The sequence below is a fragment of the Salvia miltiorrhiza genome, chromosome 3, assembly GCF_028751815.1.
Source record: "Salvia miltiorrhiza cultivar Shanhuang (shh) chromosome 3, IMPLAD_Smil_shh, whole genome shotgun sequence".
Lineage (NCBI taxonomy): Eukaryota > Viridiplantae > Streptophyta > Magnoliopsida > Lamiales > Lamiaceae > Salvia > Salvia miltiorrhiza.
The window spans coordinates 63,023,792-63,095,880 of record NC_080389.1 but is presented as its reverse complement, the minus strand read 5'-3'; the positions used below and the strand labels follow the sequence as shown (position 1 = coordinate 63,095,880).

Sequence of the window (72,089 nt, the reverse complement as noted above, 5' to 3'; positions counted from 1 at the left end):
TCTCTATGGATCCCTCCCCTATATATATATATATATATATATATATATATATATATAGGGTGTGGTTCTAGAGAGAACTATATTATTTGTGAGAACGGGAGAACCATCAAATCTAATGCATCCACTGTAAAAATTAATGCATTCGCTGTTAAAATTAATGCACTAAAAAAATTAAAAAAAATGCTCCCTTCAGGATTCGAACCCAGGATCTGCATTCATCCAACAAGATGATACATCCACCGTAGATCTTGATGATCGAATGGCTGAAAATGGTTCTCCGGTCTTCTTTTATTTATGGTTCTTTCTTGAACCTCTCCCTATATATATATATATATATATATATATATATAGGGAAGGGATCAATAAAGAATGCTAAATGTAGAAGGAAACAACGAAGGCTGAATAACTCAATACATTTACTGAATAAATCACGCGAGCGCATGAACGAAAAATGTACGTGTTTATTCAGTAAAATAACTATTCGTGCGGTCGCATGATTTATTCGGTAAATTTATTGGCTTATTCAGAACGAAATATAGTTACTTCTTCATAGATCCCAACCCTATATATATATATATATATGTATATATATATATATATATATAGGGTGTGGTTCTAGAGAGAACTACATTATTTGTGAGAACGGGAGAACCATCAAATCTAATGCATTCACTGTAAAATTAATGCATTCGCTGTTAAAATTAATGCACTCAAAAAAATAAAAAAAATTGCTCCCTTCAGGATTCGAACCCAGGATCTGCATTCATCCAACAAGATGATGCATCCACCGTAGATCTTGATGATCGAATGGCTGAAAATGGTTCTCCGTTCAACGGATTTTTTCGTTGAACATTCGTGAACATATACAATATTTTTGGGGGTTCTGGGTTTCGACCCCCCATATGTTCAACGAAAAAATCCGTTGAACATGGCGTGAATAAATCATGTCCGTTAGATTAGATAAGATCAACGGATTAGATTACTTCTTTCTTCTTTCTTACATTTAGGCCTTCTTCATTGAACTTTAGCCTATATATATATATATATATATATATAGGGGAAGGCTAAAATAAGAACGCTTCTTAAAATATAAATTAGGAATCATTTTCAGCCCTTAGATCATCAAGATCTACGGTTGATTCATCACCTTGTTGGATAAATTCATGGTCCTGAGTTCGAATCCAAAAGGTAGCAAAAAATTATTTTTCGCAATTCATGCCTTTATACAGTTTATTCATGCGTGTTATACATAAAATTCATGCATTTTTCTGGTTTGTAATTCTTAAAATAAGGGTGGTTTATTATATATATATATATATATATATATATATTTATTTATTTATTTATTAATGTATGTTATTTCAAAAATTCAGATGTTATTTTAATTTTATTTGTTATTTCTTTCTTTATTATATAAAATGCAGGCCTTATTTTTAATCAAATGTTATATTTTTGTGTAAATTACATTGATTATATTAAACTATTAGATCAATTTGCAAATAATAAATTTGATATTAATTTTTTTTTTTACGTTATACTAATAATTATTCTCTACACCCACAAAAATAGTCTATTTTTGCCATTTAAGGACGTCCACAAAAATTAGTCTCATTATAAATTTGGAAAGTTTGCATCAGGTGATGGATTCGATGAATCTTTTTCTTCACTCACAATATAATTAATTATAATTATTTACACTACTTTTTAAGTATGATCTTTTATTCATTCACAATACACTAACCATTTTTATTAAAATTTGTATCATCTCTTTCTATGACTATTTTTTATGAAATAAGAAAATATAAATTATATAAACAATTTATGCAAGTCTAAGATCACAATCACCACGCATAGCGCAGGAGATACACTAGTATGATATTATTAAGACCCATTATTGTTTTGTGGGTTTCAATTCAGAGAATTAAATTCGATTGAAACGCATCTAGCTTCGCCAAATTAATTAGTATAAATACTGAAAGCATTCAATATTTTACAAAACATCTTAAAAAGATACTAATATTTTAAATACTTCAATTCGAATTATAGTTGAATACCATGATTCAAATCTTGATTTTTCTCGTAATTAGTGCAGTGATAGTAAATGAATCTCAATCGCGTCAAATTGAATCCGCCGTTTCAAAAATTGCTGATTTAAAAGATCAATTTGTTTTTTGTAACAATAACAAAATACTAATCCCTGAATTAGCTTGTTGTGGTGCGATTCTTGATAGCATTTGCGATCTTGATTTCCCTAATTCGTATCTTGGAGTTCCTGGTTGTTGTAATTCCTTTGCAAATCTTAGTACAAAGACTCAAAATGCATTTCTCAAAGAAGCTAGGAAAATGCCTTCATGTTTTGGGGCTGCTTCTTTAACCATTACTTGCTATTAGCTTAGTGCTTTACAAATACATACTACTCCTATATATGTAACGTCACAATAATCTTGAATAAATAATAAATGGAGTATATTTTTTCCGCCTATTTTAAATATTCAAACATTATCTTGTGTTGTCATATTAATGTAGATATTTGTTGTCATATTAATGTAAATATTTCTTTAGAAAATAAGAAAATCACGATTAAAAATTTATTTAACACCTAACGTGGAGAGTTGGCCCAATGATCTTTAATTCCCTAGCCCAAATCTGTTACCCGACCCATTTCCCAAACCCTAGCCCACTATCCCATCTGCGCCGCTCCATCTTTTCCGCCGCCCGTCTCCTCGATTCCCACCTCCGAATTCAATGCTCCACCCTCCTTCCCAATGACCTCCACTCCTTTTTATCCCTGCTGCAAGTCTTTCAATCGTAAGGAAGTTTTCACACACTATTTGACTCAGAAGGCTCTGCTATTCCTTCTTGAAGTGTCGCCGGATTCCTGTTCGTGGTTTCCTGATTGGTGACTGTGGGTGTGAACTTTGCTTCGATTTAGTGCTTGTATCACCGGATTCCTGTCCATCGGTTTCCTGTTTGGTGATACTTGCTGAGTGTGTAAGCCATCGGAATCATGTCCATCGGATTCCTGCTGTTGGTGGCTGTACTTCTGAGATCTGGGAGTTTACCTGTTCTTCCTCCAACGTGCCGTGATCATTGAGCTGCCGGAAGGGCCCTGCCTACTGTGGGAAAAATCTGAGCCAAAGTGTCCCGAGGACACATTTTTCCCACATCGAGTTTCCTCTGATTTCTATCTTTCTTTCTTTCTGTAAGTTTTCTGTTGTTCTCTTTACTTGCTGTTTTTCCCCTTGTGATTTTCAGAGCAGCGAAGTGAGGAGCAGAGCAGAGAAGTCGCTCCAGAGCAGCGAAGTCGAGTGTCAGAGCAACGAAGCCGAGTCTTCCAGAGCAGCGAAGTCGTTGTCTGCAGAGGAGAAAAAAGAAGACGAAGATCCAAAGTACTTGAGTACGTGTGGGGAAGACAGGAGGTTCGGGAACCAAGTGGTGAACCCTGGCTAGGCGAAGATACCCAACACCTAATTTATGGATAATTGATAACTACATAAATATTTAATATATTATTGAATCATAACATACGCACATAACCTGTTGCGCCGTGGATGGTCCCAAGGTTAACGCAACAATCAAGCAAAGTATGCACATAACCTAATTGAGTGTGTGTGTGTGCGCGTGTGTGTGAAGGAAGAAGTGAAAAAGAAAATATTTTGCATCTTGGGAATAATTTGTTTTGGTTAGACACATTTGAAAGATTCCTAGTTTTGATCACTTTTAATTTTGGGAGTACTATTTTATAAGAGAATTTTCTTTGGAGTGTGAAAAACAGTGATGTTAGCTGAATTAGTTATTAAATACGAGTATCAATTAATCTCAAATTAGAACTTAACGGTCTTAATTTGAGTCTATTAATCACAATTAGTATTAAATTGTGACGCAAAGAGATAATTAAATCAAGCTCATTTAAATAATAACAACAGAGTGGTTTGTTGTTTCAATATATTTATGTAATTAACAAGCCAGTTGTATGTCGGTTCTACGTATAAATATGTAATTAAATTGAATTATTGAAACACATCTAGCTTCGCCAAATTAGTATAAATACCGAGATCATACATCATTTAACAAAACATCTTAAAAGAGAAAATTTCATCAAATACTTCAATTTGAAATATAGTTGAATATCATGATTCAAATCTTGATTTTCCTCGTTATTAGTGGAGCACTGATGGTAAATGAAACTCAGTCGCACCGAATCGAATTGGCCTATAATTCAAAACAAGCTGATTTAAATATTCAAACATTATCTTGTGTATTGTTAATGTCGATATTTGTTGTCATATTAATGTAAATATTTCTTCATTAATACTTATATTCTTAACTATTTGGTCAAGTAAACCTTATTGTAATAAAAAATAATTATTGTTACAATGAAATGTAATATTTCTAAAGTATTACATTTATTAACAATAAATGTTACTTTTATTCATGAGAACTTGTACCATTACATAAGTATACATTTGTGCGAACAAATGTATATCTTATACTTATTAAAAGTAACCGACCGCATACTATGCGGCCGGCCGCATGCAAGACCAACCCAATTTTATTTAACACCTAATTTAAATGTGATATTGCAATTAATTAAAAAAAAAAATCATTAATGTCCATACATTCTATCCGGCACCAATTCCCTTAGCCAAAAGTTCCTCCACCAGAGCATCGAAATTCCTCGACCCTCTGAATTGAACTATTGGTCCCTGAATTTTTTTATATTAATTAGTTAAATAAATACTATATAGAAATGGATGATTTAATGAATTAATTTAAAATTTTATACTACAACTTACTTGACCATCATCAACTATTAATGTATTGATATGTATAAATTAAATATTTTAACAAAATTAACAAAGAATGATATATATTCTCACGCTCGGATGAAAAATCCAGCATCGGAAAGACACTTCACCCTGCCGACGTTAGGGAGTCGTGCTCGGAAGCCATCGCAATGTAGTATAGTTGCTAGGCCTCCGGCCGATCTACCGGAAAGAATAACCTGCAAATAAATAAAAAAGTTATTTATATATACATAAGTTTTTCTTTTCTTTTCTTTTTCTTGAAAAAAAAAAAAGTTATTTTGTTTGAGTTCATAGTGATAGCAGAGCAGGAAAATTTGTAAGGATAAAGATTGAGTTGGATGATGATCATAAATTCTTTCTGTGTAAATAGATATGGAAGAAGAGTATATTCTTCTCATGAGTTTCAATTGAGAGAATATTAAGCGCCGCTACTATTTTGTGAGTTTCAATTGAGAGAATTAAATTGAATTGAAACGCATCTAGCTTCGTCAAATTAGTATAAATACTGAAAGCATTCAATATTTTACAAAACATCTTAAAAGGAGAATATTTCAAATACTTGAATTCGAATTATAATTGAATATCATGATTCCAATCTTGATTTTCCTTGTAATTAGTGGCGTGATAGCAAATGAATCTCAATCGCATCAAATCGAATCAATCAATTCAAAACTTGCTGATTTAAATGGCATGATAGATTTTTGTGACAATAAGCAAAAGGTAATCTCTGAGTACTGTTGTTTCGGTCTTGTTGATAGCATTTGCGATACTGATTTCCCTTTAATTTATCATAATTGTTGTGATGCCTTTCAAAATCTTACAACAAAGAGTCAAAATGAATTTCTTGAGGGAGCTAGGGCATTACGTTATTGTCAAGGGGCTTCTGCTTTAGTCATTTCTTGCTAGCTTAGTGCTTTAGAATTATTATTACTATACATGTAAAGTCACCATAATCTTGAATAAATAATAAATATATTTTTAAATATTCAAACATTATCTTTTTGTCATATGAAATTATTTATGTACATATTTGTTGTCATATTAATGTAAATATTTCTTCAGAAAATGAGAAATTCACGATTAAAAATTTATTTAACACCTAATTTATGGAGAGTTGATAACTGCATAAATATTTATATTATTGAATCATACAACTTTACAAGTATCTAGAGAAGCAGATGAGGTGATCAAGGTAACCAACAAGGTCTGCACATTTTAAAATATATATATATATATATATATATATATATATATATATATATATTGTGTAAATATTAATTAACATTAATTGGTTTACATAACTACAAAAGCAAACAAGCTTGTAGTTATTATTCCTTCAATGAGCTTGATTGAATTGTCTATTTGTGTGGCAATTTAATAAATTTAATAAAGATTATTAGCGTTAAAATAAACAAATTTAAATTCGGCTTATTTTGATTTGCACACGAATCAAGGATTTCCCTCTAATTGATTGGGTTTATTCTTAGAAATATTATTGTGTTGTCATATTAATGTAAATATTTATTCGGAAAAATAGGAAAATCGCGATTAGAATTTTATTTAACACCTAATTTATGGATAATTGATAACTACATAAATATTAAATATATTATTGAATCATACAAATTTATGTTTAACTACAAAACTCTCGAGAAGTAGAGGGGGTGATCAAGGTAACCGAATTCCTATCGAAATACCAATCTCCAAAGGCCTCCAACAAAGTCTGCAAAAAATTTGACAAAGTAAAATTAGTGTTGTAAATATTAGTAATTAGCATTATCTATTTTTTATGAAAGAAAAAAAGATAGAATGTCATAAAAATTAAAACTCACCAAATTTTCCAATTTGACTGTGGAATTTGGCGACCAATACTGCTCACGATATGCCACAGAGTGTGCGAAGCATGCGTCTATAAACATGCCTCTTGAAGGATTATAGGGGAGATTATTAATAGCTTTAAAAAAAGCACCCCCAAAATCTGTAATCAAAACTAAATAAATTAATTTCATGTGAAATTAATAATACTTAAGTTTATAATACTAAAAATAAATGTATATTACCATTCAATAGTTGTATATCAGCAGTTGTACAACTGATGTTTTGCGTCACACATGATTTCCATCTTTCCGCATCAGGAGAAGATGGAGGCACCACTCTGCTTACAACCTAAAACAAACATTTAAGCATTAAAAAAATGCTATTTGTGAATATAGTAAACCCTTAATGTAATTAAAATTTGTCGGATTTTAAAATTTATTTGAGTATTTCGTTTTTTTATTTTTTATTTCATAAAGAAAGGAAATTAAGAGAGCTGAGAAAGAAAGTACACACCTGAAAATAATCAAATGCACTATTTAATAGAAATAGCGGAGTTTGAACGTCCCCGACTAGATATTCGGGATATAGACACTACAAGATTTAAAAAAACATATAGCTAGTAAATATATTTCTAAATATTTATCAAGATAATTAGAAAGAGACTATTTATAATAAATACATATAGTAATCATTATCACTTACCAAACTCGGATCTCTATTTTCTGTGCATGTCGTAGGCAAGAGGGTAGATATATTCTGCAACACAAAGTATATTATTAGAATATACATGGATTATTAATTATTAATTATTTACATAATTATTTACAAGAGGGCGATCAACATACATGGAGCTGGATGGTCGAGGCAAAAAAGTGGTCCCTATAGTCGGCATTAGCGATATTTTCACTGTTTAATCAATAATAATCAATAACAACAATAATAATAATAATAATAATAATAATAATAATAATAATAATAATAATAATAACACATAGAAATTAAAATTTCAACATAATTAACAAGGAATGGAATATATTCTCACGCTCGGATGAAAAATCCGGCATCGGAAAGGCATTTCACCCTGCCGACGTTAGGGAGACGTGCTCGGAAGCCATCGCAATGTAGTATAGTTGCTAGGCCTCCGGCCGATCTACCGGAAAGAATAACCTGCAAATAAATAAATATCTTGTAAATTAAGTAATTAATTTAAATGTGATATTGCAATTAATTAAAAAAAAAAATCATTAATGTCCATACATTCTCTCCGGCACCAATTCCCTTAGCCAAAAGTTCCTCCACCAGAGCATCGAAATTCCTCGACCCTCTGAATTGAACTATTGGTCCCTGAAAATTTTTATATTAATTAGTTAAATAAATACTATATAGAAATGGATGATTTAATGAATTAGTTTCAAAATTTTATACTACAACTTACTTGACCATCATCAACTACAGTGTCTCCAAGGAACGATGCCTGGTCACAGTAGGTCACATAAATCCGGTTCCAGTTGTAGAAATCTACAATCATGCATAAAAAACATTATAATAAAAAACATTAAAACACATTTTTAATAAAATAATTAATTAATTACCCGGATTTATGGCTTCGTTTTCGCTTAGAATGCCGGTGAAATCTTGGCGTCACCTTAATTTTGGTTATTTGGCTTCGTCACATTTTGCTTTAATCCTTACTCGAGCTGAGCTTAGCTCGTTTAGTAAATTCAACAATCACTTCTTGTGCAAGTATGGCTCCACTTGTGATTGATTATAATGTGGCTAAAAGTGATATCAAACCTATTGATTAGGATTTTTCAAATCTATCAAAACAAAATAATTTTTTTCCCAAGATGTATTCTTTTTTTTTTTTTCCACTTATAAGATAGTATTTAAATAGGATTTCATCTAAACAAATTAAATTAATGATATCCTAGATGCAAATATTTTCACTAGTGTTGTTGGTTTGTGTGGTAATTTAATTTATTTAATAAGGATTTTTAGCGTTAAAATAAACGACAACGTTTTGATTATAAATTAATCTTTAAAAAATTAAAATTTATACATTAGATATACTTCACCCATTCTACGGCGAACGTCGTTGGCGCATTTATTTCCCGGCAATTCCCCGACGGACTACCGACAGAAGAATTACAGACGACAATTTAATATATAAATTTAAACATTAAATATTATTGTCTGTATATTATTATTTTTATTTTTTTTAATTTGGGTTTAGTAAATGTGTGAATATAATAAAGCTTTCTTATATTTTTGTTCTTTCAATTGCAGTTTAATTTCGGAAAAAAATTGGAACGCCCAGATTTAGATGTGATCAGCATGCAAGTTTTTTGGACGAATTTCACACTTGCATTTAGATTTCTATTTTTACAGGCATTGATATTAGGCAATAACAATAATTGTTTATTAATATGACGAATATGATTCAATTAAAGCATTAGTGGATTATGATTTTAAGAAATTAACTCTATCACTTATTGGTCATTGCACATGGATTGCAATGGTGAGAATTTCAAATTTACGAGTCATGACATTGAAATTGCATTCATAAAGTTTGGTACCACTTACTATTTTAAATATGAATTATTAGAATTCACACACTGCATGTGTCTTAAATAATTCGTATAGAATGTGAAAGAAAAAATAATAAAAATAATAACCTCTTAGGTTTGGTACCAAATCATCATAAATACTCAAAATTCTCTGAAATGGTATTTATTAATTGAGACTTAAATTCAACTTGTCTTGATTTAGTAATAAAAATTCAGCTATTCACTTTAGATATACTTAATAATGTCCATGAATTGAAAACAAGTCACTTTCTTTAAGCAGAAATTTTCTGAAAAAAAAATGTAGGCAAAAAGTTATGGGCATTCAATTATTGAAAATTGAGCATGACTTTAAAGAGTCAGGAATAACCTCTTAGGAATATACGAAAAAAATGTTAGGTTTGGTATTGTGAAAGAAAAAGAATTTTTTCAAGAATTTTTTTCTTTCATTTTTTTTTTTTTTTTGAGAATTTTTTCTCCTAACATACTCTTTATTGAAAGAGGACATTGCAAATATAGATCAAAATGAATATAACTTGTACCGAACTTCATGTTTCCAATTCATGTTTTCAAAGATTCCTAATCATTTTATTCATCTTCAAATTCTATATTTAGACGACGGTTTCCCATATTTCAATCGTGATTTTCTTATTTTTATAATGATGAAAATCCCTTATTTCTTATTTCTTGAAATTACATTTATATAAAAGTACAAAATAAAAATGCCCAAACATTAAAAAAAATCAAATTTATTAAGGATTATTATGACGTTACATGGATATACATATAAAGACAATTATAAATACAACAGGACAAAAGATAATAATGATGGAGTAAGAAAATATACTAAAATTTAGTATGATATGGGCAACAGAATCAATTCCCAATTGTGTTTGCAGTCATGCATAAAGAATGGGTAAGATTTTTGTAGTAATTGTTAAAATCAATTCGCCAAATTTAGTCACAGGAGAATTAATAATGCATGTGATATGTCTATTTCATGGGAATGAATTAATGACAGCTTTTACTTTCACAAAAAAAGAATTATTATGGGCTGCTTCATACCATACGTATTAAATAAGGACTGCTTCATATAAAGCTTTCATCAATTTTTTATAGAAGATTCGGTTTGTAATTAATTGCACTATTAATTGATTCTGATAATGCAACAATGTCAATTTACCCCCAAATTATTATGGAGTATTACATAGGAGAAAAAATTCTCAAAAAAAAAAAAAATGAAAGAAAAAATTCTTCAAAAGAAGCAGTAACATTTTTTCGTATATTCCTACGAGGTTATTCCTGACTACTCTTTAAAGTCATGCTCAATTTTCAATAATTGAATGCCCTACATTTTTTTTTAGAAAATTTCTGCTTAAAGAAAGTGACTTGTTTTCAGTTCATGGACATTATTAAGTATATCTAAAGTGAATAGCTGAATTTTTATTACTAAATCAAGACAAGTTGAATTTAAGTCTCAATTAATAAATAGTCATATACCATTTCAGAGAATTTTGAGTATTTATGATCATTTGGTACCAGTCAAATTATTTACTCTATTTATGTTGTTGGCATAGTGTGTGAATTCTAATAATTCATATTTAAAATAGTAACCATTGCAATCCATGTGTAATGACCAGAGTTTCTAATAACTGATAGAGTTAATTTGTTAAAATCATAATCTACTAATGCTTTAATTAAAACATATTCGACATATTAATAAACAATTATTGCCTAATATCAATGTCTGTAAAAATAGAAATCTAAATGCAAGTGTGAAATTCGTCCAAAAAACTTGCATGCTGATCACATCTAAATCTGAGCGTTCCAATTTTTTTCCGAAATTAAACTGCAATTGAAAGAACAAAAATATAAGAAAGCTTTATTATATTCACACATTTACTAAACCCAAATTTAAAAAAATAAAAAAAAATAATAGACAGACTATAATATTTAATGTTTAAATTTTTATATTAAATTGTCGTCTGTAATTCTTCCGTCGGTAGCCCGACAGGGAATTGCCGGGAAATAAATGCGCCAACGACGTCCGCCGTAGAATGGGTGAAGTATATCTAATATAAAAAATTTAATTTTTTAAAGATTAATTTATAATCAAAACGTTGTAGTTTATTTTAACGCTAAAAATCCTTATTAAATAAATTAAATTGCCACACAAACCAACAACACTAGTGAAAAGATTTGCATCTAGGGAATCATTAGTTTAATTTGTTTAGATGAAATCCTATTTAAATACTACTCCCTCCGTCCACTAATTCAAGACTTAAGAGGCAAAACACGGGTTGTAAGAAAAAATGCATTTTTATTAGTTCAGTGGAGGAAAAAATATATTTTTATTAGTTGAGTGGAAAAAGGGACCCATATTTTAATTATTTGAGTGGAGAAAGGGACCCACATTTGACTTTTTGGATTAAAATATGAATAAAAGTTTACTAAAAATAGATAGGCCTTGAGTTGGTGGACGTTCCAAAAAGGAAAGAAGGCCTTGAATTAGTGGACGGAGGGTGTATTTTATAAGTGGAAAAAAAAAATAATACATCTTGGGAAAAAAATTATTTTGTTTTGATAGATTTGAAAAATCCTAATCAATAGGTTTGATATCACTTTTAGCCACATTATAATCAATCACGAGTGGAGCCATACTTGCACAAGAAGTGATTGTTGAATTTACTAAACGAGCTAAGCTCAGCTCAGCTCAGCTCGAGTAAGGATTAAAGGCAAATGTGGCGAAGCCAAATAACCAAAATTAAGGTGACGCCCATCAAGTGTTTGTTGAAATACCGAACAGGACATTTTAATATTAATTAGACACCAATTTTTTTCTTTCCTATCAACCGAACCTCCATTCATCTAATCCTAACATTTTTTTCTTTCCTCTAAAAAATGCTACATAGGCATCACAATATTTACCTACCTAACTAATGTTTAATGTATGGAAATGGAAATGGAATCTAATTAGTGTATGGAAATGGATTTTTTTAAAGTTAGGATGTGAAATAATTGATGGTGTGAAGATTTTTCAAATGAAGTTCGGTATCTATCTATCACTCCATACAACTACTTAAAGTTGTATGATTCAATAATATACTATTAAATATTTATGCAGTTATCAACTCTCCATAAATTAGGTGTTAAATAAATTTTTAATCGTGAATTTCTCATTTTCAGAAGAAATATTTACATTAATATGACAACAAATATGTACATAAATAATTTCATATGACAAAAAGATAATGTTTGAATATTTAAAAATATATTTATTATTTATTCAAGATTATGGTGACGTTACATGTATAGTAATAATTCTAAAGCACTAAGCTAGCAAGAAATGACTAAAGAATAAGCCCCTCGACAATAACGTATTGCCCTAGCTTCCTCAAGAAATTCATTTTGACTCTTTGTTGTAAGATTTTGAAAGGCATTACAACAATCATGATAAATTAGAGGGAAATCAGTATCGCAAATGCTTTCAACAAGATCGAAACAACAAGACTTAGAGATTGCCTTTTGCTTATTGTCACAAAAATCTATCATGCCATTTAAATCAGCTTGTTTTGAATTATAGGCCAATTCGATTCGGTGCGACTGAGTTTCATTTACCATCAGTGCTCCACTAATAACGAGGAAAACCAAGATTTGAATCATGATATTCAACTATATTTCAAATTGAAGTATTTCATGAAATATTCTCTTTTAAGATGTTTTGTTAAATGATGTATGATCTCGGTATTTATACTAATTTGGCAAAGCTAGATGTGTTTCGATTCAATTTAATTACAATATTTATACGTAGAACCGACATATAATTAACTTGCTCGTTAATTACATAAATATACTGAAACAACAAACCAATCTGCTGTTATTATTTAAATGAGCTTGATTTAATTATCTCTTTGCGTCACAATTTAATACTAATTGTGATTAATAGACTCAAATTAAGACCGTTAAGTTCTAATTTGAGATTAATTAATACGCGTATTTAATAACTAATTCAGCTAACATTTATTTTTATTATTAGAAAATTAAGTATTATTTTTACATGACAGATCATATATGTATACCAAACTAAATTTGAACAATCTTCACACCATCAATTATTTCACCTCCTAACTTTGAAAATTGTCACCATCGCTTCCATTTCCATACACTAATTAGATTCTTTTGCAGAGTATCCATATATGATTGATTAAAATTGTGCGGTAGTCACGGGTGGTGGGAATTTAATTTGTAGGGGAAAGCATACTAAATATTAGGTAGGTAGGTAATTATTGTGTTGCATATGTATCCTTTTTAGAAGAAAGAAAAAATGTTAGGTATCTAATTAATATTTAAATATCCTCTTCGACGTAATTATGTCATGAATGTAATACTCCATAATAATTTGGGGGTAAATTGACATTGTTGCATTATCAGAATCAATTAATAGTGCAATTAATTACAAACCGAATCTTCTATAAAAAATTGATGAAAATTTTATATGAAGCAGTCCTTATTTAATACGTATGAAGCAGCCCATAATAATTCTTTTTTTTGTGAAAGTGAAATCGGTCATTAATTCATTCCCATGAAATAGACATATCACATGCATTATTAATTCTCCTTTGACTAAATTTGGCGAATTGATTTTGACAATTACTACAAAAATCTTACCCATTAATTCTTTATGCATGACTGCAAACACAATTGGGAATTGATTCTGATGCCCATATCATAGTATATTTTCTTACTCCATCATTATTATATTTTGTCCTGTTGTATTTATAATGGTCTTTATATGTATATCCATGTAACGTCATAATAATCCTTAATAAATTTGATTTTTTTTTAATGTTTGGGCATTATTATTTTGTACTTTTATATCAATGTAATTTCAAGAAATAAGAAATAAGGGAATTTGATCATTATAAAAATAAGAAAATCACGATTGAAAAATGGGAAACCGTCGTCTAAATATAGAATTTGAAGATGAATAAAATGATTAGGAATCTTTGAAAACATGAATTGGAAACATGAAGTTCGGTACAAGTTATATTCATTTTGATCTATATTTGCAATGTCCTCTTTCAATAAAGAGTATGTTAGGAGAAAAAAATTCTCAAAAAAAAAAAAATGAAAGAAAAAAATTCTTCAAAAAATTCTTTTTCTTTCACAATACCAAACCTAACATTTTTTCGTATATTCCTAAGAGGTTATTCCTGACTCTTTAAAGTCATGCTCAATTTTCAATAATTGAATGCCCATAACTTTTGGCCTACATTTTTTTTCAGAAAATTTCTGCTTAAAGAAAGTGACTTGTTTTCAGTTCATGGACATTATTAAGTATATCTAAAGTGAATAGCTGAATTTTTATTACTAAATCAAGACAAGTTGAATTCAAGTCTCAATTAATAAATACCATTTCAGAGAATTTTGAGTATTTATGATGATTTGGTACCAGTCAAATTATTTACTCTATTTATGTTGTTGGCATTCGAATTATTTAAGACACATGTAGTGTGTGAATTCTAATAATTCATATTTAAAATAGTAAGTGGTACCAAACTTTATGAATGCAATTTCAATGTCATGACTCGTAAATTTGAAATTCTCACCATTGCAATCCATGTGCAATGACCAGAGTTCCTAATAAGTGATGGAGTTAATTTCTTAAAATCATAATCCACCAATGCTTTAATTGAATCATATTCGTCATATTAATAAACAATTATTGCCTAATATCAATGTCTGTAAAAATAGAAATCTAAATGCAAGTGTGAAATTCGTCCAAAAAACTTGCATGCTGATCACATCTAAATCTGGGCGTTCCAATTTTTTTCCGAAATTAAACTGCAATTGAAAGAACAAAAATATAAGAAAGCTTTATTATATTCACACATTTACTAAACCCAAATTAAAAAATAATAATAATAATAATAATAATAGACAGACTATAATATTTAATGTTTAAATTTTTATATTAAATTGTCGTCTGTAATTCTTCCATCGGTAGTCCGTCGGGGAATTGCCGGGAAATAAATGCGCCAACGACGTCCGCCGTAGAATGGGTGAAGTATATCTAATATATAAATTTTAATTTTTTAAAGATTAATTTATAATCAAAACGTTGTAGTTTTAAAGCCATCGATTCATGTACCCAAACCCAAACAGGCCGAATTGAAGCTGGTTTATTTTAAAGCTAAAAATCCTTATTAAATAAATTAAATGGCCACACAAACCAACAACACTAGTGAAAAGATTTGCATCTAGGGAATCATTTGTTTAATTTGTTTAGATTAAAATCCTATTTAAATACTATCTTATAAATGGAAAAAAAGAATACATATTGGGAAAAAAATTATTTTGTTTTGATAGATTTGAAAAATCCTAATCAATAGGTTTGATATCACTTTTAGCCACATTATAATCAATCACGAGTGGAGCCATACTTGCACAAGAAGTGTTTGTTGAATTTACTAAACGAGCTAAGCTCAGCTCAGCTCGAGTAAGGACTAAAGCAAAATGTGGCGAAGCCAAATAACCAAAATTAAGGTGACGTACGCCCATCAAGTGTTTGTTGAAATACCGAACAGGACATTTTTTATACTAATTAGACACTTGGCATTTTTTCTTTCCCATCAACCGAAGCTCCATTCATCTAAGCCTAACATTTTTTCTTTCCTCTAAAAAAGGCTACATAGGCATCACAATAATTACCTACCTAACTAATGTTTAATGTACTTTTCAAAGAATCTAATTAGTGTATGGAAATGGAAGCGATGGTTACAATTTTCAAGGTGAAATAATTGATGGTGTGAAGATTTTTCAAATGAAGTTCGGTATCTATCTATCACTCCATACATCATTAATTAAGAGATACACTAAATTTCTGCTTATAAATAATGCTTCATCCCTTCACAACTCTTCACACCTCAAACATCTCTCTCTCGATCTCTCGCAATTCTTCACACCACAAACAACTCTCTCTATCTCTCTTTCACTCTCACTCTCACTCTCACTCGACTCTCTCTCTCTGAGCTATTGCGATGGCGACGATGTGGATGATTGTGTGTGCGACAATTTTGGTGATCGTCGGAGGCGCCATGGGGGAGCAGCCGGCATGCGACAAGGTCCCCTTCACTCCACTGCCCGACGCTGTTCAAAAAGGAACAGGTTCAATTCCTTCATATATCATTTTTACATACATTAATTTATTTCAACATCTAATTAAACTTAATTATATCTAATATTTTGGTTTCAGTTTGCATTGATGGCTCACCAGATGGATACTATCTGGTGCCGGGCTCAGGAGACGGAGCCCAAAATTGGCTCATCTACATCAATGTTTTTCCTCTTAATTACTTCATTTATTTCTTTAATTAATTAATTAATTACCTTTTTGATTATATATATTTAATTAATTAATTTCGTCTTTGTTTAGGGAGGCGGGTGGTGTGAAAACATTACTACCTGTCGTGATAGATTTGACGAATACAATGGGAATAGCAGAATCAGCTTTAGTAACATTACAAATTCGAATGGCACTCTCAGCAAAAGCCAAGATTTCACCGGCATCCTTAGCGAAAACGAAGCCATAAATCCGGGTAATTTATTAATTATTTAATTAAAAATGTGTTTTACTATTTTTTATCATAATATTTATTATGCATTATTGTAGATTTCTACAACTGGAACCGGATTTACGTGACCTACTGTGACCAGGCATCGTTCCTGGGAGACACTGTAGTTGATGATGGTCAAGTAAGTTGTAGCATATATAAATTTTGAAAATAATTCATTAAATCATCGATCCATCTCTATATATTTATTAAAATAATTAATATAAAATCATTCAGGGACCAATAGTTCAATTCAGAGGGTCGAGGAATTTCGATGCTCTGGTGGAGGAACTTTTGGCAATGGGAATTGGTGCCGGAGAGAATGTATGGACATTAATGATTTTTTTTAATTAATTGCAATGTCACATTTAAATTAATTACTTAATTTACAAGATATTTATTTATTTGCAGGTTATTCTTTCCGGTAGATCGGCCGGAGGCCTAGCAACTATACTACATTGCGATGGCTTCCGAGCACGTCTCCCTAACGTCGGCAGGGTGAAATGCCTTTCCGATGCCGGATTTTTCATCCGAGCGTGAGAATATATACCATTCCTTGTTTAAAATTTTAATTTCTATGTGTTAATACAATCTTTACATTTTTATTATTTATTATTATTATTGATTAAACAGTGAAAATGTCGCGAATGCCGACTATAGGGACCAGTTTTTTGCCTCGACCATCCTGCTGCATGTATGTTGATCGCTCTCTTTTTAAAACTTTTTGAATCCATGTGTTTTTTAATTATGTATATAATTGAAGATATGCAATAATCTGTGTTGCAGAATATATCTAGCTTATTGCCTGAGAAATGCACAAAAACAAGAGATGCGAGTTTGGTAAGTGATAGTATATGATTATTATATTAAAAAGAAATAAAAAAGTCTCTTTCTTATCTTAATTAATAAATATTTGGATATATATTCACTACATGTTTCTTTAAATTTTGCAGTGTCTCTATCCTGAATATCTGGTTGGGGATATTCAAACTCCACTATTTATATTAAATAGTGCATTTGATTATTTCCAGGTACGTACTTTCTCAACTCTCTTTACCTTTTTCATGAAATAAATAAATAAATAAATAAATACATAATACTCAAACTATTGAAATGGTTAACATATTATAGCTGACTAATATAACAATTTCTGATAAAAAATTAAAATGATCCAAATTCAATAGAGATGCACTATTAAGTGCAAATTAAATGCCACCAATTTTTAATTACAGTTTAGAGGCTTACTATTTTTCACAAAATAGTACTAACTTTTAATGTTTAAATGTTGTTTTAGGTTCTAAGCAGATTGGTGCCTCCAAATTCTCCTGATGCGGCAAGATGGAAAGATTGCTTCAAATACAACATCAGTTGTAAGCCTGCAGATAAACAACTAGTAAATGGTAATAAACATTTATTTTTATTATTAGAAAATTAAGTATTGTTTTTACATGAACTGAATTTATTTAATTTTGATCACAGATTTTGGGGGTGCTTTTTTTAAAGCTATTAATAATCTCCCCTATAATCCTTCAAGAGGCATGTTTATCGACGCATGCTTCACACACTCACAAGCATATATTGAGCGGTTTTGGTCACCAAATTCCATAGTCAAATTGGAAAATTTGGTGAGTTTAATTTACTTTTTATGTCATTCTGTTTTTTTTCATACAAAATAAATAATGTTAATTAATATTTACACAATATTTTTTTTTTGCAAAACAATGTGCAGACCTTGTTGGAGGCCTTTGGAGATTGGTATTTCGATAGGAAGTCGGTTACCTTGATCACCTCATCTGCTTATCTAGATGCTTGTACTACATAAATTTGTATGATTCAATAATATATTAAATAATTTATGTAGTTATCAACTATCCATAAATTAGGTGTTAAATAAATTTTTAATCGCGATTTTCTTATTTTCTGAAGAAATATTTACATTAATATGACAACAAATATGTATGTTAATAATGTTTGAATATTTAAAAATATATTTATTATTTATTTAAGATTATGGTGACGTTACATGGATAGTAGTAATTCTAAAGCACTAAAGCTAGCGAGAAATGTCTAAAGAATAAGCCCCTTGACAACAAAGGAATCACAACAATATTATGATTCAATAATATATTTAAAATATTTATGTAGTTATCAACTATCCATAAATTAGGTGTTAAATTAAATTCTAATCGTGATTTTCTTTTTTTTCTGAAGAAATATTTACATTAATATATATGACAACAAATATCTACATTAATATGACAACACAAGATAATGTTTGAATATTTAAGATAGGGGAAAAAAATATACTCCTTTTATTAATTATTTATTCAAGATTATTGTGACGTTACATGTATATGAGTAGTACATATTTGTAAAGCACTAAGCTAATAGCAAGTAATGGTTAAAGAAGCAGCCCCAAAACATGAAGGTATTTTCCTAGCTTCTTTGAGAAATGCATTTTGAGTCTTTGTAGTAAGATTTGCAAAGGAATTACAACAACCAGGAACTTCAAGATACGAATTAGGGAAATCAAGATCGCAAATGCTATCAAGAATCGCACCACAACAAGCTAATTCAGGGATTAGTATTTTGTTATTGTTACAAAAAACAAATTGATCTTTTAAATCAGCAATTTTTGAAACGGAGGATTCAATTTGACGCGATTGAGATTCATTTACTATCACTCCACTAATTACGAGAAAAATCAAGATTCGAATCATGGTATTCAACTATAATTTGAATTGAAGTATTTAAAATATTACTCTTTTTAAGATGTTTTGTAAAATATTGAATGCTTTCAGTATTTATACTAATTAATTTGGCGAAGCTAGATGCGTTTCAATCGAATTTAATTCTCTGAATTGAAACCCACAAAACAGTAATGGGTTTTAATTAATATCACATGACCTAGTATCATATTTATATGTAGAACTGACATATAATTCGCTCTTCGCATGAAAAATATTTGAAGTGCAAATTAAATCCGATAAATTTTTATTATAGTATAGAGGTTCACTATTTTTCACACATAGTATTTCCTTCTGATGGCAATCATTCTGGATGAAAATTAGTATTTCACTCGCAACTGAGATTCATTTAAGAAATGCATTTTGACTCTTTGTACTAAGATTTTCAAAGGAATTACAACAATCATGTTAAATTAGAGAGAAACCAGTATCACAATGATAAATTAATTACTAAGATTTGCTAAGAATGCATTTTGACTCTATTTTGATTTGAGATCATATGGATTGAAAAGATTTGAATTCACATTTATATTTCAATTACATATTTGTAATTACAAATACGTACTATAAATATATATGTGATTGAAAAGTATGAGTTTAGATTCCAATTTTCACATATTTCTAACAATGGATCTGTCAATCTGATCAGTTCTGAAAGGGTCCTGTCACTGGTGCTCTTACTAATGAAAACATTGCTCAGCTGCTTACTTATTTGCAGAGTTAGCCAGTGGTGGATTCAGGATTTTCAAATAGGGGGTGCGAAAAATAATTGTATTGTAATACCCCGTTTTCCTCGAGCTAAGTTTAGAATAATTTTGAACTTAGGTTTAAGATGATTCACGCCGGATTGAGAAAAAGAATTTATTTTAATTCCAACAAACATGATTTACAAAAGCATTTGTAAATTTAGTAATTAAATTTATATGCATTGCATATTTATTTAATTAAGCATTTAAGCATTTATGTGTGTTGTGATTTTTTTTATGTTGGGCCTTATGTTTTATTTACATTTGAGTAAATAAAGGAAAGCCCAACCCATCTTCCATCAAGCCCAACCCACCTTTCTTCCTTGATATTTTCTCCACCTCCACCGTCTCACTTTTTCTTTCTCTCTTCAAATACACCTCCTCTGCAAGTTCACCCCAGAACATTCTCTCGCACTCACTTCATCTCTCTCGTTTCCTCCCGGACTGAGCTTCAAACGCCGAGCTTCAAAGAACAGCAGCCCAGCGATTTCAAGCAGCTGACCATCGAAATTTGATCAAACTCTAAAGGTTTCACCTTTAACTCCCCTGCTTCTTCACTTCACTTTTCGATCTTGAAACCCAAATTCATGTTCATGTTTTTTTGTGTTTATATGTATGTATTTTGCTGCATAACTGTTAAAAGAAAAGAAAGGTAGAGTCTTGATTTATGTGGCTGTTAGTCGAGCCTTGAGTGTGTTGTTTTGTGGAGTTGGCTGAATTGGAGATTTGGATGAGAGTCGAGAGTAGATGAGAGTTGAGGGTGGCGGCCGTGGCTTGCTGCGGTCGCCGGAAACAGAGGGAGGTGACGGCGCTTTTCCGTTGCCAAGGAGGTGATCGGCGCGAACTGTACTGGTGGACTATTATCTATGCTGTGTTATGTATGTGCATTTTTGGCGTAGTCGAGATGAGTGCAGAGCAGGGAGATGAGTGCAGAGCTGACCGGCAGAGCTAACCGGCAGAGCTGAAGTGCAGAGCTAACCGACAGAGCTGAAAGGCAGAGCTGAAGTGCAGAGCTAACCGACAGAGCTGAAAGGCAGAGCTGACCGGCAGAGCTGAAGTGCAGAGCTAACCGACAGAGCTGAAAGGCAGAGCTGAAGAGCAGAGCTGACCAACAGAGCTGACTAGCAGAGCTAGAATTGCATAGCAGAGCTGAATAGCAGAGCTGAGTAGCAGAGCTAGAATTGCATAGCAGAGCTGACTAGGTGTTAAATAAATTAGGTGTTAAATAAATTTTTTATTCACGATTTTCTTATTTTCTGAAGAAATATTTACATTATTATAACAACACAAGATAATGCTAGAATATTTAAAATAGAGAAAAAAAAACATATTTATTATTTCGTCACGATTATTGTGACGTTACATATATAGTAGTAATTCTAGCAAGTAAGGTTTAACAAATAAGCCCCTTGACAATAACGTAATTCCCTAGCTCCATTAAAAAATGCATTTTGATTCTCTTTACTAAGATTTGCGTAGGATTTGCAACAATAAGGATCCCTAATTAGAGGGAAATCAGTATCGCAAATGCTATCAACAAACGAAGAACAACAATATTCAGGGATTAGTTTTTGTTTATTGTAACAGAAATCCCCTGCGGCATTTAAATCGGCAAGTTTTGAATCGATCGATTCGATTTGATGCGATTGAGATTCATTTACTATCACTCCACTAATAACAAGGAAGATCAAGATTTGAATCATGATATTCAACTATAAATATTATTCGAATTGAAGTATTTGAAATATTCTCCCTTTTGAGATGTTTTGTAATATATTGAATGCTAGCTTTCAGTATTTATACTAACTTGGGGAAGCTAATTCAATTTAATTCTCTCAATTGAAACCCACAAAACAATAAACCACTTTGTTGTTATTAGTTCAACAAGCTTGATTTAATTAATCTCTTTGTGTTACAATTTAATTAACTTATTGATCATGAAATACTAATTGCAATTAATAAACTCAAATTAAAACTATTAAATTCGAAGTTGAGATTAATTAATATTTAATAACTAATTGCAGCTAACATCACTGTTTTCACACTCCAGAGAAAATTCACTTATAGAATAGTACTTAAAAGTGCATGAAAAAGAATATACTCTTCTTCAATATCTATTTACACAAAAAGAATTTATTCATACAAATTTTCCTGCTCTCTATCACTATGAACTCAAACAAAACAAAAAAACGAAAAAACAAATAATCAAGAAAAAGAAAAGAAAAGAAAAAACACTGCGAATGACTCCCAGTCGAGGGCCTCGAAGAACGAGGGGACGAAGTTGTCGAAGATGATGACGAAGAACGAAAAAACGGAGATTATGTTCAAGCCTTCGGAATGTTGGAATTTTCATTTTTTCGCAGTGTATTTTCGGACTCTTTCCCCATTGCTGCATTTGGAGGAGACGTTTCTGTGCATAAGAAAATGCTATGTGATTTAATTTAGGCTTTAGTCAAGTTCAATCTTTACCCCATCCCTACGTACAAAGTCATTGATTTCTTTTTGTGCCATACTCTTTATTCAAGAATTTGATAATAACTTTTACTATAATCTATCTATACCTAAAGAGCTTTGTTTTATAAAATTTGATTTGCCTATTATGTCCCTATTTTTAAATCTATCTTAAGGGCAATGATGTAATATTATTATTATTATAATCCTACACTAATCACAATTCTAAATAAGTTCAAATTCTTCAAAATTACTACTACTTTCTTCTTTCTTCCCTCTTTTGTTTACCCTTTCATCATAAATAAGTTAGTGAAAGTTTTACTCTTTTAAACTCTTTTCGCATATATAAGTTTGTATGCTAATCACATGCATGCAATAGAGTCGTTACCTAATTAATGTAAAAAATCTTAATTCATATAATTATCAATAAAATTACATGTTTATTCTGTATTATGACCGTTTTGTTTCTCAAAATTTGATAAACCTATCAATATTTTGATTCAAACTTATTTCAAACTATATAATTATGATTAATTTTGAATTATTATTAATTTGAGCATATATATTTCTACAAGTTTTGTACTATTATTTTTCTTCTTGATTCTAAACTATGAGTACTCGCAATTCTTCATTCACATCAAGCTCGCCTTTAGCTAAAAAAATTTCTTCAATAACACCAAAAGAAAATATAATGCCAACATAGTATGATCAACCTCAATGCACCCAACAAAAAATAGTTTTAAAAATACTAAAACGATTAACTACTATATTGCTATATTGTGCAATATAATTAAAGCGTGAATTTTATTTTTTACAAAGTAGGTTAATTTAGGCCTAGCCAAACCATCTTGCTATGCATGAGTTGGAATTTTTTTCTTAACCTTTTTTTTTTAATATTATACTCCCTCTGTACATGATATTGGCCGTCTTCAGAGTCTGGTTGCTTTTGGTGCTGAACAGAATGAGATTGAGGGCTTAATTGATTTCAATATTTTCATGAATATGTCTTCTCTTCAAACCTTAGGACTAGGGCGCAACAAATTCACGGGGAACCTTTCAAAGGGATGTCGGGAATATTACCATGCTAACAAATTTATACCTCTTTGAAAACCATTTTACAGGTACAACAGAGTAATTTTCATGTAAATTGTCGCTTTTGTTGTTCAACATAATTATATGATTCGGCATAGGCATGGCGGCGATGCTCACCCACTCCGGCTTCCTGAACCCGAAATCCACCTCGTATTCCCTGAATTTCGAGATATCTGTCACCCATATCACGTTACAATCATCGCTGCCTTCTCTTTCCGTCACCTCCACGAAGCTCTCGACCATCAATTTCCGGCCAAACTTTGTGTCTCCGAGCAACAGCGCCGCCACCCTCGACGGTGGCCGCTCAGATTCCCACTTTTCATTTTAAGACACTTTTTGATCTTTTAACTTCACAAGTACTCTTTATTTGCAAAAAAATCTTCATCAATTGAATCTCAATCACTCATTTCAAATTTTGGTGAGATCTCCACTACCTAAAAATCACCACCATTAATTTGTTGTTGTTTTGCTTCACTTTCAATGCTATATTTAAAAAAATATATTGTTTTGCTTCACTTTTCTACTAAAAGAAGAATTAGATCTCAAAAACTCTAGAAAACTATATTAATTCATTAAATATATGTTGAAAATCTATTTTCGATTTTATATTAACCATGAAAAGAAGTAGGGTTCGTACAAATTTTCACTCACAACAATAGTGAGACCCAAACTCCACTAACTGCAATATCCACTACTCTCTATTATATACTATCCACCACTTTTCTTAAAACTCGCACCGTCCACGATGTGGAAACGATATTGCGGAGGGAGTATATTGGTATCATCACGTGGTGTCGGTAGAACTTTAATTCCCTTAGATACTTGAATTTGTTTCACAATACTTGAATTGGTCTCTTGTCATCTAGATTGGGAGACTTCAAAGTCTACAAACTCTATCTGTTCGATTCAAGTGACTATAGATTTGACAGGCAATGAATTGAGTGGAAGTCTTCCAACAGACATGTGCCGTAATCTACAATTTCTTACTGTGCATTCCCACAAATCTATCCCAATATTCACGGCTTGAGGCGTTGAGCCTCTCTTACAACCCTTTTAGAATCTGGTTAGAAGATTACAAAATATATTATTCAATTTAGATTTTTAATTTGTAAATCTTTATGAAAAAAGATTTAGGATTCAGTATTTGCTTAATAAAAATTGCATAAAATGTATACTTTTGTTTAAATTATGAATTGAAAAAGTGTCATAAAAATCAATATGAGATTTAAATTGCATAATTTAATTTTTACAAATCCGTTCTTATATAGATTTTACAATTGCTAAAATTTAATAAAAAAGTGTTATAAAAATCAGTATGAGATTCAAATTGCATCATTTTCTTTTTATAAATATGTTTTTATATAAATTTTACATTTTCTAAAATATCATAAAGCTAAATGTTGAATTATAGAATTAATACAATATAAATAATATAAGAAAAATTATTATTTTTTAATTTATATTTTAATATATGGACTCACATTATTGAATAAATTTAATTATTGATCAAAGTATATTAGATAACTTAAATTATTTTTAATAAAAAACATAACTATTTATTTGGCAAACTAAAAGTTAATTAATTGACCAAATTAAATTGATGGTCCAAATATATGAAGAAAGAGATACTACATAAGTATTTATATAGCTTTTAGTCATGATGGAGTTTGATTAAAAATCAATGTGGGATAAGAGATATGACTTGTGAAAAAATGAGAACGGAGAAGAATAGAAAAACAGAGGACGAGACTGAATTAACTCCTCAAAATTTCGATGCTACAAAGATTTCGTAAACATATACTCCCATTTAGAGATTTATCAAGCATTTCTGGTCTCTAATCAGTCAACGCTAAAAATATATGATATCAGTTCATATTCAATGTTTAGCAAATTTTTATAAAATACTCACATCACAATGAATTCCGCATTATTAAATTATTGATCGATATAATATTATTTCAAGCTGCCTATTCATAAATAACCATTTAATAATTATTTTTAACGCATCGGATAAAAAATTAAGATTCTTGTTGGGTATCTACGCCTAGCCAGGGTTACACCACTTGGTTCCCGAATCTCCTGTCTCCCCCACTCGTGCTCAAGCACTTTATCTTCCTTTGCTCGAGGCGACTCGATTCCTCTGGAGTTGAACCCTCTGATGTTGGACTCCTCTGACAGCGAGGAAAGCGACTCCTCTGAAGTTCGACTCATCTGGCAGCGGGGAGCTCGACTCCTCTGGCCGCGGGAGTCCTCTGGCAGCGGGAGTCCTCTGGCAGCGGGGAGCCCGACTCCTCTGACCTTGATCCCGCTGGCCTGATTCTCCTCTGGTACACGACTCCTCTGGCTCGGCAGAGAATCTTCAACTTCTCTGCTCCTTCTTCACTTCTCTGGTCTGAAGCACTGATCCCTCTGCTCTGGAATGTGACTCCTCTGGTCTGTCACCACTTCTCTGCACCTACAGAGCACCAGAAACACAGCAAGTAAACAGGATCCCAAAGTGAAAACCAAAAGAAAAAATACAACAGAAAAGTTCAGAGTAGATCGAAGTGGGAAAATGTGTCCTCGGGACACTTTGGCTCAGATTTTCCCGCAGTAGGCTCGGCTCTTCCAGCAGCTCAATGATCACGGCACGGTGGAAGTAGAACAGGTAAACACCCAGATCCCAGAAGTACAGCCACCAACAGCAGGAATCCGATGGACAGGATTCCGATGGCTCGCACACTCACAACGTATCACCAAACCAGGAAACCGATGGACAGGAATCCGGTGATACAAGCTCTCAATCGAAGCGAAGTTCACACCACAGTCACCACTCAGGAAACCACGAACAGGAATCCGGCGACACTTCAAGAAGGAATAGCAGAGCCTTCTATTTCAGACGGTGTGAAAACTTCCTTACCATTGAAAGACTTGCAGCAGGGATAAAAAAGGAGTGAAGGTCATTGGGAAGGAGGAAGGAACATTGAAGTCGGAGGTGAGAATCGAGGAGACAGGCGGCGGAAAGATGGAGCGGCGCAGATGGGATAGTGGGCTAGGTTTTTGGAAATGGGCTGGGAAGTGATTTGGGCCAAGGAAATAAAGATCATTGGGCCAACTCTCCACATTCCACCTTTGGCACAATGATCATTATGTCACCAGGGAAGAGCCTGCTATTTAATTCGAGCTTATCATCATAGCCATTTTTACTATCATCCTATCACAGAGACAAGATAATAGAGGGTGAGAGAAATATTAGCATATTAATCTCAGTCTCAACACTAGAGACCAACCCAGGGGTAATCACCACATTCTCAAACCTGAAAGGTTATCATTGAAGACACAACAGACCCAACAAACACAAACACACAGGACACACACATACATGCAAAGGAGAGAGACAGACACAGAACAGAGCAGAGCACACACATGCGACGACAGAGAAGAACAGAGCTCGACGACAGACCAGAGAAGAGACACAAAGCAAAGCAAAACATAGCAGAGCACAGAAACAACAGGAAGCACATAAACGCAGGACAGAGCAGAGCAACAGACTCAACACAAAACATGGCACACACAAACAGAGCAGAGCTCAATCACAGAGCAGAGCTCGACACACAGAAACACAAAATGTCATCCAAACTCTTTCTTAGTAAATCCCTTAACAACAAGCCTAGTTTTATATCTCACATTATCAATTTCATGCTTGACTTTGAACAACCATAATTTGGATTTAACAACAGAACATCCAGTGGGCTTTATCACTAGAGCCCAAGTTTCATTAGGTTCATTCATAACAGGCTCAAGCAAGTTTTCTGGTTCAGCATGCAAGTTGGGTTGAGGATCCACCTCAAAAGGAACAGTAGGGGAAGGAAACATAAACTCATACTTGTTTTGACCAACAACATTCAGATTCTCCACCTCACTTGGAGCAGCAGATAGTGAGAATTCAAGCAGGTCATGCATGTTGTTCATGGTTATGCAGATGCAACAAGCAAGAAAACACAACAAACAAAGGCGCACACAACCAATCTAGATAAGCCCCTCTCTCCCTTGTTTTCCAGGATACTCGCACGAGGAGACCCACAGGGGAATCCAGACGAACTGGACCAAAACAAGGGAGATCTAACTCGGCTTGAAATACCAAGGATTTATCGAGATTTCAGACAACACGCGGAAGCACAAACGAAAACAGGATCGCAAGATACCAAGATCTCAGCAAGCAAAACATGCAAAGCACAAACAACAGCAACAACACCAACCCTAGGCACTAGGAATTTCAGGGTTAAGCCAATTTACCAGAGCTGGATTCCCAGGTAGGGGAAAGTCCAGACTTACCTCAATCCTTGCTCGTCGGGAGCGAATCGGCGCAGCCAACGGGCGGCGGGGTGGGAAAGATGTGTTCGGAGGGTGCCCTGGCTAGGTCACCGTGGCTCTGATACCACTGTTGGGTATCTACGCCTAGCCAGGGTTACACCACTTGGTTCCCGAATCTCCTGTCTCCCCCACTCGTGCTCAAGCACTTTATCTTCCTTTGCTCGAGGCGACTCGATTCCTCTGGAGTTGAACCCTCTGATGTTGGACTCCTCTGACAGCGAGGAAAGCGACTCCTCTGAAGTTCGACTCCTCTGGCAGCGGGGAGCTCGACTCCTCTGGCCGCGGGAGTCCTCTGGCAGCGGGAGTCCTCTGGCAGCGGGGAGCCCGACTCCTCTGACCTTGATCCCGCTGGCCTGATTCTCCTCTGGTACACGACTCCTCTGGCTCGGCAGAGAATCTTCAACTTCTCTGCTCCTTCTTCACTTCTCTGGTCTGAAGCACTGATCCCTCTGCTCTGGAATGTGACTCCTCTGGTCTGTCACCACTTCTCTGCACCTACAGAGCACCAGAAACACAGCAAGTAAACAGGATCCCAAAGTGAAAACCAAAAGAAAAAATACAACAGAAAAGTTCAGAGTAGATCGAAGTGGGAAAATGTGTCCTCGGGACACTTTGGCTCAGATTTTCCCACAGTAGGCTCGGCTCTTCCAGCAGCTCAATGATCACGGCACGGTGGAAGTAGAACAGGTAAACACCCAGATCCCAGAAGTACAGCCACCAACAGCAGGAATCCGATGGACAGGATTCCGATGGCTCGCACACTCACAACGTATCACCAAACCAGGAAACCGATGGACAGGAATCCGGTGATACAAGCTCTCAATCGAAGCGAAGTTCACACCACAGTCACCACTCAGGAAACCACGAACAGGAATCCGGCGACACTTCAAGAAGGAATAGCAGAGCCTTCTATTTCAGACGGTGTGAAAACTTCCTTACCATTGAAAGACTTGCAGCAGGGATAAAAAAGGAGTGAAGGTCATTGGGAAGGAGGAAGGAACATTGAAGTCGGAGGTGAGAATCGAGGAGACAGGCGGCGGAAAGATGGAGCGGCGCAGATGGGATAGTGGGCTAGGTTTTTGGAAATGGGCTGGGAAGTGATTTGGGCCAAGGAAATAAAGATCATTGGGCCAACTCTCCACAATTCTGACATTCACAAATTATTTCTTTTATAAGGGTTCAAATTTGTACTGAATAAATAAACGTCGCAGTTGTCCCCAAGGTGAGACCAAGCGGTGCGACCTCCTGTATGTGAACAGTGAGGTTCCAGGTTCAAACCACACTGTTCCCCCTCCCCAACTCTCCCAAGTCAAAAAAATAAACGTCACAGTTTCATTCCCTTATAAAAATAAACTACAATGGGCAGACAACAAGTCATTTCCATAGACATCATTCCCATAAAAATAGAAAAGCACATGGGATCATCTCTCTCACTATTTTGTGTGTATACCATCGCATACCCCTCTTAATTTATTATAATTTTTAATTATATGTTCTTCAGTTTTAATTTATTATGCTTTAATATTATAAAAAGAAAATTAACAAGGGTTCACTCATCCAATTAGGGTTTATAATTATTTTTTTATATTTATTTGAATTACTAAGTGATTATTTGGGTTCATTAATTCAAAGTTAAAGGATATAAATTTTTAAAATTTTAATTTTTAGTTATAAATATTAATTAGAGTTCATAATATAATAATATTTTTTATTTTTATAAAAAACAATTATAAAATAGAAAAATTAAAAATGATACACACAAAATAGTGAAATATAGTGAAATAGAAGATCTCATCTGATAAAAAACTGCCTAATTAAATTCATTGGGCCCCAATAGTGTAAAATGAGTGAAAAGGACTTTGACTAATTTACTTGAATTATTAATATTATTTGAATTCCTACGTGGGCCCCTATCGTGTAGAATGAAAAAGAAAGACTACTTGTTCACGAGAACTAGCATTCTAGGATTTATCTGTGTATATGTAGAAGGGTAGATGATTAAGTTTTCTTGTTTCTAGAAATTACAGCCTATGCAGGCTGCTTTGTGGATGAATACCTTTCTTCAATCAAAGATGTAAATTAAGATTTCTTACTTAAACACTTACTATAATTTAAATAATTCATATTACAAAATTTGATATTATATACGTAATTATAACAATTATAGAGGATTAAGCACACAGGCGTACACAGAAACGTGCTTTATGACGATGCTCAAGTCTATAAAATTCGATCAACGGGGAAATCTCAATATTGTAGCAAATGCAATCCAAAAGACACAACTAATGAAAAGTATCAATGTTGGAGAAATTGAAGAGCCAACTCAAGAGAAAGAAAAGAAACATTAATCCGAGAAATAATAATAATAAAATAATAGCTCCTAGAATTAAAAAAATCTACGATAGAATTAAAAAAATAATAGTTGCATATTAGACAATTTGTGTAGGGGTCTATTCATCGCCCCATTTTAGTCTTTATAGCTTTAATATTTAAATATAAAATAAATTTTTAATTATTATTTTAAATAGTGATTATAAAGAGTAAAATGAGAAGTATAAATAGAATCACCCTTTTAGTAGATGATGCGAATAATTAAGAGCTAGAATGGGAATCCATCTTTGCCTCAAGTCTTCGTCTTCGCCTTCGTCTCAGTCTCTTTAAGTGACATTTGTATTCCACAACCTCAAGTCTTCGTTTTTGTCTCGGAAATAACATCTACCGACGACTTGACTCAAAACCCACACCCATCAACACTCTCAAGTCTTGTACGTAATATTTGTGTATATATGATGATTATTGGAAGCGACTTCATTATCATAATACAATCACAATTTGCAGCCATGGAGATAAAGCTTTATTGCATTTTGCAGTATGCATTCCTAATTACCATAACCTTCCCAATGCTTTCTTCTGAATCCAAACAACCTCTGAGCCTTGCAACTGATCAAACTGCCCTTCTTTCACTCAAACATACATCTCTTTTACTTGCAACTAATTGGACCAACTCCACCTCCGTCTGCACCTGGATTGGCGTCACTTGCAGCTTCCGCCACCACAGAGTAGCTGCCTTGAATCTCTCCAACATGGCTCTCTCCACCACCATTCCACCACAGCTCGGACGCCTCTCCTTCCTCGTCTCCCTCGACCTCAGAAACAATCTTTTCCATGGAGATTTGCCACAGCAACTGTCTCTCCTTCGCCGTTTGAAGTTCATATCTCTCCGACTCAACAACTTCACCGGAGACATCCCTCCGATGTTGGGTCAGTTACCAAAATTAGAGTACTTGAATTTACGCAACAACAGCTTCATAGGTTCCATCCCAAAATCTCTCTCAAACCTCACAAACCTACAATTTCTTGACTTAACTTACAATTCTCTAAGTGGAGAAATTCCAAAAGAGTTTGGGAGACTTCAAAGTCTACAAACTCTGTCTGTTCAATTCAATCATTTGTCGGGTGCTATACCATCAGCCATATTCAACATATCGACCCTTGTAGCTATGGCCTTCACACACAATGAATTGAGTGGAAGTCTTACAACAGACATGTGCCATAATCTTCCATTTCTAACTGTGATTGGTCTTTCTGAGAATCAGCTGAGTGGCGCGATTTCCACAAATGTATCCCAATGTTCACGGCTTGAGGTGTTAGCCCTCTCTTACAACTCTTTTAGTGGGGAGATACCTTCAGAAATTGGGTACTTAACATCTCTTCAGATTCTATATATTGGTGGTAACAAATTGAATGGTATGGTTCAAGTTCTTATCACATAAATTTGTGTAAATGAGATTTTATTAGTTTCATGACACTTTTTTTGCCAGGAATACTACCACATGAGATTGGCCATCTTCAGAGTCTGGTTAAGTTTGGTGCTGAATGGAATGAGATTGCGGGCTCAATTGATTTCAATATTTTCATGAATATGTCTTCTCTGCAAAACATATATCTAAACCGCAACAAATTCACGGGGAACCTTTCAAGGGATGTCGGGAATATTACCATGCTAACAACTTTGGATCTCACGGAAAACCATTTTACAGGTACAACAGAGTAATTTTCATATAAATTGTCTGTTTAGCTACAATATGTGTTTTTGAAATCTCATGTTTTGCAGGGCTTATTCCCACTGAATTTGGCCAACTTTACCATTTGGAGACATTATCATTATCATTGAACAGCTTGAGTGGTTCGATTCCACATGAGCTCTTTAACATTTCAACTCTTCGGATTCTTTCACTTGCCGTCAATGCTCTGTCAGGGGTTCTTCCAACCCATTTATGCCATGCCTCTCCCTTTCTTGAACACCTTCTTCTTAGCAATAATTCCCTCAGTGGAGCAATACCCAACTCCATCTCTAACTGTTCTCAACTCACAATTCTCTCACTTGCTGAAAACAAATTGAGTGGTTATATACCTACTCATCTCGGCAACCTAAGACTTCTTCAAAGACTTGAACTATTCAGAAACAATCTTACCCAGGCACCATCATCTTCCTTCATTACTTCATTGACAAATTGCACGTCTCTAACTCTTTTGTCAATTGATGATAATCCTCTAAATGGTATCATTCCAGCTTCTGTCGGGAACTTATCTTCCTCACTCGAAACATTCTATGCCGACAATTGCAAATTCAGTGGCAGCATTCCCGTTGAAATAGGCAATTTAAGCAATTTGATGACATTGGTGTTGTCAGCAAATGAGTTATCTGGTGATATTCCACTAACTATAAGCCATTTGCATGAACTTCAAGGATTATATCTTGAATATAACAGGTTGGGAGGCTCAATACCACATGATATATGTGATCTATCCAGCCTCAATACTTTAGATATCAGCCAGAATCAATTTTCAGGCCCAATTCCTAAATGTCTGGGAAATGTTTCTTCCTTAAGAAATCTTTATCTAGAGTCCAACATGTTGAATTCAAGCATACCTTCAAGCTTATGGGGCCTAAAAGATTTGAACTATCTAGACTTGTCCTCAAATTCATTAAATGGGTTCTTACCACAAGAGATAAGTAACTTAGGAGCAGCAATACATATAAACCTATCGATGAATCAGTTGTCAAAGTCTATTCCCAGCACTATTGGGAAGTTGCAGAATTTGGTTAATCTGTTTTTGGCAAATAATAGACTAGAAGGTTCTATTCCCGTGTCTATGGGAAAAATGATCAATTTGGCAAATCTCGACTTGTCGTACAACAACCTCTCTGGTTCAATTCCAAAGTCTTTAGAAGCACTTCAACAACTCGACTACTTTAATGTCTCTTTCAATAGTTTAAGTGGAGAAATTCCTAATGGAGGTTCTTTTACAAACTTCACTATGGATTCTTTTAAGGGTAATGAGGCATTGTGTGGAATCCCCAAGTTCCATGTCCAAATTTGCTCTTCAACTTCTAATCACAGATCAAAGAGGAAGAAGGTGGAACGAGCTTCATTTATTATTTTCGGGGTTGTGGCTTTCATCTCAGTTGTTTCTTTGGCCTTTATAATTGTCAAAAACAAAAGGAAAGATAAGACGACTAGCAGAGAAGTTGATGAGTTGATATTCATTGTGCCGGAAAGAATCTCTTATTATGAACTGCTGCAAGCAACGGAAAGATTCGATGAAAGCAATTTACTTGGCACTGGGAGTTCTTGCTCTGTTTATAAAGGAATTCTTAACAATAGGAAGAATATTGTTGTCAAGGTGTTTAATATGCAGCTAGAAGGTATTTCAAGAATATTCGATGTCGAATGTGGGATACTACGTAGCATTCGACACAGGAATCTGACAAGTGTCATAAGCAGTTGCTCTAATGAAGAGTTCAAGGCATTAGTACTTGAATATATGCCAAATGGAAACCTTGAAAAATGGTTATATTCCCACAACTATTGCTTGAGTATGATGGAAAGATTGAATATAATGATTGATGTTGCATCTGCTTTGGAGTATCTTCACCATGGTTATTCAATGCCCATTGTCCACAGCGACTTGAAGCCTAGTAATGTGTTGTTAGATGAAGACATGGTTGCCCATATAAGCGACTTTGGGATAGCAAAGTTGTTATGCAATGGAGATAGCTCTGTGTTAACCAACACGCTAGCAACATTGGGTTACATCGCTCCAGGTCAAGTTTCTCTAAATATATTGATTGCACTTCACTTTCAATAAATTAATTGTGTCTTCCTCACATGCATCATGATTTTGTTGTTCCAGAGTATGGCTTGGAAGGGCTAGTTTCAACAAGGTGCGATGTGTATAGCTACGGGGTGATGTTGATTGAAACTTTTACGAGAAAAAGGCCTACTGATGATATATTTTGCGGAGATATGAGCTTAAAGAGATGCGTAGAACTCTCACTTTCGGAGATCCCAGATGAAGTGATAGATGCCAACTTAGTCATGAATTTGGAGGAAGAAATGATTGACAAGAATAGGCAGTGTGTATCATCCATACTCGAATTGGCTCTGAAATGCTCTGCGGACTCTCCCGGGGATAGAATCAACATGAAACAAGCACATGCAGAGTTGCAAAAAATCAGACATCGATTTTCCCAATGAGGTTCAAGTAAGCTATTTCAAAGATCTATGTTATTTCTAAAAGGATATTCATATTCCAAATTTCTATCGCAAAGTTAGATAATGATTTCTTCTTCATTTGGTGGCTTTGATGAGGCATGTAGTGTTGAAGATTTTGAACAGGCAGTTGATGCTAATTGGGTGGTGAGGTGGATGACATAAAGGTTTTGATAAAGAATGGAAAATTTGGCTTGGTCCTTTTGTTGGTTTTTGCTATCATTGTTAATTCGTTCTTCTTGTTTCTACTTTTTTTTTCTTGTTGTAATCGATGAGTACTCTTTTTCCTTTACCGGTGTTTTTCCCATTGGGTTTTCGCCATAAAGGTTTTAATGAGGCTTGGCCCTTGGCTAGCATCTTTGTGCTTTCAAGGGTTTGCTATCTTTTTCGTTTTTCTCCTTTTATACAATTTCTATTTCAACAACTGATGCTCAAGGTTTTTCTATTCTTCTTTCCTCCATATTTTATGTTCTTGAGTTCACATATAATCTTCATTGTCACAGCTTAAAAGGCAAAACCTTTATGAACATTTTGATATTCCGTTCGCAGCCGAACTAAAACAACCCTTCTCAAAAGAGTTATGAAAATTTTGATATTCCGTTCGCAGCCGAACTTGATCAAGCTGTGCAGAAGCGCAAACCCGATCTTCACACGGCATAGAAGGTAGCAGCAATTGATTGTGATACTCATCGAGCACACATTCAATTCGACGTCTCATTGGCGCATTCTGTCGAACATGTAGAGGGCAACTTGGTATTCCCCCCCAACTTTACCGTGTAACTCAACAATTTGTCATGCAGTCATATATTCAATTCATATACTACTCAAATATAAATGTTTGGATAAAAATATTTTGGTGGGCATATGAACTATAAACATTACTTAGTCACAACGATATTTTTGTCATATTTTAAATTTCATGTGTGTTGGTTTAGAGGCAGAGTAGTTAATTCTTGAAGCTAAAAGTTTTCAGTTTTGAATCCATAATTAATACAATTTTTTAATTTAATAGTTAATTTATCAAATGAAAAAAATGATGACATTAATTGCCTAATTGAATGAGTCACAGTTTGTTTAGAATTTCCATTTCTGTATGAAAACTGCTAGTACATATGATGTCTTCCGTCAACAAAAAATTCAAATACTTACTTAAAGATCGATTGACAATCAATCATTTAGTTTGAATTAGTTGTAAGATATTTAATGTATATCTAATTATTTCCATGTTTGAGTTAAATTAGGAATCCCTTATAATAATACTACACACTAATATCATAAACAACAATATATTATAAACTATTAAAATATAGCTATTTAATATTTAAAAAATATAATAATTATATATTTATGGATATTAATTTGTAATAAAATATATTAAGATATCATTTCATTTTTTTTTAATATTGCAACATTATATTAGGATTTCAATTAGGCAAAATAATTAATAATAATATATTTAATCTATCTTTTTCCTGGACAACTTGATCATTACGTTTATCATACGATTAATTATTGGTTACTGAAAAGAATAATTACTAGTGCGGGTTGGAATCATGAATCTATCCTAAATAAGATGGATTCTGAAAATGGAAGATTTAAATATATTTATTAAATATTTTACCTAAGCAATATTAATTATTTATGGAAGGTGGACCATTTTGGATGGACAAAAGTAAGATTGGATTTATATATATGTATATACAGAAACGATCACATGCCCACCGTGGACAAGCATAACGTGTCCACCAGTGATGTGGCTAATTGATTGTTACTTTTAAAAGTATTTTGGCTAAATTCTTTTTAGCCCATTACATGTATTATTACGCATATTTATACAACTATTAAAATTATTTTTCTTCACCTTAGAGCATCTCCAATGGTATCTCCCCATCTCAAGGTTTTTGCTGACATCATCGTAGTCATATCACCATATTCTCCTACTCTTACTTTCACCTACAACAATGTCTCCTCAAATTCAGGTTTTTGCTGACATCACTTTCCACCCACTTTCAACCAATTCAATATTTATTAATTTTTATTTAATTCTCATATGTATTCTTTAAAATTTAATATAAATTAATTATTTAATACATATTTATAATAAAATTAGTAAATCCTACAATACAAAAACATAAAATAAATTTAAGAAATCAAAATATAACAAATTAACAACAATTAAAAGAAAATAAAATAAAAATATATACAAGCAAAGCATTATAATAATAAAGAATGAAAAAAGAAAAAAACAATAGAAGCATACAATAAATAAGAAAAAATAGAATAAAGAATGAAAATTAAATTTAATGAAACATAGGAAATAGAAACAAACGAAAGAAAGAAGAAAAAAATGGAATAAAAAGAAAGAAAAGAAAAGTAAAAGAATAGATGCCCATAGGGAAGGCGAGAGAGGGAGATTTGGGGGAAGGAAGGAGAGAGAGGGTGAGGGCAGCGCCCTTCGCCGGAGCATGAGGCGGTGGAGACTTCGCCGGCGGCGGGTAGCTGCGTAGCAGAGGGTGAGAAGGAGGAGAGAGAAGGGTGTGAGGGAGGAGGGACCGATGCAAGAGCGAGAGAGAGAGCGAGAGATGTTTAATTTTTTTTTTTTTTTTTCTCTTTTAAGAATTTTCAAATTTTGACTTTTATGTTTGGCCACTATCTATTTATTTTTGTTTGGGCTCTCGTTTAATAAGTGGGCAGCATTTTAATAAAGATTGGGCCGATTTATTTTAACGTCTTTATTTGTTGGGTTTGTCCATTTATTTTACTAATTGAACCAATGACTAGTTAATTTGGATTGTAAATTTGGTAACTTATTTTTTCAATAATTTGAATCCTCTTTTAATATTCTATTTTTATCTCTTCGACCAGTAATTGTCAACCTAATAGTAGTACCATTCCCATTTTCATTTTTGATTTTTATTGCATTGATAATTAGTTAGTCGCATTGAATTAGTCATGATAATTTGTAAAGTATAAAATACTTTGATAATTTGTGCAAATCACACAAATCACATGATTTGCAGCCAATCGCAACTGTAATAATTTATTTATTAATGGTGCATTTTATAATTTTTTGGTACTGGGATTGAATATACTGGCCTTGACGTATGAACTAATTTCACACAATACCCACCGACTAATTATCAGTCTCTATAAGTGATTGGTGCCGACATCTAAGGACGACTTTTCTCAAACGGAAAAAACGTACAAAAAACAAAAAACACATGAAAAGCAACACCCACCATCAAGACTCTCTACTCTTGTAATATTTGTGTATATAGCTTGCAGTTATTAGCGACTTCATTATCATAATACAATCACAATTTGCAGCCATGGAGAAAAAGCTTTCTTGCATTTTGCAGTATGCATTCCTAATTACCATAACCTTCCATATGCTTTCTTCAGAAGCCAATGCCGAACAACATTTGAGCCTTGCAACTGATCAAACTGCCCTTCTTTCACTCAAACATACATCTCTTTTATTTGCAACTAATTGGACCAACTCCACCTCCGTCTGCAGCTGGATTGGCGTCACTTGCAGCTTCCGCCACCACAGAGTAGCTGCCTTGAATCTCTCCAACATGGCTCTCTCCGCCACCATTCCACCACAGCTCGGACGCCTCTCCTTCCTCGTCTCCCTCGACCTCACCAACAACCTTTTCTATGGACATTTGCCACACCAACTGTCTCTCCTTCGCCGTTTGAAGTTCATATCTTTCCGACTCAACAGCTTCACCGGAGACATCCCTCCGATGTTGGGTCAGTTACCAAAATTAGAGTACTTGAATTTACGCAACAACAGCTTCATAGGTTCCATCCCAAAATCCCTCTCAAACCTCACAAACCTACAGTTTCTTGACTTAACTTACAATTCTCTAAGTGGAGAAATTCCAAAAGAGTTTGGGAGACTTCAAAGTCTACAAGTTCTATCTGTTCAATTCAATCGTCTATACGGCGCTATACCATCAGCCATATTCAACATGTCGACCTTGGTGACTATATCTTTGACAGGCAATGAATTGAGTGGAAGTCTTCCAACAGACATGTGCAGTAATCTTCCACTTCTTGCTGGGATTTATGTTTCTTCCAATCAGCTGAGTGGCGCGATTTCCTCAAATCTATCCCAATGTTCACGGCTTGAGGTGTTGAGCCTCTCTGGAAACTCTTTTAGTGGGGAGATACCTTCAGAAATCGGCTACTTAACATCTCTTCAGATTCTATATCTTGGTGCTAACAATTTGAATGGTATGGTTCAAGATTCTTATCACATAAATTTGTGTAAATAAGATTTTATTAGTTTCATGACACTTTTTTTTGCCAGGAATACTACCACATGAGATTGGCCATCTTCAGAGTCTGGTTACTTTTGGTGCTGAATGGAATGAGATTGCGGGCTCAATTGATTTCAATATTTTCATGAATATGTCTTCTCTGCAAAACATATATCTATGGCGCAACAAATTCACGGGGAACCTTTCAAGGGATGTCGGGAATATTACCATGCTAACAGAGTTAGAACTCCAGGAAAACCATTTTACAGGTACAACAGAGTAATTTTCATGTAAATTGTCTGTTTAGCTACCATATATGTTTTTAGCTACAGATTGGAAATCTCATGTTTTGCAGGGCTTATTCCCACTGAATTTGGCCAACTTTACCATTTGGAGAAATTATCACTACACTTGAACAGCTTGAGTGGTTCGATTCCACATGAGCTCTTTAACATTTCAACTCTTCGGAGTCTTTCACTTGTCGGCAATGCTCTGTCAGGCGTTCTTCCAACCCATTTATGCCATGCCTCTCCCTTTCTCGAAGAACTTTATCTTGGCGGAAATTCTATCACCGGAGCAATACCCAACTCCATCTCTAACTGTTCTCAACTCACAATTCTCACACTTTCTAGAAACAAATTCAGTGGTTATATACCTACTCATCTCGGCAACCTAAGACTTCTTCAAAGTCTTCAATTGTCCAACAACAATCTTACTCAGGCACCATCTTCTTCCTTCATTACTTCATTGACAAATTGCAAGTCTCTAACTCATTTGTCATTTGGTGATAATCCTCTAAATGGTGTCATTCCAGCTTCTGTCGGGAACTTATCTTCCTCACTTCGAACATTCGCTGCCTACAACTGCAAATTCAGTGGCAGCATTCCTGTTGAAACATGCAATTTAAGCAATTTGATGACATTGGAGTTGTCAGCAAATGAGTTATCTGGTAACATGCCACTAACTATAAGCCATTTGCATGAACTTCAAGGATTATATCTGTCTAATAACATGTTGGGAGGTTCAATACCACATGCTATATGTGATCTATTTCGCCTCGACACTTTAGATATGAGCCATAATCAATTTTCAGGCCCAATTCCTAAATGTCTGGAAAATGTCTCTTCTGTAAGAATTCTTCATCTACACTCCAACATGTTGAATTCAAGCATACCTTCAAGCTTATGGGGCCTAAAAGATTTGAACTCTCTAGACTTGTCCTCGAATTCATTAAATGGGTTCTTACCACAAGAGATAAGTAACTTAGGAGCAGCAATACATATAAACCTATCGATGAATCAGTTGTCAAAGTCTATTCCTAGCACTATTGGGAAGTTGCATAATTTGGTTAATCTGTCTTTGGCAAATAATAGACTAGAAGGTTCTATTCCTGTGTCTATGGGAAGCATGATCAGTTTGGCAAATCTCGACTTGTCGTACAACAACCTCTCTGGTTCAATTCCAAAGTCTTTAGAAGCACTCCAACACCTCGACTACTTTAATGTCTCTTTCAATAGTTTGAGTGGAGAAATTCCTAATGGAGGTTCTTTTAGAGACTTCACTATGGATTCTTTTAAGGGTAATGAGGCATTGTGTGGAATACCCAAGTTCCATGTCCAAAATTGCTCTTCAATTTCTAATCACAGATCAAAGAGAAAGAAGGTGGAACGAGCTTCATTTATTGTTTTTGGGGTTGTGGCTTTCATCTCAGTTGTTTCTTTGGCCTTTATAATTGTCAAAAACAAAAGGAAAGATAAGACGACTAGCAGAGAAGTTGATGAGCTGAAATCCATTGTGCCGGAAAGAATCTCTTATTATGAACTGCTGCAAGCAACGGAAAGATTCAATGAAAGCAATTTACTTGGCACCGGGAGTTTTTGCTCTGTTTATAAGGGAATTCTTAACAATGGGAAGGATATCGCTGTCAAGGTGTTTAATATGCAGTTAGAAGGTATTTCAAGAATATTTGATGTCGAATGTGAGATACTCCGTAGCATTCGACACAGGAATCTAACAAGCGTCATAAGCAGTTGCTCCAATGAAGAGTTCAAGGCATTAGTACTTGAATATATGCCAAAGGGAAACCTTGAAAAATGGTTATATTCCCACAACTATTTCTTGAATATGATGGAGAGATTGAATATAATGATTGATGTTGCATCTGCTTTGGAGTATCTTCACCACGGTTATTCAATGCCCATTGTCCACAGTGACTTGAAGCCTAGTAATGTGCTGTTAGATGAAGACATGGTTGCCCATGTAAGCGACTTTGGGATAGCAAAGTTGTTATGCGATGGAGATAGCTCTGTGTTAACCAATACGCTAGCGACATTGGGTTACATCGCTCCAGGTGAAGTTTCTCTAAATATATGTATTGCACTTCACTTTTAATCATTTAATTGTGTCTTCCTTACTGCATACATCATGATCATTTTTGTTGTTCCAGAGTATGGTTTGGAAGGGCTAGTTTCAACAAGGTGTGATGTGTATAGCTACGGGGTGATGTTGATTGAAACTTTTACAAGAAAAAAGCCTAGTGATGATATGTTTTGCGGAGATATGAGCTTAAAGAGATGGGTAGAACTCTCACTTTCGGAGATCCCGGATGAAGTGATAGATGCCAACTTAGTCATGAATTTGGAGGAAGAAATGATTGACAAGAATATGCTGTGTGTATCATCCATACTTGAATTGGCTCTGAAATGCTCTGCGGACTCTCCCGGGGATAGAATCAACATGAAACAAGCACATGCAGAGTTGCAGAAAATCAAACATCGATTTTCCCAATGAGATTCAAGTAAGCTATTTCAAAGTTCTATGTTATTTCTAAAAGGATATTCATATCTCAAATTTCTATCTTAAAGTTAATTAGCTAATGATGTCTTCTTCATTTGGTGGCTTTGATGAGGCATGTAGTGTTGAAGATTTTGAAGAGGCAGTAGATGCTAATTGGGGTGAGGCACTGGATAGTGGTGAGGTGGATGACATAAAGAATGGAAAATTTGGCTTGCTCCTTTTATTGGTTTTTGCTATTATTGTTAATTTGTTCTTCTTGTTTCTGCTTTTTTTTTTTTCTAGTTGTAGTATACTCTTTTTTCTTTACTGGTGTTTTTCCCATTGGGTTTCGCAATGAAGGTTTTAATGAAGCTCGGCCCTTAGTTAGCGTCTTTGTGCTTTCAAGGGTTTGCTAGGTTTTCTTTTTCGTTTTTCTCCTTTTATATAATTTCTATTTCAACAACTGATGCTCAAGGTTTTTCTATCCCTCTTTCCTCCATATTTTATGTTCTTGAGTTTACATATAATCTTCTTTGTCACAGCTTAAAAGGCAAAATCTTTCTGAACAATGCCTCTGCCTCACCATTCTCACCAACTAAAACAAACCCTCTCAAAAGAGTTCTAAAAATTTTGATATTCCGTTCGCAGCCGAACTTGATCAAGCTGCCCAGAAGCGCAAACCCGATCTTCACACAGCATAGAAGGTAGCAACAATTGATTGTGATTCTCATCGAGCACACATTCAATTCGACATCCCATTGACGCATTCCGTCGTACATGTAGAGGGCAACTCGGTATCTCCGCCCAACTTTACCCCATCGAGCACACATTCAATTCAACAATTTGTTTTGCAGTCATATATTCAATCAAACAGCCTCTTTTCCCCATCGAAATTACTAAAATATACATGTTTGGATAAAAATATTTTTGTGGGCATATATAAACATTACGTAGTCACAATGATACTTCGTCATATTTAAAATGTTATGTGTGTTGGTTTAGAGGGTAGAGTAGTTAATTCATAATTAATACAATTTTTAAATTTAATAGTTAATTTATCAAATAAAAAAAATGATGACATTAATTGGCTCATTAATTGAATGAGCCAGAGTTTGTGTAGAATTTCCATCTTCTGTATGAAAACTTCTAGTACAGAATTTTATTTTATTGGGGCCAAGCAAAACCCAACTCTTTGCAGCCCATTGCCCAACCATTTATTTTTTAGGGTGGGAAATCAATGGCCAATGAATTTTTCATATATATTGGCTTAGTTGTAAGATATTTGATATATAACTAAAATAAAAGTTATAACTACAAATGATGTCTTCCATGTTATACTTATCTTTTCAAATAAAATTAGATCAACCATGCAAGCCTAAAATTTCAAATACTTACTTAAAGATCGATTGACAATCAATCATTTAGTTTCATTTAGTTGTAAGATATTTAATATATATCTAATTATTTCTATGTTTGGTTTGCAATGGTCAAGCTGTCCGATTAGTGTTCGGTCTTGTTTTGGTTTGTTTTCTGATTGTCCTTTTAGTTTCTCTTTTGCCTTTGTAATCTGCCTTCTTCTCTCTTTGGGTACTTCTGGTACCTACTCTCAATAAAACTTCCTATCTTTGCCTGATCAAAAAAAAAATATTTAAAAAATATACTTCCTCCGTTCATGAAAAAACTTCCTATCTTTCCTTTTTGGGACATCCACAAAAAAACTTTCTACTTATTTTTGGACTATACCCCATCACTTATAATTACTCTTACTTTTCACTTTTCACAACTTCCAATATTAGTTATAATATCTTTTCACCACTTTCAATACACTCAACTACCTTCTATCCACTCTCAATATATTCAACGACATTTTTTCTTTAAACCCTTGTCACTCCCTCCTAGGAAGTTCTTTCATGGATGGAGGGAGTATACAATAATTATGGATATTTGTAATAGAATATATTAAGATATTATTTATTAAGGGGGTGTATTCGTTGTGAATTTCCACAGACTTTTATACTAGTATTATCTAAATAGTGTATTATGTTATATCTTGTCAATGACATTTAACAGAAGCATAAATTAGAAATAGATAAAATGATTTATAATTATCCATTCAAAACACAATATGTAATGAAAAGTTAAACTGGCAACCCAAATTATCAACAAATAAAACCCAGCCCGTATACAACATGTTCAAAATCCAACCCAAAAAACAGCTCAAGTCCAAGCCATATTAGTATATTCCATTTGTCGCATTAAGACAACAAATAAATAAGATGCATAATTAAATTATCATTAATCAACACTAGGGGTGGACTAAAATACCGAAAAATTGGTGTACCGCACTTGCCGTATCGAAAGAATATCGAAAATACCGAATTTTTGGCATACCGTAAATTATGGTACGGTATTGTACCGTACCAAAATTATTTGGTACGACAACGGTATCAATTTTCCTCATACCGCAGTATACCGATACCGAGGTATACACTAAAAAATCAGTATATATTGTTATTTCGGTATATACCGCAATACCGATATATATCAAAATAATCGGTATACTGTACTGATTGAAATAAATTACATATATTTGCACACATATATAATTCTAGACTTGTTAGAAGGTTATTTATATTTGTCTAATGAAATTTCGGTATGCACAAATACACGGTATATCATAATATTTTGGTAAATTTAAGCATGAAACGGTATACAAATAATTCTGTATACCGTAAAGTACAGTATATAGACTTTCGATGCGGTAAACCGCACTATCGATACGACATCGGCATGAGAAAAGTTCATACCGAAATTTTCGGTATGCCGCCTTCGGTATACAGAAGGATTCGGTACGACAACGATATAAACAATCACTTGACACTGAATCCAAAGCACTTTGGATATTGCATAAGGCCTTAAGAATCACTTGACACAAAACCTATTTCGTTATTGTCAAAAAAAAATTAATTGTATATTTTATTGTTTGCTGAAGCAAGTGTTGAATTCATCAACTCGATCCACGATGCGCTTGAGATTTATTCACTATTACTCCACTAATAACGAGAAAAAATAGGATTCGGATCATGGTATTCAACTATAGATCAAATTGAAATATTTGAAGTATTAATGTTTTGTGAAATGTTGAATGTTGTACGTACTAATAATAATTTGGCGAAACTAGATGATTAAAAGCGTTTCAATTCAATTTAATTATCTCAGTTGAAACCCACAAAAAATCATATGAGCAAGTATGCACCACATATAAATGTAACCGTACATGTATAATTAAAGGGTTGGTCTTGGGTACGGTCAACTGCATGGGGTGCGGCGGGTTTGACCCGCGCCCCAACCCGCACCCGACCCGAAACCCTGACTCGCATCTTTTTTTCATCCTAAACCTAATTTATTTGAGCCACATTACATTTGTTAATAATAATAGTTACTTTTAATTAATGAGTATAAAATATACATTTGTTAGCACAAATACATACTTATGTAAATATAAGTATTTACCTTCATTCAATATAAAGTATTATATTTTCTAAACCCTAAACCTTATAAACTTTGCATAATTTTAATAATATTTATACGAGTGTGATTGAAAGTTTTCATATGAATATTACGTGACTTTTAAATGACGGATTTTCAAGTCCATTTATATTTTAAGTTGGGTTGAACCTAATTGATTGTTACTTTTAAAAGTATTTTGGCTAAATTCTTTTTAGCCCATTACATGTATTATTACACATATATATACAACTATTAAAATTATTTTTCTTCACCTTAGAGCATCTCCCAATCTCAACGTTTTTGCTGACATCATCGTAGTCATATCACCATTATTTTGTGGCTAAGAGTACTCGAACCTGTGACCTCTTGGACAACAGGCAACCACCCCATCCACTAGGCCATCCCAAAGGGACTAAATATTTATTTAATTCTCATATTTATTCTTTATAATTTAATATAAATTAATTATTTTATAAATATTTATAATAAAATTAGTAAATCCTACAATACAAAAACATAAATTAAATTTAAGAAATCAAAATATAACAAATTAACAACAATTAAAAGAAAATAAAATTAAAATATATACAAGCAAAGCATTATAATACTCCCTCCGTCCACTAATTCATGACCTAAGGAGCAAAACACGGGTTTTAAGAAAAAGTGTATTTTTATTAGTTGAGTGGAGAAAGGGACCCACAATTAATGTATTGTTTATTAGTTGAGTGGAGAAAAAGTGTATTGTTTTGGGACCCACCAATTAAATATAAATAAAAACTTACTAAAAATGGATAGGCCTTGAGTTGGTGGACGTCCCAAAACGGAAAGAAGGCCTTGAATTAGTGGACGGAGGGAGTAATAAAGAATGAAAAAAGAAAAAAAAATAGAAGCATACAATAAATAAGAAAAAATAGAATAAAGAATGAAAATTAAATTTAATGAAACATAGGAAATAGAAACAAACGAAAGAAAGAAGAAAAAAATGGAATAAAAAGAAAGAAAAGAAAAGTAAAAGAATAGATGCCCATAGGGAAGGCGAGAGAGGGAGATTTGGGGGAAGGAAGGAGAGAGAGGGTGAGGGCAGCGCCCTTCGCCGGAGCATGAGGCGGTGGAGACTTCGCCGGCGGCGGGTAGCTGCGTAGCAGAGGGTGAGAAGGAGGAGAGAGAAGGGTGTGAGGGAGGAGGGACCGATGCAAGAGCGAGAGAGAGAGCGAGAGATGTTTAATTTTTTTTTTTTTTTTCTCTTTTAAGAATTTTCAAATTTTGACTTTTATGTTTGGCCACTATCTATTTATTTTTGTTTGGGCTCTCGTTTAATAAGTGGGCAGCATTTTAATAAAGATTGGGCCGATTTATTTTAACGTCTTTATTTGTTGGGTTTGTCCATTTATTTTACTAATTGAACCAATGACTAGTTAATTTGGATTGTAAATTTGGTAACTTATTTTTTCAATAATTTGAATCCTCTTTTAATATTTTATTTGGGTTATTAGCATGTAAATACACAAACTTTTTATATTTTTTGAAATTTAACATGACTTTCATTTTTAGCCTACAAATACACGAACTTAGCATTTTTTCTGATTTTTGACATCGACGTGAAAAAACTTTATTTATTTTATTTATGTTGTTGGCATACAATTAAATTATTTATTAAGATACATGTAATGTGTGAATTCTAAGAAATTTGTCATATTTTAAAAAGAAATTTGCACCAAATTTTATGAATGCATGCAAATTCAAAGTTCGTAAGTTTAAATTCTGGCCATTGCAATCCATGTGTAATCCATGTGTAATCCATGTGTAGTTGAATAAAATTATTCAAGAATTTGTCTCAACCTCAAGTCTTCCTTTTCGTCTCAGTCTCTATAAGTGATTGGTGCCGACATCTAAGGACGACTTGATTTAAACGGAAAAAACGTACAAAAAACAAAAAACACCCACCATCAAGACTCTCAACTCTTGTAATATTTGTGTATATAGCTTGCAGTTATTAGCGACTTCATTATCATAATACAATCACAATTAATTTGCAGCCATGGACAAAAAGCTTTCTTGCATTTTGCTGTATGCATTCCTAATCACCATAACCTTCCCAATGCTTTCTTCTGAAGCCAAACAACCTCTGAGCCTTGCAACTGATCAAACTGCCCTTCTTTCACTCAAACAACACATCACCTCCGACCCTTCTCTCTTACTTGCAACTAATTGGACCAATTCGAGCTCCGTCTGCAGCTGGATTGGCATCACTTGCAGCTTGCGCCACCACAGAGTAGCTGCCTTGAATCTCTCCAACATGGCTCTCTCCGCCACCATTCCTCCACAGCTCGGACACCTCTCCTTCCTCGTCTCCCTCGACCTCTCCAACAACCTTTTCTATGGAGATTTCCCACACCAACTGTCTCTCCTTCGCCGTTTGAAGTTTATATCTTTCCGACTCAACCACTTCACCGGAGACATCCCTCCGATGTTGGGTCAGTTACCAAAATTAGAGTACTTGAATTTACGCAACAACAGCTTCATAGGTTCCATCCCAAAATCTCTCTCAAACCTCACAAACCTACAATATCTTGACTTAACTTACAATTCTCTAAGTGGAGAAATTCCAAAAGAGTTTGGGAGACTTCAAAGTCTACAAACTCTGTCTGTTCGATATAATCATCTCTCCGGTGCTATACCATCAGCCATATTCAACATATCGACCCTTGTATCTATAGCATTGAGAAACAATGAATTGAGTGGAAGTCTTCCAACAGACATGTGCCGTAATCTTCCATATCTTACTGCGATTTATCTTTCTTATAATCAGCTGAGTGGCGCGATTCCCACAAATCTATCCCAATGTTCACGGCTTGAGAGGTTGAGCCTCTCTTACAACTCTTTTAGTGGGGAGATACCTTCAGAAATCGGCTACTTAACATCTCTTCAGATTCTAAATCTTGGTGGTAACAATTTGAATGGTATGGTTCAAGTCCTTATCACATAAATTTGTGTAAATGAGATTTGATTAGTTTCATGACACTTTTTTTGCCAGGAATACTACCACATGAGATTGGCCATCTTCAGAGTCTGGTTAGTTTTGCTGTTGGAGAGAATAAGATTGCAGGCTCAATTGATTTCAATATTTTCATGAATATGTCTTCTCTGCAAAACATATGTCTATGGCGCAACAAATTCACGGGGAACCTTTCAAGGGATGTCAGGAATATTACCATGCTAACAAATTTACACCTCTCGGAAAACGATTTTACAGGTACAACAGAGTAATTTTCATGTAAATTGTCTGTTTAGCTACAATATGTGTTTTTAGCTGCAGATTGGAAATCTCATGTTTTGCAGGGCTTATTCCCACTGAATTTGGCCAACTTTACCATTTGGAGACATTAGCATTATCATTCAACAGCTTGAGTGGTTCGATTCCACATGAGCTCTTTAACATTTCAACTCTTCGGATTCTTTCACTTGTCGGCAATGCTCTTACAGGGGTTCTTCCAATCCATTTATGCCATGCCTCTCCCTTTCTCGAAAGATTGTTTCTTGGCAGAAATTCCATGAGTGGAGCAATACCCAATTCCATCTCTAACTGTTCTCAACTCACAATTCTCGCACTTTATAAAAACAAATTCAGTGGTTATATACCTACTCATCTCGGCAACCTAAGACTTCTTAAACATCTTCGACTGCAAAGAAACAATCTTACCCAGCCACCATCTTCTTCCTTCATTACTTCGTTGACAAATTGCAGGTTTCTAACTACTTTGTCAATTGATTATAATCCTCTAAATGGTGTCATTCCAGCTTCTGTCGGGAACTTATCTTCCTCACTCGAAACATTCTATGCCTACAACTGCAAATTCAGTGGCAGCATTCCTATTGAAATAGGCAATTTAAGCAATTTGATGACATTGGTGTTGTCAGCAAATGAATTATCCGGTAATATTCCACAAACTATAAGCCATTTGCATGAACTTCAACGATTACATCTGTCTAATAACATGTTGGGAGGCTCAATACCACATGCTATATGCAATCTATTTAGCCTCGACAGTTTATCTTTTAGCGGGAATCAATTTTCAAGCCCAATTCCTAAATGTCTGGGAAATGTCTCTTCTTTAAGAAATCTTTATCTAGACTCCAACATTTTGAATTCTAGCATACCATCAAGCTTATGGGGCCTAAAAGATTTGATCAATCTAGACTTGTCCTCAAATTTATTAAATGGGTCACTACCTCTAGAGATGAGTAACTTAGGAGCAGCGATCTATATAAATGTAGCAATGAATCAGTTGTCAGGGTCAATTCCTAGCACTATTGGGAAGTTGCAGAATTTGATTTATTTGTCTTTGGCAAATAATAGACTAGAAGGTTCTATACCCGTGTCTATGGGAAGCATGATCAGTTTGGCAAATCTCGACTTGTCGTACAACAACCTCTCTGGTTCAATTCCAAAGTCTTTAGAAGCCCTTCAACTCCTCGACTACTTTAATGTCTCTTTCAATAGTTTAAGTGGAGAAATTCCTAATGGAGGTTCTTTTAGAAACTTCACTATGGATTGTTTTAAGGGTAATGAGGCATTGTGTGGAATTCCCAAGTTCCATGTCCAAATTTGCTCTTCAATTTCTAATCACATATCAAAGAGAAAGAAGGTGGAACGAGCTTCATTTATTGTTTTTTGGGTTGTGGCTTTCATTTCAGTTGTTTCTTTGGCCTTTATAATTGTCAGAAATAAAAGGAAAGATAAGACGACTAGAGAGGTTGATGAGTTGATATTCATTGTGCCGGAAAGAATCTCTTATTATGAACTGCTGCAAGCAACAGAAAGATTCGATGAAAGCAATTTACTTGGCACTGGGAGTTCTTGCTCTGTTTATAAAGGAATTCTTAACAATGGGAATGATATCGCTGTCAAGGTGTTTAATATGCAGCTTGAAGGTATTTCAAGAATATTTGATGTCGAATGTGAGATACTACGTAGCATTCGACACAGGAATCTGACAAGCGTCATAAGCAGTTGCTCCAATGAAGAGTTCAAGGCATTAGTACTTGACTATATGCCAAAGGGAAACCTTGAAAAATGGTTATATTCCCACAACTATTGCTTGAATATGATGGAAAGATTGAATATAATGATTGATGTTGCATCTGCTTTGGAGTATCTTCACTACGGTTATTCAATGCCCATTGTCCACAGCGACTTGAAGCCTAGTAATGTGCTGTTAGATGAAGACATGGTTGCCCATGTAAGCGACTTTGGGATAGCAAAGCTGTTATGCGATGGAGATAGCTTTGTGTTAACCAACACGCTAGCAACATTCGGTTACATCGCTCCAGGTGAAATTTCTCTAAATATATTGATTGCACTTCACTTTCAATCAATTAATTGTGTCTTCCTTACTACACACATCATGATTATTTTATTTGTTCCAGAGTATGGCTTGGAAGGGCTAGTTTCAACAAGGTGTGATGTGTATAGCTACGGGGTGATGTTGATTGAAACTTTTACGAGAAAAAGGCCTAGTGATGATATGTTTTGCGGAGATATGAGCTTAAAGAGATGGGTAGAACTCTCACTTTCGGAGATCCCAGATGAAGTGATAGATGCCAACTTAGTCGTGAATTTGGAGGAAGAAATGATTGACAAGAATATGCAGTGTGTATCATGCATACTTGAATTGGCTCTGAAATGCTCTGCCAACTCTCCCGGGGATAGAATCAACATGAAACAAGCACATGCAGAGTTGCAGAAAATCAAACATCGATTTTCCCAATGAGATTCAAGTAAGCTATTTTAAAGTTCTATGATAATATTATTCTATTACCATTTTATTGATGCTCAAGGTTTTTCTATCCCTCTTTCCTCCATATTTTGTGTTCTTGAGTTTACATATTTTATGCTAAAAGAAAAATCGGCCCCCATCAAAATTCAGCCCCCAGAACTAAATTCCTGCCTCCGCCACTGGTTATACCTCTATGTGGGCAATAGTTAGTGATGTTTAGTTGTTTATATTCTGGCCAACAGAACAATATTTGCATTGACCAAAAGCTCACACTTTAATTGAGAAGGTATGCTATATGTGGAATAATTGTGTCTCTGTTTCTTCCTATGCTTTATCCATTAGTATTCTATCTTTTCAAGAGATTTTTTCTTGAATTCTTTTAATGTATCGAACTCGAATACTCTAATATGAAATTTAATATAATCCTACTTACACAGTTACACGCAGTTCCATTGCATCCCTAATTAACTTCAGGAAACACTTATTAAGAGCATAAAGTAAATGTCTGAAACATGAAGCTCCGTTATCATGCATGCCATTCAGTCACCTCAGAAAATATTAAGACTAAGTTTATCAAAGATCGATTGCTATTGGTTATCACTAACAGACAAAAGAAATAAAGAAAAAAAAAGATAAATGACAAAAATTGAGTAACCAAGAAAGGAAAAGTGGCAGACCAACTTATGTCAAAAGTATTAGTGTATTACTCACTCCATCTCGTAAGAGTGTATATGATTGTTAATGACACGAGTTTTAATAAATACTATTAGGTAGGTATATTGGAAGTGGAGAAAATAATTCACTTTATTGTAAAATAGAGATAAGAAATGAGTTGATGATGGAGTAGTGTCTAAAAATGATAAATGCATATTCTTGTTGGATGCTCGAATATAGAGAGAAGCATATAATCTTATGGGACGCAGAGATTACAAGACACCCCTAAAAAAATATTGTCACACATTTCATATTTTTATTGAATGAATAAATTTCTTTTGACCAAACTTTTATGTTAAAGTGGATATTAACAAAAATATAAAGTATTATACACGCCCCGAAAAAAAGTACTATGACACATGCCATCTTGTTATTGAGTTGAATTATAAATTGTGCACATAAAAGAAAGAGAAATGAATTTTTATTGAATTAAGATGAAGTATGAAATTTAACTTGAATTAAGATGAAAAGTTTAAAGTGTTAAAAATTTAATTGAATAATTTAATCAGAGTTGAAATTATTGTCATCAAAAGTTAATTTGGGATTAAGGAATTTCAAAAGTGGCATTAGTACTACCCCTATAAATTTACTTTTACGCCACTTACACCTATTTTAAAAACTTTCTTAAAATCAGTGCGGAACCCCAAATAACTATTTTTCGTGGACGAATGGAGTATAATAATAATAATAATAATAATAATAATAATAATAATAATATTGGAGAGATGACCAGAACCCAAATAGAAGTAGTGGATCCTTGAGAGACAGCCCTAGATTATTAAGTGTTAGAAACAAAAATAAAAATATTTTATACTTGTAATACCTCGATTTTGCCTCAACAAGATTTTTAGAGGAGTCATTAATTAAGTTGATTCGCACCCCGGAGATTTTTTTTTTAATTCCAATAAATAATTTTTTAATGTTTTAAAGCAAATAACCAAACTTGATACCTTGCATAATTTCAATAATATTATATGAGTGTGATTTAAAGTTTTCATATGAATATCACGTGATTTAAAGTTTTCATATGAATATTTTTGAAGTTGGGCTGGACCTAATTGATTGCTACTGTTAAAAGTATTTTGGCTAAATTCTTTTAAGCCCATTACATGTATTATTACGCATATTTATACAACTACTTTCAATCACTACATTCTATATTCTTCACGATTCTGATCTCTTGTGTATATAACATACAAGAGCACACCATACTGCACATAACACGTTTAAGTTTTTTTTTCTCTTTTAAGAATTTTCAAAATTTAACTTTTATGTTGGGCTATCTATTTAATTTTGTTTGGGCTCTATTTCACTAAGTGGGCTGCATTTCTTTTAAGATTGGGCCGATTTATTTTAACATCTTTATTTGTTGGGTTTGCCCATTTAATTTATTAATTGAACCAATGTGGTTAATTTGGATTCTGATTTAATTAATTAAATTTCTCATTAATTATTTCTGTCCAAGTGTTATTATATGCATATATTGTTTGATTATATGTTTTAATTTATATACTAAAGTTTTAGTACCAATTTATGGAAGAAAAATATTTTTTAAGTTGATTTTATATACTATATATATATATAGCGATTGTGGGACCCACACGAATTGGCCCATTGGTATTTTCCTGATTACAGTAATTACTGGGCTTTTTTCGTTTCTTTCCTGGAAATTGTTGAGAATGTTTTAGGGGAATAATATTTTGTTAGGAATTAGGTACAGAAAATAAAATTATTGGGGGCTTAAATTACTACTTACCATTTTAGATCATTCTTCGTACTCACTCACCCACCTATTTATTTCCATATTTATGTATATATTTTTCATATAGTTTGACAGAGGTAAGTTGATATTGTATTATTATCACCGTAAAATTTGTTGAATATTTAATTAAAGGGTTAACAACCGGAAAATCCGTGAGAAATTTCAATTTTCTGATTTATATCACGACCCTAAAATTTTACTTTTAAATACATCAATTTGTAATTGGTTAGCAAATTTCCCACAAATTATAAATTCGCCCAAATCAAATCTTATTTGGCAACCGGCACGTCAACGTGGCAACCGGAATGCCTATGTAGCAGTCGAAATCACCACATCACACACACACTCCACTCTCTCACACGTCACCACACTTTCTTTCTCTCTTAGATTCATCACTCTCTCTCATCTCTCGACCACCACCGCCGCCACTTCTCCCCCACCAGCAGAGCCTCCCCCCTCCGGCGAGGCAAAGCTGAAGTCTCTGTTCTCTTCTCCCGTCGACGAAACCTCCTCCTTCTTCCACAATCTCCGCCGCCTGTTCTCCAGTCGACGAACACTCCTCCTTCCTCCACGACCTCTGCTGCCTTTCCCCAGCAAACCCTCCTTCCTCCACGACCTTCGCCGCCTGTTCTCCACCGGCGAACCCTTCTCCTTCCTCCACGGCCTCCGCCGCCTTCCCCCAGCAAACTCTCCAAACCAAATACCCAATTCCCCAACTCCAACTCCAATTTTCCTAAGCCAGATGCGGAGAGAGAGGAGAGAGTCGGATCCCCCGTCGCCACGACCTCCGCTGCCTCTTCTCCATCCCGAAACCCTTCTCCTTCCTCCACGGCCTCCGTTGCCTCCCCCCAGCAAACTCTCTTTCCTCCACGACCTCCGCCGCCTATTCTCCAGCCGGCGAACCCTTCTCCTTCCTCCACGATCTCCGCCGCCTACCCCCAGCAAACCCTCCTCATCCACCGGCTTCCCCCAACAAACCCGCCAAATCAAACACCCAAATCCGTCGACCACAACTAGAACAGGAGAAAGAGAAGAGCTGTACAATGAAACGGTGCCGTTTCATTTTAAAATTCGCAAAAAAAAAATAAAAACTTATTAACATAAAATCACGTCAGTTTCGATTTTGCCACATAGGAGCCACGTCAGTTTCAATTTGGCCGGAGGTTCTCGCCGTGGAAAAAAAAAGACAAAATTATAAATTGATGTATTTGGAAGTCAAATTTTAGGGTCATGTATGTTGTCATATTTCTGTAAATATTTATTCGAAAAATAAGAAAATCACAAATGAATTGTGAGTAAGTATGAAATACTCCCTCCGTCCCACAAATAACTTCTTAATATGGGACGACACGAATTTTAAGAAAATATTGTTACGTGTATTGGTAGTGAATAAAAAGTGTTATAATTAATACTGAAAGTGTCACGGCCTTTTCCCAATTAAGGCCCGTGATAGCGTGGATAAATCATCACGCAAATACTACACCAAGGACTGATTTATTCACAGGAGTTTGATATATTATAATTACAGTTGATAATAACTTAATGATATAAATAGAAAGACTCATTCAAGGGATATCTTGCAAATAAAATACTAAGCAATATTAGTCCAACATTAGAATTTCTCACATTGGGCTTATGCCCTTATTGCACAAACTATCATAAAGTAGTAGTAGACATCGGGGTTCAAATTATACACACACAACCAAAGCGTAGTCAGATTACTCGTATGGAGACGAATAATCTGTGAGGTCCAATCGAGACACAATACGAATACCCTCACAAGCGAGAGCATTTATTTTACCGTTTGTAATAAAACAGAATTTAAAACACACAATAGAAGTGATTTTAAAGTTCCGAGTGTAACTTGTGCCACGCACATAGAGCACTCTCCCCTCCATCGCCATTCAACCTGCACATTTAGAAATACATGCAGGGCTGAGTAATGAAATTATTACTCAGTAAACACGTGCCGAAAAATAATTTGAAAGGTGCTCAATTAGAGCTATATGTTGAACTTGCCTGGCAGTAGCTGAACACATGATATTATTTTAGGAAAAGAATCACATGTTCGCCATTTTCGCAAATAACCAAATAATAATAATCAATAATCATATATTTCACAATTCAGGTTATCCATTTAACTCAATGCATATGTACCATTTTTCTACCCAACATCATCATCTTAAAGATGAAATCATAATAACCATGGAAAAGAGAAGGTGGCCACCCTCTCAGTTCATGTGACCGGCCGATGCATGACAACGGCTCACGATCACCCCTGTGCACAAACCTTAACTAGTAGCCCGTCGGCTCACGTAGTTCAAGGCCGATCGTATCATCATAGTAGCAGGTACCATATACTCATCAACACAAATCATGACAAGTCAACGGTTTAACAACAATTTTTCACCAATATAGAGGATTATTGATAATAATAATAATAATAATAATAATAATAATAATAATAATAACAACAACGTATAAATGATTTTATCTTTAACCCACATAAGAGGGTTTGCAAGGCCCGCATATTAGGGTTAGAAAATATGCCTACCTTTCGTCCTTGCTCTTTCCTTATCGTCACTTATAATCACTTGCGTGCTTTACCACGTTCAGACCTTAAATAAACGAGAATATATATATATTCGTGTTAATAGAGAAAAATAAAATAGACGATTAACAATCATTAATCGTTTATTCACTCTCATTAATAGGAGTTCTTCTCCATCATAAATATATATATATATATATATATATATATATATATATATATATATATATATATATATGAATCACGTATCTATGCTCGATAAAACGAGTCATCTATATATATATATATATAAAGTACTTTATTAATAAGTACTTACTTATCTCCACAAGGCGTAGCGAATTGATATTCCTTCTTCAACTGAGCTAACTTAGAATTCCCGTTTTCCTCGTCCCGATCTATCATAATAATCCATAATATTACTATGTAAGATTTCTTTTTCAAAGAAAAGAAATTTAAACCAAAAATATAATTATTAGAAATAAGAATTTTCTAATAATATTATTATTATCAAATCCTTTCTTATATAAATATATACTCAATATAATATATATATATATATATATATATATATATATATATAAAACCACATATATATATATATATATCCTCATGCTTATATACATATGTACGTACACATACATATATATATCATGCATGCATATGTGCACGTGTGCATGAGAAAGAGAAAAAGTCGGGACAAGAAAATAAGCGTCGGCTACCCGAGAAGCTAAGACCGACGACTGCTCTCCTCCTCGGTGCGAGCTACGGTGGTTCCGGCGGTGCGTAGGAGCTGCTGCTACTCTCTTTCGTTCTTTTGGGGAGTTACCGCTGGTGGTGAGCTAGGGAGGAGAGATGTGGTGGCTGCCGAATGATAATTTGAGGGTGAGAGTCGAGAGAGAGAAGGCAGCAAGGGCTCGTAGAGCTTGGCCGCTTGACAGTCCGGCGTTCGCTTCGTCGTCGTCAAGGAGGTAGAACGTGAGGGAGGAGGGTGGCAGTTTAAGGTCAGCGGAGCTTGCTGCACTCAGCAGGAGAAACGGGAGAAATGGGGGTGGTTGAGAGGAAGGAGGGTGTGAGGGTGGTGGGGTGGTGCTGCGTGCAGGGGGGGGGGGGGGGGATAGGTGATGAGTGCTGGCGAGAGGGGGTGGAGTGCTGGGTAGGTGCTAGGCTGATTTGTTTAGTGTGTGTGTAGGAGTCTCTTCATGCCTATTTATAGACTTTCAATCAGAATCACGTTTTCCCCATTTGCGTGTTATCCATTTACTCACTCGTCACCTCGTTATAATGGTCGATAATATACGTAAAAAAAAAACGAGACGAGTTTTATTAAGATAAAACTCCCCATAAAATATCTACATAGCTAATTTATAGCTATAATTAAAATTCCCACCAAATAAATATATAATTTAATAGGAAAAAAATAACGATTATTCAAGGTTCTAATTCCTATAAGAATTAACTAAGGAATAAAATGCCGGGTATTACAGAAAGCGGTGAAAATATGTTATAATTAGTATATTAAGAATGGTGAAATATTGAAAAATTAGAATAAATAAAGTATATAGTGATAGGATAATGTACCAAAATGGATAAGTTATATAAGGGACGTCCTGAAAAGAAAATATAGGAAGTTATGAGGGACGGAGGGAGTATATAATGTTTTCCGTGATTGGTGTGGCTGAGTTAGAGAGTGTTTTCATGTAAATGCATGGAGGTATTGTGTTTGCTTTTGAAGTTGATATAGTTATTTCTCATATTTTCAGGGAAGGCACGAATATCGTGGCGATGGCGAGCCCTCACACGCCGGCCGGAAGGTCGGTGATCCCGATTATTTCTACGGCGGTATCTAGAGATTTATCTATACATAGTCATGTTCGTCAAAAATGATGAACTTGGGACGGTTTCGTTTTATGCATTGCATGTCAATTTCTTTTCTTGTTCTAATTCTGAATCATTTGTTGGTTGTGTTCTTAGTTGTATGCATATGTGATAATTACTATATATACATGTAACCTCATAATAATCATTAATAAATTTATTTGTCTGGATTTTAAATGTCTGAGCATTATTATGTTGCACTTTTATATTAACTTACCAAAGACGACGTGTGTTCACATGTAAAAAAGAATTATTTTAATAAATATTTTTTACGAGTGTAAATTTATGCATTTTATTTTATTTCATAGTAATATTTATCAATTTAATATAATTTAGAACCAATTATTGAAGAACTTAACCTTTAATTTATAATATTATAAAACTCGTAAGGTTGAAAAAACTCATCTAAATTTAATATAAAAATAATAATTTTAATTAATTAAGCATCACTTAAACTTGTTATTGGAAAAAAAATGAAGATTAATATACAATTCAAGCTCTTTTATATTAGGCAAATCAAATTCGAGCTCTTTTATAATAGGTATTGATTTAATTACAACCATTAATTAGGCGAATATGATCCTTAGATTTATACACTAGATATGTATCCACAACATGCTTCTTCTTTTTTTTTTTGCATACTCTGCACTACTTAATTAGTGTCCGAGTTAAGTCATGTTGACTCAATCATTTATGAGGCACAGAATCATATTTTCATGCATTCGTGGAATTCAAAACATTTAATACAAATTGAAAAAAAAAAAAAACGGTTTCACCCAACATTCATATCTTTTGCCTAACACCCATTTCTAACTTTATCATCTTTGTCGGAAAAAATTGATTGAAATGTAGAATGCATGGATTTAGGGAAATAGAGAGGCCGTAACATTAATTCTACTACATTTTGGAACTAAAGATCGAGGAATCTTGAGGTGGTATTTTCTTCTTTTCTTTTACAACTTCACCAACTCCCTTTTTGTCACCTCATCAATTTCTCTTCATTTTTGTTACAGCGAAAACAACAAATACAGCAACATACTCATCAAAACCAAACTGAAGAAGGTTCGTTTCCTTTCAAAGCTTTATTTTAGAACATATATAATCTCTCCCTTTAGTTATTGTCAGAAAAGATGACAGACTTGGCATAATATACACTACAAGAAACTGGGCGATTAGCGACGGAATTTTCCGTCGCTAATCCCCAATTTTCCGTCGCTATTTTCAATCAACGACGGAAGGCCGACGGAGGCCGTCTGTCGCCGTAAAACCGGTCGCTAAACCGAATACCGACGGAATTTAAGTCCGTCGCTAAGTTACCGACGGAAATAACGACGGCGCGACCGTCGGCGGAAAAACGACGACGAAGGCGTCGTCAGTCAATAGCGACGGAAATAGCGACGGAATTTCCTTCGCTATTTAGCGACGGACTGAAATTCCGTCGCTATTTTTTTTTCGAAAAATAATAAAAAATATATATATATATATATATATTTTAATATCAATCTAGCTTTATTCTCCACAATTATTTTGGTATTTCTAATATATTTTGAACTTAATTACATACGTTAAGACGAACTTCCCAGTGGGTCACCCATCTTAGTTGTGCTCTAATTCAAGCACGCTTAACCTTGAAGTTCTTTTCGAGTGGTCACCAGTACAGAACACGCGTATTATTGATATAACTATCACTTATTAATTCATTTAAACTCTATTTTAATATACAATATCATTTATTCATGACCTTAGAATATGCTGAAGTCATATCTAAGACTTGTGGTGCCGACGAAAGAATGACGCTAAATATACGATCGAATTTAAAATAAAAAAAATATTAATATTATAGTTAGTTAAAAAATATATATATTATTGTTGAAAATAACAATAAATTTAAAATAATCTCAATAATTTAAAAATAAGAATAAATTAGAATATTAATTAAAAAAAATTAATAATATTTTTTAAAAAATAAAAATAACAAAAAAAATTAAAAAATTAAAAAAAATAAATAAATTATATTTAGCGACGGAATATTTTCCGTCGCTATGTTTTACGAAAAATAATAAAAATATATATTTAAAAAAAAATAAAAAAAAATAAAAAAAATAAAAATAAATCATATTTAGCGACGGAATATTTCCGTCGCTAATAATTCCGTCGCGATTTTCGTCGGTAAATTTAAAAAAAATGATAAAAAATAAACGAAAAATAATAAATACTCCCTCTGTCCGCCAAGATTATGTAAAAATTACTATATTTGGCGTCCGCCAAGATTATGTCACTTTCCTTTTATGGCAATGGTCCCACCATCCTCTTTAATATTTTATCCTTACTAACACTCTTTATTTACAAAAAACCCACTCAAAATTCAATCTCATCCACACATTTCATAAAGTGGTGGGACCCTTTCTCCACTACATCAAAATCATCACCAATTTTATTAAATCCCGTGCCCAAGCAATTTTACATAATTTTGGCGGACGGAGGGAGTAATATTTAACGACGGATTATTTTCCGTTGCTAATAATTCCGTCGCTATTTCCGTCGGTAAATTAAAAAAAAATGATAAAAAAATAAATGAAAAATAATGAATAATATTTAACGACGGATTATTTTCCGTCGCTAATAATTCCGTCGCTATTCCGTCGGTAATCCGTCGGTAAAATTTTGAAAATATCTTCGTCGGAATTCCGTCTCTGTTCCGTCGGTGATTACCAACGGATTATTTTCCGTCGGTAATTCCGTCGGTGTCCGATATGTTTTTTTGTAGTGATATATATATATACTCCTAAAAACTCAGCAACAAACACAAAAGAAATGAGATGAATCTGTAACAAACAAGCTCCAAGACTTGATTTTTTTTTTCTTTTTCTAAAAAAAACAAAAATCTTCATCTGGGTGATCAGGAGAGACGGCGAGAGGAGAGGAGGCGCGGCTGCCGTGGATGCTCGCCGGAGATATTGGAGAATTGCGTTAGGTTTTTTTCGTTTTCGCCCAACTTCAGGTTTTAATGAAGATTGAAATTAATGATCTAATACAGAAATTTGTAATAATTAATTGAAATTGCAATTTTTAGCCCAATGGCTTTTCCCCCATTCCTCATGCTTCCCCTCCTCGACCAAAACACCCAAGAAATCAATGGCCTCTCTCTCTACAGCCTCAAAGACAAGAAACCCCTCAACCTCGGATTCCTCGAAAACCTCAGAAACCCCCAATGCGTGGGGTCTTCCCACGGCTGGCTAGCTTTCTTGGACGAAAAAGCAAACCCTTTTCTCCTCAACCCCTTCACCAAAGCCCTAATCCATCTCCCTCCAAAACCATCCAAGATTTCCAAACTAATCCTCTCCAAGAACCCTTCCTCCCATCCCAACACCTACGCCGCCGTCGCCATGCAGACAAACCTCTCCTTCTGCAGAAACGGAGACGCCGCGTGGAGGCTCCTCGACGGCCAAGGCAAGACCTACTACGACGTCGTCTGCTGCAGCGAGACCAACACCCTCTTCGCGCTGGCTCCGGGCCCCCGCGTCGAATCATGGGACCTGAACGAAGCTTCTCCGAAGAAGACGATGATAATCGAAGGATCTTGTCCGAGAATGCTGCAGCTGGCCCTGAAAAACTTCCCGGTCGATCTCTACTCTTCGCAGTGGTACCTTGCGCTGTCCCCGGCGGGGGAGATATTCATGGCCGTGAGGTACATCGGGGAGTTTGTGAATGGCGACGGGGAGGCGGTGTACGAGGGCGACACGCTCACGGACTACATGGCGGCGCCGCTGGTGTGCCCCTATCCTGCCACATCGTTTTAGCCATATATTTCCAATGCTGCCCATGCCAACAATACAACTAGCAAACACCCATCTCATCTCCTTCAAAACTCTGAAAAAATCATCCATATTCATACATAAGTATTGATCTTAATTTAACCAAATAATCACCAATTTCGGGTTAATATTAGAGACAAGATCAATTACGATCAAAATCATCATAATTCTGGCAGGCAAGTCAATGTCATTAATCTCATATAACCAAATAAACTAATCAAGGAGTATGGTTAGTTAATTAGTATAGCTTGGTTACTTCATCATCGATTTTCATCTACCTGTGTGCAGCTACCATAATAATCAAGAACACTATTCAAACTCAAGGCCAATACTAAATATTCCACATTTTCATACCCTAATCAGAACAAAAGGAACGAAACCGGAAACATCCTCATCAAAAACTCATACGACACGAAACCTAATGTGAAAACTGAAAAAAACAAAAATATTATGGGGAAAGCAGCTGAAACTAACCTGAAAAAATGGGATAATTCCATCGGCTTGGGGATTCAGTTAATAGGTGCCCCCAAAAACACCCCTCCGAATTTCTGTCTCCTTTAATCGAACACCTGGTGTGCGGCTATGTGTGTTTGGAGCTGTGGGCTATTGGAGGTCAAGGGAGAGATGAGGCAGCGCCGCTGTTGCCGCCGATGCTTTCCACCGGCGAACAGTGGCAGAGGAGAGAGAGGGAAAAGGGTTTGGGTAGGGAAGAGAGAGGAAGAGAGATGAGAAGCGGAGAAGGAGTTAGCAGATTATAAAGGCCAGAAACACATAGAGATTAGATTATAGGTGAGAATTAATGGTGGTGTTTTTCACAAATAGGATCTCCCAATTAAAGAAGAAGATTCCCTGTCATAATTGATATTGCATGAATGCTGGAAATGGAAAAGATTTAAAGAAAAAGATTCCCTGTCTCAATACACTTGGCAATTGTTTTCTTTTCGAGAATCTAATTTTGAAATCTGCATTTTCATCTTTCGTTCTCTTTTTCCAAGATTTTCCATTCTTTCTGCTTTTTTCTGAAAAAGATAACGCCTTACTTCTTTCTATTTCCATTACCAAAATGATGTAAGTATTTGAATTTGATCCCATGCTTCCTAAAGATGGATTGGATAATATCTTTATTAAGTTTGCGGTTAATTTAATGGTAAAAATTTTATTGAAAAACCATGAATAAAAAAGATGAAAGTAAATATTATTTTTCTTCTCTTTTTCATCTTATACTCCTTCCGTCATATTCTAATACGCTCATTTCTTTTGGATATGGAAATTAAGAAACTTATATTTTAGGAGTTGGTTCACATAAATTAAACATTTTTTTACTCAAAATGAAAAACAAACATATTCTAGTGAGACGTCCCAGAAAGGAAAACGACCATGCTAGAGTAGGAAGGAGGGAGTATTGATGAAAAAAAAAATCTTATCTAAGATTATACACTTGTTTACTTTCTTGGAAATAGGTGATCAAATTATCAAAATTATCATACTAAATATTGAAAATATTTTCACGCCACTATCATAAAACTATCAATTACCATTGGAAATAAAATAAATGAAAAGGAGTTGTTCGAGAAAATATTTCACTATGTTCAGAGAAATTCTTTTATTATACTTCATCCATCCACGATATAGTTTCAACTTTTACTATTTTGGTCTATCCACAATATTATTTTAAAATATTTTTTTATTCAATAAAATACTTTTATTAAAAATAGAATGCAATGACTAATATCATAGTATGTGGAAGAAATGATAATTCATATATATATATATGGTGATTCCAAATAGAATGATGATTCATACAAAGATAATATACCAAACAAAAAAATAAAATCAAGGTAGGAATCATCATTCCTTTCTCATCTTCATTCCATCATACCAATCACCTGCTAAAGATTTCATCCGATTAATAATATAAACATATTTATCTGTAACAGCTTGCTTTTTAATTTTTTGAATAAATCTGGTTTGAAAATTACTCCCTCCGTTTCAACTTTCAATAATCATGTTCCACCTAACACCCTTCTTTGATCTTTCAACATCATACCCCAATTCCACCTCACTCCAAATACAATAGTTGACCTATATTTACTTGTGGCTAGATATATATAAATATGAATGCATAATTTATATTCTTGGATAGCTAATATATATAAAAGCTGCCCAACAAAGATATAAAGCTTATTTAATTAAAATATACTAGTGGGCCTTGATTAATTAAAAGGAATTAATGTGATTGCTTATTTGAAAGCTTGTTTCGGCCTCTAAAAAAAATTATTAAAAAAAACAGTTAGCATCAAGTTTATTGTGTATAAAAAAAAGAGACTGCCCATTTTACACTGTGATTAAAATAATCTTAATGGGCCACATAAGCCCATTTTCAATAAAGAAAATTAGATCATTAGTAAAATTCAATTTGAATTAAATACCCATCTACACTTTTAGATCAACATTTTCAATACCTCTTCCGTTCAATTAATAAAACAAAGGTTGTGTCGTGGCTTATTCATGGAAAACTGAAATTGAATTAAGGTAACACACAATAATTAAAGTTTATTTGATGAAGCTTAATTAAGTACTCCTATGGAACTATGGCTTTCAACTTCCTCTTGCCATCAGCATCCCATCCTCGAACTGGACTCCTCCCTTCCAAAACCACCACTTTGAGGCGGATCTTTTGATGACAATGTTGCCCTTGTCGGCCTCGACTCGTAACAGGCGGCGGCGGGTGGCTGCGTAGCAGCGGGTGAGAAGGGAGAGAGAGAGAGAAGGGTGTGAGGGAGGAGGGACCGATGCAAGAGAGAGAGAGATGTTTAATTTTTTTTTTTTTTTTTCTCTTTTAAGAATTTTCAAAATTTGACGTTTATGTTTGGTCCCTATCTATTTAATTTTGTTTGGGCTCTTGTTTAATAAGTAGGCTGCATGTTTTTTTAAGATTGGGACGATTTATTTTAACATCTTTATTTGTTGGGTTTGTCCGTTTAATTTATTAGTTGAACCAATGACTAGTTAATTTGGATTGTAAATTTGGTACCTTATTTTTTCAATAATTTGAATCCTCTTTTAATATTTTATTTTGATCTCTTCGACCAGTAATTGTCAACCTAATAGTAGTACCATTCCCATTTTCATTTTGGATTTTGATTGCATTGATAATTAGTTAGTCGCATTGAATTAGTCATGATAATTTGTAAAGTATAAAATACTCTGATAATTTGTGCAAATCACATGATTTGCAGCCAATCGCAACTGTAATAATTTATTTATTAATGGTGCATTTTATAATTTTTTGGTACTGGGATTGAATATATTGGCCTTGACGTATGAACTAATTTCACACAATACCCACCGACTAATTATTTTATTTATGTTGTTGGCATACAAATTATTTAAGATACATATAATGTGTGCATTCTAATAACTTTTCATATTTTAAAAAGTAATTGGCACCAAACTTTATGAATGCATGCAAATTCAATGTTGTGATTCGTAAGTTTGAAATTCTGGCCATTGCAATCCATGTGTAATCCATGTGTAGTTGAATAAAATTATTCAAGAATTTGTCTCAACCTCAAGTCTTCATTATCAGTCTCTATAAGTGATTGGTGCCGACATCTAAGGAGGACTTGACTCAAACGGAAAAAACGTACAAAAACCAAAAAACACATCAAAAGCAACACTCTCAACTCTTGTAATATTTGTGTATATAGCTTGCAGTTATTAGCGACTTCATTATCATAATACAATCACAATTTGCAGCCATGGAGATAAAGCTTTATTGCATTTTGCTGTATGCATTCCTAATAACCATAACCTTCCCAATGCTTTCTTCTGAAGCCAAACAACCTTTGAGCCTTGCAACTGATCAAACTTCCCTTCTTTCACTCAAACATACATCTCTTTTACTTGCAACTAATTGGACCAACTCCACCTCCGTCTGCACCTGGATTGGCGTCACTTGCAGCTTCCGCCACCACAGAGTAGCAGCCTTGAATCTCTCCGCCACCATTCCACCACAGCTCGGACACCTCTCCTTCCTCGTCTCCCTCGACCTCTCCAACAACCATTTCCATGGAGATTTGCCTCAAGAGCTGTCTCTCCTTCGCCGTTTGAAGTTCATATCTTTCCGACTCAACAACTTCACCGGAGACATCCCTCCCATGTTGGGTCAGTTATCAAAATTAGAGTACTTGTCTTTACGCAACAACAGCTTCATAGGTTCCATCCCAAAATCTCTCTCAAACCTCACAAACCTACAATATCTTTCCTTATCTTCCAATTCTCTAAGTGGAGAAATTCCAAAAGAGTTTGGGAGACTTCAAAGTCTACAAACTCTGTCTATTCAATCTAATCATCTCTACGGTGCTATACCATCAGCCATATTCAACATATCGACCCTTGTATCTATGGCCTTCACATACAATGAATTGAGTGGAAGTCTTCCAACAGACATGTGCCGTAATCTTCCATTTCTTACTAAGATTTATCTTTCTGACAATCAGCTGAGTGGCGCGATTCCCACAAATCTATCCCAATGTTTACGGCTTGAGATGTTAAGCCTCGCATACAACTCTTTTAGTGGGGAGATACCTTCAGAAATCGGCTACTTAGCATCTCTTCGGGAGTTATATGTTGGTGGTAACAATTTGAATGGTATGGTTCAAACTTCTTATCACATAAATTTGTGTAAATGAGATTTTATTAGTTTCATGACACTTTTTTTGCCAGGAATACTACCACATGAGATTGGTCATCTGCAGAGTCTGGTTACGTTTGGTGCTGAACGTAATGAGATTGCGGGCTCAATTGATTTCAATATTTTCATGAATATGTCTTCTCTGCAAAACATAAATCTACGGCGCAACAAATTCACGGGGAACCTTTCAAGGGATGTCGGGAATATTACCATGCTAACATATTTCGATATCTCGGAAAACCATTTTACAGGTACGACAAGTAATTTTCATGTAAATTGGTCTGTTTAGCTACAATATGTGTTTTTAGCTACAGTTTTGAAATCTCATCTTTTGCAGGGCTTATTCCCACTGAATTTGGCCAACTTTACCATTTGCAAACATTAGTACTAGAGTTGAACAACTTGAGTGGTTCAATTCCACATGAGCTCTTTAACATTTCAACTCTTCGGTTTCTTTCACTTCTCGGCAATACTCTGTCAGGGCTTCTTCCAACCCATTTATGCCATGCCTCTCCCTTTCTTGAACAACTTTATCTTGCCATAAATTCTATAACAGGAGCAATACCCAACTCCATCTCTAACTGTTCTCAACTCACAATTCTCACACTCGGTGAAAACAAATTCAGTGGTTATATACCTACTCATCTCGGCAACCTAAGGCATCTCCAAAGACTTCAACTGCATGGAAACAATCTTATCCAGGCACCATCTTCTTCCTTCATTACTTCATTGACAAATTGCAGGTCTCTAACTCTTTTGTCAATTGATGATAATCCTCTAAATGGTGTCATTCCAGCTTCTGTCGGGAACTTATCTTCCTCACTTCGAACATTCAGTGCCCAGAACTGCAAATTCAGTGGAAGCATTCCTGTAGAAATAGGCAATCAAAGCAATATGATGGGCTTAGATTTATCTGGGAATGAGTTATCCGGTAATATTCCACTATCTATAAGCCATTTGCATGAACTTCAAGGATTAGATCTGTTTGGTAACATGTTGGGAGGCTCAATACCACATGCTATATGTGATCTATTCAGCCTCAATACTTTAGGTATGAGCCATAATCAATTTTCAGGCCCAATTCCTAAATGTCTGGGAAATGTCTCATCCTTAAGATATCTTTATCTAGACTCCAACATTTTGAATTCAAGCATACCATCAAGCTTATGGGGCCTAAAAGATTTGATCAATCTAGACTTGTCCTCGAATTCATTAAATGGGTTCTTACCACAAGAGATAAGTAACTTAGGAGCAGCAATACATATAAATCTATCGATGAACCAGTTGTCAAAGTCTATTCCTAGCACTATTGGGAAGTTGCAGAATTTGGTTGATCTGTCTTTGGCAAATAATAGACTAGAAGGTTCTATTCCTGTGTCTATGGGAAGCATGATTAGTTTGGAAAATCTCGACTTGTCGTACAACAACCTCTTTAGAAGCACTTCAACACCTCGACTACTTTAATGTCTCTTTCAATAGTTTAAGTGGAGAAAATGACTGCACTTGGTCTTTGAACTACAAACGAAACAAAGCATGCACTAAAGATGTTTAGAATACATAGCCAAAGCGATATCTATTATGCATGCGCATAACGTTTGTTAATTACGATTATAAGAAAGTTCACAACTATAAGCACTTAAATTATTAAGTGTCAAAATCGAAAATATTTATATTTTTCAAAAAATAAAAATAAATTTTATACTTGTATTCTATGGCTAAATAGTGTATTAAAACTCAACATGTTATATCTTGCCGATTACATGTAACAGAAGCATAAATTAGAAATAGAAAAAATAATTTATAATTATCCATTAAAAACACAATATGTAATGAAAATTTAAATTGGCAACAGGCAGTTCCAATTATTCGATTCAAACTTGCCTAATGAACAAAATATATAATACTAATGAACAAAATATATATAGGAGCGCGCTCCAGTGAGACTCCCTATTTTTCGTGTAACATGAGTACAATGAATAAAATATATAATACTAATGAACAAAATATATATATCTAATGAACAAGATGTATATATTGATGATAAAAAAAATTAAAAAAAAATCGTAATGAATAAGACATATATACTGATGAACAATGCAGTACATACTGATGAATAACACAATTTAAAATATTCTACTCCCTCCAGGATTCGAACCCTGCAAAAAAAAAATTACCCTCCAGATACAATATCAGCCATAAGATTGATAAAATAAATGCATCAGATCGTGCCCTAGATCTCACTAAAATTATGGGGTCTCATTGGAGTGGCCCCCTATATATATATATATATATATATATATATATATATATATATATATATATATATATATATAGGGGAAGGCTAAAATAAGAACGCTTCTTAAAATATAAATTAGGAACCATTTTCAGCCCTCAGATCATCAAGATCTACGGTTGATTCATCACCTTGTTGGATAAATTCATGATCCTGAGTTCGAATCCCAAAGGTAGCAAAAAAATATTTTTAGCAATTCATGCCTTTATACAGTTTATTCATGCGTGTTATACATAAAATTCATGCATTTTTGCTGGTTCGTAATTTTTAAAATAAGGGTGGTTTATTGAATAACCGCCCCCTATATATATATATATATATATATATATATATATATATATATATATATATAGGGGTGGTTATTCAACAAACCACCCTTAGCATATAAATTAAGAACCTCTTAACACGGTAGATCTGGCTGCCTTAGACGGTTGTGATTAAGTTTTAGTGTTATTGTATAATTCGTTTAAATAAGCCAAATAATTCACCCTCAAAATGACGGAAGGATAAAAATGGTACAATTTTTTTGACTTTCCATATGGCAATAATTACTCCTCCGATTTTGGCGTCTGTATCTTTATTCAATCTATGATTTGATTTGGATTGACAAAACCCTATTTTTTTGCGTGAATTGTAACGTGAAGTAATAAAAAAAAATCGACTAAAATTCCTAGAAAATTGGGATGCAGATCATCATTGATACGATTAAATACTTTCACCTAAATCACTTTTTGTTTCCGTCTGAACCAATTCCATTTAGTGCCTAAACTTTGAGAAGAAAAAACTTGGAGCTTCGACACAAGTGAGACGACGAAGTCTCCTCCGGTTTTTGCGATTCTCCGTCCAGTTCGTCCGCGAAATTATAGAAACTGTACTTAGGGATGGCAAGAACTAAACCTAATCGACAGGGTTAGATGTGATTTTGTTTATCATCTGCACTGTTCTTTTTATTTTTGTGAGATTCATTTTCGGTGTTCTTGATAACACTTTTCGATGTGTTCTTATAGTTGTGATAAAATGAATTAATGTATATTGGGTACTTAACTTTTTTCGTTGTACTGTTTTTCGTTTTTAGATCCGGTAGTAGCAACTATTTTTCGTTTTTAAATCCAGCAATCACCGTTGTTGCATTATTGACGACGTAGTTGGGGTAATAAAGTTGTATGTGAATTATTATTATAAGAGATGTGAATTTTTTTCCTAACTGATGTGAATATAAATGTTGTGAAGTAGAGTAATATTATTTCGTACTCCTGTGATGAATCATATTGCTAGAATAAAAAATTCAGACATAAAAACATGGTTTGTGTGAATTTTTTTAGAATTTTATGTATGATATATTATAGCATTTGGGCAAGAAAAATAGCCAATAATTTGTCTATAAATTTTCATTAATTCTTTCAAAGTGGTGGTGGATTATATATATAAATTCATATTAGCCTTTCATTTTTTTTCAAACAAGACTGGGTGTTTTTCTTTTTTTAGTATGTTATCTTTACGTATCATGAATCGTAGTTATATAAAGTTTTGTTCAATATACGTATCAGAATACTTGAAGGTTTGGGTACATGAATTATGCTTTACAGTACGTACCAAGCTTCGAAATTATCTAACTTTAACAGAGTTTTTGCGTGTGATGGTTGATGGTATGTCATGTTTATTCAAAACTAATTCTAAATATTTAGTGGTGAATGCGTGCAAATTCATTTAATTGTGTGAGTGACTGTTGTTTCGTGTATTTTGTTAAATTAGGTGAAAAGCTAAAGAGAAAGAGCAGGGAAACATCTACCCCGCTATAGTTTTAGAACTCCCTGCAATTGTTTTAGGGTCTCCGGTAACTCCTGCGAAGAAGACAAGAGTTGACAAGCGTAGACTAGCTATGGAAAACTACAAGCAGCTAGTGGTGAAACGATACGAGGATTACGCATCGCTTTTGACTTGGCATAAAATTCATGCGAATATACTGATTTATTCATGTCGTATACTCATCAAATTTAGATATGAAACACAAATATTCATATGTTGTTATCAAACTATTTTATATACTAAAATGAGACTCAACCATAACTAGGATATAAGGCACGAATTTTTACCTAACTCTCACTAATAATTCATGCGCACCAATTGGGACTATATGTGGTTTCTTATGGAAAAATTCTTGCGCATAAACTTTGAAAAATTCATGTGAATATACTGATTTATTCATGTCGTAAACTCATCAAATTCAGATATTAAACACAAATATTCATATGTTATTATCAAACTATTTTATATACTACTAAAATGAGACTCAACCATAACTAGGATATAAGGTGCGAATTTTTACATAACTCTCACTAATAATTCATGCTCACCAATTCGGACTATATGTGGTTTCTTATGAAAAAATTCTTGCACATAAACTTTGAAAAATTCATTCACGCGAATATACTGGTTTATTCATGTCGTAAACTCATCAAATTCAGATTAAACACAAATATTCATATATTATTATCAGGCACGAATTTCTCGACAAATCTCACTAATCATTCATACACTAATATTTTTACACACACAAATAAAAATAAATTCAAATCCTCTTACGCCAAAAATAAATAAAAAAATCAAACCACTAAAAAACAACCCAAACTCTCACCAATTTGGACTATATGTGGTTTCTTATGGAAAAATTCTTGCGCATAAACTTTGAAAAATTCATGCGAATATACAGATTTATTCATGTCGTAAACTCATCAAATTCAGACATTAAACATAAATATTCATATGAAAATATAAAGATTATAGTGTGAATTGACAATATACATATATGAATTTTTTATTAACGCACTTAGACTATGAAAATATTAATTTTATGATGAAGCAAAATGATTAATTCTGTGAATACATCCTAAATGGAAAAAACCACCATACAAGCAGAAAATGTTGTCTTAGGTTTTGAGATGACCGATAACATGGAATAACAAGATTCATACGTCAATTCACATAAAATATATTGACATATGCATATGATTAATATATACTGATTCATTGTTCATCAAAATTTATAAGCTTGTTTATAGGTATTAATACATGAAAAACTATGAATTGATATACGAATCTTTCTGTCAACATTTATGAATTTAAAATATGTGAAATTCAGTACAATAGTATCAATGATAGCATGAAAGTCAGTGATGTATAATTGTCCACGCTTCAATATAATCACATATCTTCATTCTTCATATGAATGATTAGCATATTCTAAAATTCCATGAACAGATGTTTTTTTTTTCTCTTTCTTGTTTGCGTGATTCTGAATAATAAA

The 72,089-nt window shown here is 33.9% G+C and overlaps 7 protein-coding genes across 7 annotated transcripts; 6 read left to right on the top strand and 1 right to left on the bottom strand.

Moving 5' to 3' along the window:
• Positions 1-6,410: 6,410 nt before the first annotated feature.
• On the bottom strand, positions 6,411-8,154 carry LOC131019159 (pectin acetylesterase 8-like). Its single transcript, XM_057947845.1, has 9 exons — positions 8,062-8,154; positions 7,884-7,970; positions 7,669-7,793; positions 7,472-7,532; positions 7,329-7,382; positions 7,140-7,217; positions 6,869-6,974; positions 6,641-6,786; positions 6,411-6,531 (listed from the first exon to the last, which is right to left on the bottom strand). The coding sequence occupies exons 1-9, from the start codon at positions 8,152-8,154 to the stop codon at positions 6,442-6,444; spliced, it is 840 nt and encodes a 279-aa protein (XP_057803828.1). The 3' UTR covers positions 6,411-6,441.
• A 7,997-nt stretch (positions 8,155-16,151) lies between these two features.
• On the top strand, positions 16,152-18,682 carry LOC131015395 (pectin acetylesterase 8-like). Its single transcript, XM_057943775.1, has 12 exons — positions 16,152-16,357; positions 16,446-16,528; positions 16,626-16,788; positions 16,863-16,945; positions 17,041-17,127; positions 17,215-17,339; positions 17,437-17,497; positions 17,590-17,643; positions 17,757-17,834; positions 18,098-18,203; positions 18,283-18,428; positions 18,533-18,682. Exons 1-12 carry the CDS (start codon positions 16,231-16,233, stop codon positions 18,623-18,625), a joined length of 1,206 nt encoding a protein of 401 aa, XP_057799758.1. The 5' UTR covers positions 16,152-16,230; the 3' UTR covers positions 18,626-18,682.
• A 12,350-nt stretch (positions 18,683-31,032) lies between these two features.
• LOC131019158 (probable LRR receptor-like serine/threonine-protein kinase At3g47570) lies at positions 31,033-35,232 on the top strand. Its single transcript, XM_057947844.1, has 3 exons — positions 31,033-31,889; positions 31,991-32,232; positions 32,307-35,232. The coding sequence occupies exons 1-3, from the start codon at positions 31,033-31,035 to the stop codon at positions 34,343-34,345; spliced, it is 3,138 nt and encodes a 1,045-aa protein (XP_057803827.1). The 3' UTR covers positions 34,346-35,232.
• Positions 35,233-38,078: 2,846 nt separating this feature from the next.
• LOC131019157 (LRR receptor-like serine/threonine-protein kinase EFR) lies at positions 38,079-42,478 on the top strand. Its single transcript, XM_057947843.1, has 3 exons — positions 38,079-38,991; positions 39,068-39,286; positions 39,373-42,478. Exons 1-3 carry the CDS (start codon positions 38,079-38,081, stop codon positions 41,406-41,408), a joined length of 3,168 nt encoding a protein of 1,055 aa, XP_057803826.1. The 3' UTR covers positions 41,409-42,478.
• Positions 42,479-47,340: 4,862 nt separating this feature from the next.
• Positions 47,341-50,648, top strand: LOC131019156 (receptor kinase-like protein Xa21). Its single transcript, XM_057947842.1, has 4 exons — positions 47,341-48,262; positions 48,337-48,555; positions 48,642-50,542; positions 50,634-50,648. Exons 1-4 carry the CDS (start codon positions 47,341-47,343, stop codon positions 50,646-50,648), a joined length of 3,057 nt encoding a protein of 1,018 aa, XP_057803825.1.
• Positions 50,649-61,058: 10,410 nt separating this feature from the next.
• LOC131019155 (uncharacterized) lies at positions 61,059-61,781 on the top strand. Its single transcript, XM_057947841.1, has one exon. The coding sequence runs from the start codon at positions 61,059-61,061 to the stop codon at positions 61,779-61,781; it is 723 nt and encodes a 240-aa protein (XP_057803824.1).
• A 3,776-nt stretch (positions 61,782-65,557) lies between these two features.
• Positions 65,558-67,956, top strand: LOC131019154 (LRR receptor-like serine/threonine-protein kinase GSO1). The gene is made up of 4 exons (XM_057947840.1): positions 65,558-66,449; positions 66,525-66,627; positions 66,744-66,752; positions 66,801-67,956. Exons 1-4 carry the CDS (start codon positions 65,558-65,560, stop codon positions 67,954-67,956), a joined length of 2,160 nt encoding a protein of 719 aa, XP_057803823.1.
• Positions 67,957-72,089: the final 4,133 nt, after the last annotated feature.

Excerpts from the sequence above, each read along its gene's own strand:
- LOC131015395 (XM_057943775.1), top strand. The coding sequence starts at position 16,231 with ATGGCGACGATGTGGATGATTGTGTGTGCGACAATTTTGGTGATCGTC. Across the intron at positions 16,789-16,862 it reads AAACGAAGCCATAAATCCGG|ATTTCTACAACTGGAACCGG; the intron begins GTAATTTATTAA and ends GCATTATTGTAG. Across the intron at positions 17,835-18,097 it reads GTGCATTTGATTATTTCCAG|GTTCTAAGCAGATTGGTGCC; the intron begins GTACGTACTTTC and ends ATGTTGTTTTAG.
- LOC131019155 (XM_057947841.1), top strand. The coding sequence starts at position 61,059 with ATGGCTTTTCCCCCATTCCTCATGCTTCCCCTCCTCGACCAAAACACC.
- LOC131019158 (XM_057947844.1), top strand. The coding sequence starts at position 31,033 with ATGGAGATAAAGCTTTATTGCATTTTGCAGTATGCATTCCTAATTACC. Across the intron at positions 31,890-31,990 it reads GAGATACCTTCAGAAATTGG|TTTCATGACACTTTTTTTGC; the intron begins GTACTTAACATC and ends AGATTTTATTAG. Across the intron at positions 32,233-32,306 it reads CACGGAAAACCATTTTACAG|GGCTTATTCCCACTGAATTT; the intron begins GTACAACAGAGT and ends CATGTTTTGCAG.
- LOC131019154 (XM_057947840.1), top strand. The coding sequence starts at position 65,558 with ATGGAGATAAAGCTTTATTGCATTTTGCTGTATGCATTCCTAATAACC. Across the intron at positions 66,450-66,524 it reads TGGTGGTAACAATTTGAATG|GAATACTACCACATGAGATT; the intron begins GTATGGTTCAAA and ends TTTTTTTGCCAG.
- LOC131019159 (XM_057947845.1), bottom strand. The coding sequence starts at position 8,154 with ATGATTGTAGATTTCTACAACTGGAACCGGATTTATGTGACCTACTGT. Across the intron at positions 7,218-7,328 it reads AAAATAGAGATCCGAGTTTG|TGTCTATATCCCGAATATCT; the intron begins GTAAGTGATAAT and ends TAAATCTTGTAG. Across the intron at positions 6,787-6,868 it reads TGATATACAACTATTGAATG|ATTTTGGGGGTGCTTTTTTT; the intron begins GTAATATACATT and ends TTTTGATTACAG.
- LOC131019156 (XM_057947842.1), top strand. The coding sequence starts at position 47,341 with ATGGACAAAAAGCTTTCTTGCATTTTGCTGTATGCATTCCTAATCACC. Across the intron at positions 48,263-48,336 it reads TGGTGGTAACAATTTGAATG|GAATACTACCACATGAGATT; the intron begins GTATGGTTCAAG and ends TTTTTTTGCCAG. Across the intron at positions 48,556-48,641 it reads CTCGGAAAACGATTTTACAG|GGCTTATTCCCACTGAATTT; the intron begins GTACAACAGAGT and ends CATGTTTTGCAG.
- LOC131019157 (XM_057947843.1), top strand. The coding sequence starts at position 38,079 with ATGGAGAAAAAGCTTTCTTGCATTTTGCAGTATGCATTCCTAATTACC. Across the intron at positions 38,992-39,067 it reads TGGTGCTAACAATTTGAATG|GAATACTACCACATGAGATT; the intron begins GTATGGTTCAAG and ends TTTTTTTGCCAG. Across the intron at positions 39,287-39,372 it reads CCAGGAAAACCATTTTACAG|GGCTTATTCCCACTGAATTT; the intron begins GTACAACAGAGT and ends CATGTTTTGCAG.